At 43.8% G+C, this 72,089-nt stretch overlaps 2 protein-coding genes across 3 annotated transcripts; both read left to right on the top strand.

Moving 5' to 3' along the window:
- Positions 1–10,322: 10,322 nt before the first annotated feature.
- LOC120993792 (gap junction alpha-2 protein-like) lies at positions 10,323–11,336 on the top strand. The gene has a single exon (XM_040422262.1). It carries the CDS (start codon positions 10,323–10,325, stop codon positions 11,334–11,336), a length of 1,014 nt encoding a protein of 337 aa, XP_040278196.1.
- A 29,559-nt stretch (positions 11,337–40,895) lies between these two features.
- Positions 40,896–70,065, top strand: LOC120995369 (gap junction alpha-4 protein-like). 2 transcript variants are annotated; one of them, XM_040424518.1, is made up of 3 exons: positions 40,896–41,010; positions 41,690–41,796; positions 68,910–70,065. In XM_040424518.1, exon 3 carries the CDS (start codon positions 68,928–68,930, stop codon positions 69,921–69,923), a length of 996 nt encoding a protein of 331 aa, XP_040280452.1. In that variant the 5' UTR covers positions 40,896–41,010; positions 41,690–41,796; positions 68,910–68,927; the 3' UTR covers positions 69,924–70,065. The 2 variants fall into 2 exon arrangements, with proteins under 2 accessions (XP_040280452.1, XP_040280453.1); XM_040424519.1 differs by lacking the exon at positions 41,690–41,796 and having other exon boundaries at positions 40,899–41,010.
- Positions 70,066–72,089: the final 2,024 nt, after the last annotated feature.

Raw genomic sequence — 72,089 nt, 5'->3', positions numbered from 1 at the left:
CTGATGCGTGAAATGAATGGGTCAGGATTCAGTGCGGGTGCTATGCGTTCACATCACGCAATACACCCGCGCGGAAAACTCGCTCATGTGAAAGGGGCCAAAACAGGCGCAAAAATAGGCATACATTTATACTCGCCTGGTAAATGTGCCCCCTAGTGGCAATTTTCTTGTAAGACAGATTCAAATTCACTAAAACTGGTCTAAATAGTATGTGCATGAAAATGTGGCACAAGTGAGCTGAATTTTGGCGGCGCACGTCTCCATGAAAGTAGGCAAATTGTGGCACAACTCACCACTCAAAACAGAGACTGAAAAGTATGCCAGCCCTGGGGTGGCGCAGAAATTAGACTGTTTTTACGAAAAAATCTGGTGCACCTATATAAATAGGATGGAATTTAGGCACAAAAGTTGGAAAACTTCTGAATGTAGTCTTAAAACTCCAAAAAGTCACCACAGGCGGAGATGCCTCCAACGGTGTGCCGTCCACATCTTTTGGAGCCCCATTGAAGTAAATATGTCCGCATCCGACCCTCACAAAATGCGGATCAGATGCGGACAAAAAATATGCTCGTGTGCATGGGCCCTTAGTCTAAAACTTTAAAATTGTCAAACAAGCCACAAATGCATCCAAAACAGGCAGACTTTCAGTTGTAAATGCAACTAAAAAAATTGACTGTCTAAGGCCTCATGCACACGACCGTAGCAGGCCCACAAAAAGCGGGTCCACAATATACAGGCACCTGCCGCGTGCTTACCAGATCACAGATGTGGTTCAGCAATCCGGAAGATGCGAGCCAGTGCAGAATGGAAGCATAGATCGGAAGCAATACTTTTTTGCGTTACGACCATCGGATGTGGATCGTGGACCACATTCAAGTAAATGGGTCCGGGTCTGCAGATGGCGGGCACGTGGTCGGTGCTCATGCATTGCAGACCACAATTTGCGGTCCACAGCACGGGCACGGCCGGCACAAGATCGTGCATGAGGCCTAAGGATAGGGCTACACAGAGACAAAAGCGGTAAAACTAATTTGCAAAATTTAGGCCTTATGCACACGACCGTTGTGTGTTTTGCAATTTGCGGAACAGCGTGGACAGCCATTAATATAACTGCCTATTCTTGTCCGCAAAACGGACAAGAATAGGACAGGTTATATTTTTTTTGCGGACCACGGAACGAAGCAATGGATGCTGACAGTACACGGAGTGCTGTCCGCATCTTTTGTGGCCCCCTTGAAGTGAATGGGTCCGCATCCAAGCCGCAAATACTGCTGCTCGGATGCGGACCAAAACAACGGCCGTGTGCATGAGGCCTTATTGTAATGAAAGTCTATGGTGTCGCATTGTGACATGGATGGATTTTTTCAGCTGTCGTGTCACATTGCGACACCATAGACTATCATTATAATAAATGTCGCCGTGTAGCCCTAGCCTTAGGGTCCATTCACACGTCCGTAATTTGGGTCCGCATTTGTTCCACAATTTGCGAACCCATTCACTTTCAATGGGGTTGGAACGGATGCAAATTCGCATTTTCGGGATCCACATCAGTTTTTTCGGGATCCCCAATTCCGTTCCTGAAAAAAATAGAACATGTCCTATTCTTGTCCGCAATTGCGGACCAGAAAAGGCATTTTCTATTATAGTGTCTGTGATGTGCGGTCCGCAAATTGCGGATCGCACATTGCAGGTGTCCATGCTTTGCGGATCCGCAAAACACTTACGGACGTGTGAATGGACCCTTAATGTGACCCAATGGCTTTTCTGGTTTGTCAAAAACTTAACCCCACAGAACCAAAAACCCTTCAAGTTTTTCTGCCACTGCTGTAGACTATATAGCTGTAATGACTATCCTCTCAATTAGAGATCACACCTGTACAGGAGAAGTGTCTGGTTTTGTTCAGAGCTGGATATGGTGCTTGGTCCGAAGCAGGAGCTGCAGATTAACAGAGGTGAATTTGTCTATCAACTGTTTTTTTTCATAAGGCTATGTTCACATTTATACCGGAAACCATAATGCACTCACCACAGACACCACTGGTGCTGATAGCACACTGATCTGCAAAAAAAATACGGATGCCGTCCTTTTGGCATCCATATTGCATCTGTGTTTTTTGTGGATCCATTGTAAGGCCTCATGCACACAGCCGTTGTGTGGCCGTTCAATGCACGGGCAACATCTGTGCGGCGGCCGGGACGGATCCGTCAGCACCGTAAAAAATTAGAACATGTTCTATTTTTTTTGCGGTGCAGAGGCATGGACAGAAACGCCATGATGCCCGCATATTGCACAGCCGTGTGCCTGAGGCCTAACAATGCCTATCCTTGTCTGCAAAACAGGCAAGAATAGGACATGCTCTATATTTTTTGCCAGGCTATGGAACGGACATACGGATGCGGACAGCACATGGTTCGTGCTAAAATGAATGGGTCCTCATCCAATCCGCAAAATAAAACAGAACGAACACGGAAACCAACTACGTTTGTGTGAATGTAGCCTAACCATGCCTGTCCTTGTCTGCAAAATGGACAAGAGTAGGACATGTTCTATCTTTTTGCGGGACGAACTTGAGGACATACAATATGGAATACACGGAGAGTAATTTCCGTTTTCTTTGCGGCCACATTGAAATGAATAGTTCCACACAAAAAAAACGGAACGGACACGAACAAAAAATACATTCGTGTGCATAAGCCCTAAGACTGGCAGTGGTAGAGCCTGTGTATGAAAAGAAGTCAGCAGGTCTCCCTCTGATCGCAAGTAGTGTTGAGCGAACTTGTGCTTTAAGTTCGCCGTCCAAAGTTCAGGTTATCGAAGAATCTCGTTATAGATTCCAAATTCCGTTATGGTCCGTGGTAGCGGAATCCTTAACGGGATACTTCGATAACCTGAACTTTGGACACCAAACTTAAAACACAAGTTCTCTCAACACTAATTGCAAGTATTTACCGTATGGCCTCTTTCACACGAGCGTGTCCGGATGCGTCCCAGTGCATTGCGGCAAACCCGCGCGAGTAGGTACGCAATTGCAGTCAGTTTTGATTGCGTTCCTTTGTTCATATGTGCAATGTGTTTTTATAAAAAACTGAATGTGGTACCCAGACCCGAACTTCTTCACAGAAGTTCAGGTTTGGGTTCAAGGTTGTGTAGATTGTATTATTTTCCCTTATAACCATGTCCGTTCCGTAGCCCCGCCCAAAAAATAGAGCATGTCCTATTCTTGTCTGTTTTGCGGACAAGGATAGGCATTATTACAATGGATCCGCAAAAAAAAAGGATGACATACGGACGTTTTTTGTTTGTTTTTCGGACCACAAAACGCATACAGTCGTGTGCATGTAGCCTTATTCACATGTCAGTGTTTGATCAGCGATTTCCATCAGTGATTGTGAGGAAAAAACTGCATTGGAGCCTCCACAGACATAAGGGGACACAAGACCAGCTTTTTACACGTCTTTGTTTTTCCTTCTGCGCTCCCATAAGATCCGTCTAATTTAGAAAAAGGCATGCGTGCCTCGTCATAAATTAGGTGCATCTGTGGCAGCCCGTGTGCCTGGAGTAGAAATGTAAATAAAGCCCCGGCATGACCCCCGACACGCCCCTACAGCTATCATGCCCAACCGCAAAACCATACAGAAAAGGATACTTGCGACGTCTATAAATGTCCCAAGTCCCCTAGTAAATGTGCCCCGAGGTATAAGTGAAAGATCTGTGTTTGGACCCACACCTGCATTTGGCTCAATATCACTGACCAAACACTGAAGACTCGTTCACATTTCCGTGTCAGTGTCCCATCCGTGACGATGTCCATGAAGGATCCGTGGTTGGTCCGTGAGTCTGTTTTTATTATCCGTGTGTCATCCGTAATTCATTGACGTTGCTGAGCTGAAAATTAATTTCCAAAGAATCTCCTATATCAGTGAAAAATGGACGCAACACAGACATCGGATGCCATCCGTGTTGTGTCGGTGATTTTCGCGGACCCATAAACTTTAATGGGCGCGCTTGGTACACATCACGGATCAAAGTAGTGCACGTCCCCATGTAAAACAATACTGAAATGTCTAGGGACGCATTTAAATCAATGGGTGCGTGCGCTGTCCGCAGAAAATGCAGACAGCACACATCACATGACTGTGAATAAGGGCTCTTGTACACGACCATTGGTGTTTTTGCGGATCCGCAAAACACAGATACTGGTCACGTGTGTTCCACATTTTGCGCAATGAAACGCCCTGCCCTCTATAGAACGCCCTGCCCTCTATAGAACGGCCAGGTATCGGCATCCTCTCACATGGTCCGGTAGTAGCATGCTGCTGTCTTGGACCAACCAAAATACTGGCACATACACAATACATCTGCTTACTGCACATGCTCCGAAATCATGGTGTACTGTGTCAGTGTGCTACTACAGAGCAAGGTGAGAGGACCCTGATGCCTGACCCTGTCAGTCAAGGGGAGAGGTTTTTAAAAAACGAAGGAGCTGAGGTATGCCGAGAGGTTAGGGCCCATCCCTTGGTGCAATAATTTACATATAGAAGAAAAACATTAAATTGTACTTTCACACTAGCATTTTAGTTTTCCGGTATTGAGATCCGTCATAGGGGCTCAATACCGGAAAAAAAAACACTTCAGTTTTGTCCCCATTCATTGTCAATAGGGACTGAACAGAACGGAATGCTCCAAAATGCATTACGTTCTGTTGAGTTGCGTTCCCATACCGGAGAGCAAACCGCAACATGTTGTAGTTTGCTTTCCTTCCTGGGATGGGGAGCAAGACGGATCCGGTATGACCCCCAATGCAAGTCAATGGGGACGGATCCGTTTTATCTGCCACAATAGAAGACGGATCCGTCCCCCATTGACTTTCAATGGCGTTTATGATGGATCAGTCTTGGCAACGTTAAAAATAATACAACCGGATTCGTTTATAACGAATGCAGATGGTTGTATTAGGCTACATCAGGGATCAGCAACCTTCGGCACTCCAGCTGTTGTGAAACTACAACTCCCAGCATGCTGCTTTCACTTCTATGGGAGTTCAGAGAACAGCCAAGCAAGTGTGCATGATGGGAGATGTAGTTTCACAACACCTGGAGTGCCGAAGGTTGCTGATCCCTGGGCTACATGCACATGACCGTATGTGTTTTGCAATCCGCAAATTGCGGATCCGCGAAAAAAAAAAACGGATGACGTCAGTATGCCATTCATATGCCAGTGTGCTATCCGTGGTTTTTGCGGACCCATTGAAATGAATGGGGTCCGCATCCTATCCGCAAAAAAAAACGGAACGGAAACCTCAAGGTTCGTGTGCATGTAGCCTTATCAGTAACGGAAGCGTTTTTAACTGAAATGGCGAAAATGATTTTGTTTTTGTTTTTTTAATCAGCAGGATCAATCCTACCAAGCAATATGTCTAGCTTAATAGTTGATCCTGTTGGCAGAGCCTCTTTAAAATCTTTACCCCACAAAATGGTTCTAGGTCTCCTTCATCCAAACTTTTTATCCACATTTTAAGGCCTCTTGCACACGAACGTGTGCTGGCAATGCCCGTGCTGCGGACTGCAAATTGCGGTCCGCAATGCACGGGCACCGACCGCGGGGAAGCCGCACGTGGATCGTAGTGGTTCCGTTCTATGCTTCCGTTCCGCATCTTCGGATTTGCGAACCCATTCAAGTGAATGGGTTCGCAAATCCCAGTGTATTGCGGACCCGCCGTATGCGTGTGCAAGAGGCCTAAGGGTGCTGCCACACATAAGGGGAAAGTATTGTGCGAAAATTTGCAGCTTTTGCATACTAAAAAAACTACCATACCAGCACAAGTGCAGTTTTCCACCAAATTTGCAATTTTTGTTTATAAAAAAAAAAAACTTGCTACTATTACAAAAAGTGGGTTGGGGAGGCGGGCCATGGTTGGGACCCAGCATCTTTATCAAAATTTGAACAAAAAACTGGTGCACATTACGTCAGAAACTTGCGGCTGCAAGCTCCATTGTTTGCATAAGGGTCCATTCAAACATCCGCAAGTCACATTTTGCGGACCGCATATGGCCAGCACTTTAATAGAAATGCCTTTTCTTGTCCGTATCTGCGGACAAGAATGGGACATGTTCTATTTTTTTGGCGGAACGGAAGTGCGGATGCGGACAGCATACTGTGTGCTGTCCACATCTTTTCCAGCCCGATTGAAAATCGATGGTTGCAGAACGGATCCGGATCCATTTTGCGGATGTGTGAATGGACCCTAAGCATGGAGCGCCCAAAGATGCGTCACAATTATTGCCTCAATAATTCTGGTGCATTATAGGGATTGTATGTAAAGGGACAGCCTCAATAGGGTCCTGTGAGGAACTCTGCTATCTCTGCTACTCCCCTCTCTCTGCTCCGGTTCTTCTGCCTCCTGGGGACAGCTTCTAGTGCTGAACTCGCCTCCCTCTCCTGGGTTCCATCCAGCACCACACGTAATGCTGCCAGCAAGGTTTGTGTAAATGTGCGTGCCTTTGTGGTTACAGGATGTATCCGATGTGTACATGTACAGTATGTATAAATGTGTATGTATGCACAGTACTTGGGATACATTCATTACAAAGTGGTCTTTTTATTATTTAAAATCATCTCATGACTGGTTTCATGTAAAACTGTAGCCCATGCCCATACATCCTGATTTAACCCATGAAAATTGAAGATAATATATAATTACTTTGCCCCAAAGCAGATCTGTTATCAGACTATGTAAAAGCAGCATGGCATGGGAACACGTCAGCTCTAGTGTTAGCCAAAATGGTACAAAATAATACATTAGTCTAATAGGCTATTAAACAATACATCGTACTCCTAGGGGAAAATGTATCCGTATGTCATCCATGTGTTTTTGCGGATCCATTGTAACAATGCCTATTCTTGTCCGCAAAACTGACATGCAGGGCTACAGAACGGACATACTGATGCGGACAGCACACGGTGTGCTGTCCGCATTTTTTGCGGACCCATTGAAATGAACGGGTCTGCATCCTATCCGCAAAAAAACAGGACGGACCCGGAAACAAAATACATTTGTGTGCATGTAGCCTAAACCTGTAATTTTTACATTTATATCTTTGCTTTTTCTAACAACTATCGGCCCAGGAGGGAGGGGTTATCGGTGATTGATAGCATTGTGTGTGTATATAATAGCTGTCAGTCACTGATGACTCCTCCCTCCTGTACCAATACGTTTTCACAGGAAGTGAGAGATAAATGTATAAAATACAAGTTTTACTGAATCTTTTCCCACAAAACGCATACATGGGTAAGACAGCACTACTCACTGAGACTTCAGTAGGTCCATAAAGTGGCGGTGCCAGCAGTGTTGATCCCTAGCCTGCTGGGCTCCCAATAGCCAAGAGGAGAAGATAGCCGCGGCACTCAATGATAAAGACTCATACAAATAGAAACGTCGCTTGCAGGGCCAACGTCAGCACCCGGCATACCCGGGCAAGTTCCGGGGCCCACTGCTAATATAGGCGTATTTCTGTTTAATAAATGACCCCCCCCCCTTAATTGTATTATTATTCCAGGGTAGGACTAATATCTTTATAGTATATAGATTCTAGTATATTATACTGTGATGTGAACCCACTGGGGGTTCATACAAAAATTTTCTGTGGGGCCCAGTCAGATCTAGCTAGTGAGGGCCTCTTACACAGTATAATGACCCTAGTGCCCCCTCCATACAGTATAATCCCCAGGGTGAGGGCCACTGTGGGTCATTATTCTGAATGGAGGGCCACTGGGGGCTATTATACTGTGTGTGGGGGGAATGGGGGGTTATTATACTGTGTGAAGGGCCACTGGGGGGTCATTATACGGTGTGGGAGCCACAGGAGTACATGTAAAAAAAAATTCCACAAGGGAGCCCACTGAGATTTATCGCCCAAGGGCCCACATGAACCTGGAGCCGGCCCTGGTCCCTTGTTTGGTGAATAAACACTGGATTATTTCTGAAGACATTGAGTGCCGCGGCTATCTTCTTCCCCTCTTTCCCACAAAACTATATATCGTTCTGCTCAGCTTCTCCTGCTCTATAACATGCTGCCTGCAGCTTACATTTTAATTTTGTGGTGACAGATCCTCTCTAAATCTGACAGCGGCTGGCATAAACTTCAGCTATAATTTACGCTATTTTCTAGCATAAATTTTATAGTAAAACCGTCAGGAAGTGGGGGTTCCGCCTCCTTTTCTTGCCATTTTTTTTGGACAGTGACAAGAAGCTCAAACGCCACAAAAGTAGCATTAAAGCATTGGTAAATTTCCCCAGTCCAGTGTATTAATGAGGGAAGCACTCCTCATGAGTGAATCGGAAGCACTTCCGTGGGCTTTAGAGCCCGTGTCTCCACACTACAAAAGATAGGACATGTCCTATCTTTTCCAGTATATTGCGGATCACGGACCTATTCAAGTCAATGGGTCAGCGCCGCAATACGGGATAAACACATCCAGTGCCCATGCATTGCGAACCACAATTTGCAGTCCACAGCACATGGCGCACACAGTCATGTGAATGAGCCCTAAAACACAGCTGTGTAAACAGCAGTTAGCCATCAGTCACTCCTGGTGGGTTTCCTAGAGGTGGAGATTCTGCTCTTCTTTTCTTTTTTTTTTTTTTTGTGTGTGTGTGTGTGTGGTTGTCTCTCACCAGGTTATTTGCCCAGGAGCCTCTACCACCCTTAATCCAGCCCCTGGAAACCTATTTTAAGGCCTCATTCACACATATGTGGATTTTCACAGACCTCGGTCCTGCTGAGTGGACGGCATCATTGGTTACTATGACGCCATGTTCTTCGTGCCGCCGCTGTACAGTAATACACTCGTATAGATCATACGAGTATATTAGTGTACGGCAGCATGAAGCGTGTGGCGTCATAGCAACCAATTACGCCATGCACTCAGCAGGACGGGTTTTCACGGACCATGGTCGGTGAAAATCCACGTATGTGTGAATGCGGCCATACACAGCGAGCCAGACCTTAAATCTGTAGCATCCACTACAGGAAAACGTGAAATTACATGGCAGGCATTCAGATCATTCAGCTGCTGGATCACTGTGCTAGGTTCCAAGTCACCTTTATGATGATCATATGTCCTAATAGGTCAAACGGACAGGTTCTCCTAATGGGAGAGCCCCTGTTAAAGGGGATTGTCAGTTTTATTTATATTGATGACCTATCCTGAGGATAGGTCATCAATATCAGATCAGCGGGGGTCTGACTCCCAGCACCCCCACCAATCAGCAGTTTGAAGAGAAGGCAGCACTCATACACTACTTTGTTTATCTCAATACACTTAAAGGGGTTGTCCGCTTAAACGGCACTGTTATTTTAAAACGAAAGTGTACCTAAACAATTAACTTTTATAAAACTGCTACATATACCCTAATAGTAAATTTTGTAATATAGTTTTATTTTATTTCATTTTATTGTTTTACTAGCAAAACAGCCCCCTGAAGTTCGGGCCTTCCTGAAGTGCTAAATCCTAATATGTACACTGCATTTATGGCTACGGTGTACGGATTCTGTATGCACTGCAGTGAAAAATAGTGGCATACCTGCAATAGAGGTAGAGCAGGTCACTGCTATGGGGCCCAGAGGGAGGGGAGGCCCGCACTGAACTTTATTTTTCTATTCCCTGCTTGAAAACACTGCATTTTCATGCAGCTGCCACTAGGGGGAGATCAATACAAAGTATATCTTCCATGGTAGTTGTATTAATCCCTATTCACTGAGCTCCCCCTACTGGTAGCTGTAGGCAGTCAGCTAGCTTTGTAATAGAAGAGAAGCAGGAGATTTATCAATGTATTTTCACCAGTTTTCTAGTGTAGGTAAATTGAGAAATATGGTGTTCAGAATGAGTGCCATATATTTGAAGCACCTGCTCCACATATTTTTTTTTTTACAATTTCTTCCACTTGATTCAAATAAATGTACATTTGTCAGAAATCTGGGTCGTTGCACATATGCATTGCCTGAAAGTAAATTGATGCACATACACTGGGAAACTAGGAGCAGGGGGGCCCATATTACGTTTTGCAATGGAACCCTATTAGATTTGTGTACAGATCTGGCGAAAAGTGCTGTAGACAGGCCCATATTTCAGTGGCCTGTTTTGCTAGTAAAACAATAAAAATCAATAAACTATATTACAAAAATAATTTTTATGGCTTTAAAAAAAAAAGTTTAAAGTTTTTAGACACATTATTATTTTTTTCAATTATTTTGACTCCTGAATTGCTTCAATTTTCAAATCATTTAAAAAATATAATTTTGTTTTGTATTTTCAGTGAACTATGGCCGGATGGGATCTGCTCAAAATATTGCTAGATGAAGTCCAGGAACATTCCACACTCATCGGAAAAGTGTGGCTGACTGTGCTTTTCATCTTCAGAATACTTATCCTAAGCTTGGCAGGAGAGTCTGTTTGGGGAGATGAGCAGGCTGGCTTCACTTGCAATACACGGCAACCCGGGTGTACCAATGTCTGCTATGATAAGGCTTTCCCTATCTCGCATGTCCGCTACTGGGTGCTGCAGTTCCTCTTTGTGAGCACTCCCACCTTGATCTACCTTGCGCATGTCATTTATTTGTCCAGAAGAGAGGAGAAATTAAAGCAGGAGATTACGAAAGAAATAGGTGCTGAAGCAGAATCAAAGATGAATAATAATAATAACAAAAATCAAGCGCCTACCAAAAAAATTAAAATCCATGGAGCCTTAGTCTACACCTATGCAGTCAGCATCATCTTCAAAAGTTTATTTGAAGCTGGATTTATTTTTGGTCAGTGGTATCTATATGGTTTTGTGATGCCTCCAATTTTCCAGTGTTCAAGAGTGCCTTGTCCTCACAACGTGGACTGCTTTGTTTCCCGACCCACGGAAAAGACTATTTTCATCATCTTCATGTTGGTGGTTTCTCTGATATCTTTGTTACTCAATTTGCTTGAACTTATTCACCTTTGCAACAAGCAATTCCAAAAACGTCATTTAAGGGAGGAAGTAATTTGCTTTTTTCCTCCTAACTCCACAAAACACTTACCAAATGGAGACAGTTCTCACCAGTCTTACTATAATCCTACCTCAGGTGAATCTGAGCTACCAGTGTACGTCAAAGGTTCGGGAAAGAATCGCTGGCAAAGCATCCGATTGGGAAAAATGATTAACAGTCCTAAGAAGACCAATGCATTATCTGACGGTTGGTCCCAAAGTGGTTTTTCCATGGTAGTTACTGATGTTCCAGGACAAGTGTCCAACTCGGCAACCATTACCTGTAGCTCCCATACTGCTGGCAAACAACAGTATGTCTAGTTCTTTCTGAAGAGACTGCATGACCACTTTCTGCAAACTATAAGGGGAATACTGTTTGGCGAACCTTGTACATGACGTACAGTGATGTTTTGGGGGAAAAAACACAATGGTGGTGTGTGTCTTTAGTTTCACTCACAATGTTAAGCACAACCAAAAAAATCTAATAAAATATTAAAACATGTTGGACACGGCATTGTGACTTATGATTGAAAAGACAACGCGAACCCAAGATACTAGGCTCTTAAAGAGGACACCACTACAACTTGTCTGTTTTAGTAAATAATTGTATTTCACACAAAATGATGATTTCAAGTTATTTTTCAACACTTGGGGCTCGTTCACATGACTGTTGGTGTCCCTGAACCGCAAATTGCAGTCTGCAATGCACGGGCACCTTCCGTGGGGCAGGCGCATGGGGATCCCTCTGTTCCGCAAAAAGATAGAGCATGCTCTATCTTTTTGCAGTGCGGAGGCGTGGCACGGAACCCCAGAATGGGTCCGCATCCGCGATGCGGAATGACAACGGAACGGTGCCCGTGTGGTGGGGATCCGCAAATGCGGTCTGCAATACGGGAACGGTACTTCCTATTAGAAGTCTACAAATGAATTGCCAGCTGGGGTTGTGTCCCTATACATTCTGACACTGCCCAATTGGTGCTGGCCATGTCGCTGTGTAGGGGGACATACCCTTTGAAAAGGGAAACGGTAACATCCAGGCATATGGAGGAACAGGGATTGCAAGTAGTTACTAAAATAGACATATCAGGAAAGATGGCAGGTCCTCTTTTAAAAGATTAATAAAACATCCAAAAACTTGCTGATCTAGTGTAATTCAAAAAAGGAATGCAAGTCACGTAGGATATTACATCGCTCATCCGTGGATGGGTTCCTGCACTGCAGAGTTTATATGCAGCATGTCTTATTTGCAAGTACGGTATATTTAACCCTTGCCCAAAATTCACATTTAGTATTTTTCTTTTTCACACATATATATGAAGGAGTAAACATGTAGTGAACAGAAGAGTAAGCTGGGCTATGAAGAAAACTGTACATCCAGATCTATACAAATGTATTTTATTAAAGCCACAAAAAAAGACCAACACTTTAAAGAATTGTATACAATAATGACCTATGTGGGACACAATGGAGGTCATTTACAAAGACTAGAGTTTATAACAGTCTTTGATTCCCCTCTGCGCTGCCAAAGGATGCATGCACCTCATCATAAAGTAGATTCATCTTGGGCAGCCTGTGCACATGGTGTAAAACTACTCCAGTCCTTGCCTGTGTACAGGCGTGAATGTTGGTAAATTTGTTGGGGCCGATGCCCCAGCCCCGTCACGCTTCCACGATGAGGACCAAATAGCCCTGGACAAACACTAAAATAAGCCTAAAAATCAAGCATGTATGAAATAAATACATTAGTACAAGCATATACCAAGCCAGACACCCCGAGCGTATGCATCATATGTACCCCACATGTATTGCTGGTTACTACCAGCTTCCTCTGAGGTCTGGTGGTAACATGGGCTACATTTGATGTATACCCTCCTGGACCAGACTTCTAGGTTTAGGTATAGGATGTTTTTATATTTTGCACATTAGGTGTTATGCTTGTATTAAAGGGGATGTCCAAGTTATTTTTAGTGATGACCTAGCCTCAGAATAGGCCGTCAATATCAGATCAGCAGGGATCAGACACATGTCGATCTGATATTGATGGCCTATTCTGAGGATAGGCCTTCAACAAAAATAACTTAGACAAACCCTTTAACGCAGAGGTGCACAACCTTTTTTGGTCTGGGGGCCGCATTGCCATATTGCACTATTTCAAGGGGCTGCAAAAAAAAAAAAAGTTAATTAGGCTAATGCAAAGTCACTGGGGAGGAATGATCACTACCACAGTCATTCCTCCCTCATTCACTTCTATCGATTATCAGTAGCACATTCCTGATTACACAGTGAGATGTACCGACGATAATTGTACATCTTTCATCCTGATAAAGAATGCAAATCAGCCGACAAAGGAGTGATTCCTTGTTTATCAGCGGCACGATTATACTGGCCAGATATCAGGAATGAGCATTCCTATGAACACTTGTTCCCAGTAATTGTCCTGAATATCGTGCCGTGTAACAGGGGCTTAGAGATTTGCTGGTAAAAAATGATTTTTAACACGTTCCTGCAGCATAGGCCTGAAACAGAAGATTCATACTTTCCTGCTCCCTGCCGCTCCCGCTGCCTCCATCTTCTGGTCCCAGTGCTGTTTACATCTGGTTGGATATGGGTATAGTCACTTGTACACTTGGCCACAAGCAGCGTGTCACCGCTAAAGTCAGTCATTTGCTGGAGAGGTACTCCTGGACCAGTAGATGGAGACGGCGAGGTCAGCTCAGAGCAGGAAAGTAGGAATCTTCTGTGTCAGGGGCCATGCTGCATAAACTTCTTAAAAATCATTTTAAGGCCTCTTGCACACGAACGTTGCGCATCGGAGACTGTGGAAGGCGCAGCACTATGAAGTGCCTTTTGCGCTGTGGCATTAGAATTTTGATATCTCAGAATTTTAAGTCTAACCAGACTCTCTATTACTCTGTAATTCCTCTAGCGCCGTTCTATGGAAACAATAGGTTTAAAGAGCACACCAAATGCTTGAAATAACTTCTTTATTAACTTCAACTTTTCTTTAAATATAACACTGCCGCCTCCGTAAGCAGATAGTCCATGTACAAAACACGTGTTCACTAAAGTATCATAACATGGCGGTATGCATAAGATGGTGGTTCAATCTGGTCATTCAACATAAAATGGTGGATATACACGCACCTAAAGAATTATTAGGAACACCTGTTCTATTTCTCATTAATGCAATTATCTAGTCAACCAATCACATGGCAGTTGCTTCAATGCATTTAGGGGGGTGGTCCTGGTCAAGACAATCTCCTGAACTCCAAACTGAATGTCAGAATGGGAAAGAAAGGTGATTTAAGCAATTTTGAACGTGGCATGGTTGTTGGTGCCAGACGGGCCCGGTCTGAGTATTTCACAATCTGCTCAGTTACTGGGATTTTCACGCACAACCATATCTAGGGTTTACAAAGAATGGTGTGAAAAGGGAAAAACATCCAGTATGCGGCAGTCCTGTGGGCAAAAATGCCTTGTGGATGCTAGAGGTCAGAGGAGAATGGGCCGACTGATTCAAGCTGATAGAAGAGCAACGTTGACTGAAATAACCACTCTTTACAACCGAGGTATGCAGCAAAGCATTTGTGAAGCCACAACACGCACAACCTCCCGGTGGATGGGCTACAACAGCAGAAGACCCCACCGGGTACCACTCATCTCCACTACAAATAGGAAAAAGAGGCTACAATTTGCACAAGCTCACCAAAATTGGACTGTTGAAGACTGGAAAAATGTTGCCTGGTCTGATGAGTCTCGATTTCTGTCCGAATTTGGCGTAAAAAGAATGAGAACATGTATCCATCCTCTGATGGCTACTTCCAGCAGGATAATGCACCATGTCACAAAGCTCGAATCATTTCAAATTGGTTTCTTGAACATGACAATGAGTTCACTGTACTAAAATGGCCCCCACAGTCACCAGATCTCAACCCAATAGAGCATCTTTGGCATGTGGTGGAACGGGAGCTTCGTGCCCTGGATGTGCATCCCTCAAATCTCCATCAACTGCAAGATGCTATCCTATCAATATGGGCCAACACTTCTAAAGAATGCTATCAGCACCTTGTTGAATCAATGCCACGTAGAATTAAGGCAGTTCTGAAGGCAAAAGGGGGTCCAACACCGTATTAGTATGGTGTTCCTAATAATTCTTTAGGTGAGTGTATTTCTCTCTTCAGTATCTGTACTCTCACTTTAAGTTATTTAAGCACTTTACGATCTCTCTGAGAGGCATATCTGAGGTTAACCAAAAGTTTACTTGCTCTACTTGGTTTGCAGTTTGCTTTATACAATTGCTTATGATCTGGTATGAGCAGTTCGCAATTTGTTTGGATTGTATGGCTCAGTAGTTCATTTGTATGGTAGAACTGTAAGCAAACACACATATAACTGGTTCAGTATACACTTTTAATCACTATATTAACAGTACGGACATTATATAACTGTTTTAAATACCTATTCTGGCCTCTTTCTTCCATAAAACACAGTTCTTAATGGAGTGTGTGTCTGTTCAGCTCCATTCTCTAGTGGAATGAATCTAGCAGCTCCTGGTAGGGGAATTTCCCACACAAGCTGTGTGTGGGGCTGGCTGTGATTGGTCAAAACTCCTGCCCAGCAACAACAGTTTAACTCTATGCTTTCTGTTGAGCAGGCACCCTGGGACAATGCACAGGGGGTCCCGTGACCCCCCTGTGTTGGCGATCGCCGCAAACCACAGGTCAATTCAGACCTGCGGCTTTTAGGGGAGTTGCGGCGGGCGGTCGGAGGTCCCATCGGGTCCCTGTGCGGTTGTAAGGGGGACCCGATGGCATGGAAGGCAGCGCAATGCCTTCCTTAGGCATTGGCGAAGCCTTCCGGTGACGAGCCTGTGAGATCCAGCCCCCTGGATTTCACAGGCAGGAAGCTGTATGAGAAATACACACTGTATTACTCATACAGCCAATGCATTCCAATACAGAAGTATTGGAATGCATTGTAAAGGGGATTAGACCCCCAAAAGTTGAAGTCCCAAAGTGGGACAAAAAAAGAAAGTGAAAAAAAAAGTTGAAAAAATAAAGTTTCCCCCCCCAAAAATGTAAAGTTTCATGTAAAATTAAACAAAAATGTCATTTTCCCCCAATAAAGTAAAAAAAATAGGGAAAAAAAAAAGTAGACATTATTATTATTATCAGGTATCGCCGCTTCCATATTGACCGGCTCTATAAACATATCACATGACCTAACCCCTATAAACATATCACATGACCTAACCCCTTTAGATAAACACCGTAAAAAATAAAAACTGTGCTAAATAAACACTTTTTTTTGTCACCTTACATCACAAAAAGTACAAAAGCAAGGGATCAAAACGGCCAAAGTAGTACCAATCTAACAGTCACCTCATTTCGAAAAAAATGAGCCCCTACCTGAGACAATCGCCCAAAAAATAAAAAGAACTATGGCTCAGAATATGGAGACACTAAAACATAATTTTTTTTTTGTTTTAAAAAAGCTGTTATTGTGTAAAACTTAAGTCAATTAAAAAAAGTATACATATTGGGTATCGCCGCGTCCGTAATAACCTGCTCTATAAAAATATCATATGACCTAACTCCTCAGATGAACACCGAAAAAAACATCACAGAAAGTGTAATAGCAAGCTATCAAAAAGTCATATGCACACCAAAATAGTGCTAATCAAACCGTCATCTCATCCCGCAAAAAATGAGACCCTAGCTAAGATAATCGCCCAAAAACTGAAAAACTATGGCTCTCAGGATATGGAGACTCTAAAACATGATTTTTTTTTTTGTTTCAAAAATATTATTGTGTAAAACTTACATAAATAAAAAAAAAGTATACATATTAGGTATCGCCGCGTCCTGAGGTGAATACCGTAAAAAAATGTAAAAAAAAAGCTATTTTTTGTCACCTTCCATCACAAAAAGTGTAATAGCAAGCGATCAAAAAGTCATATGCACCCCAAAATAGTGTCAATTAAACCATCATCTCATCCCGCAAAAATCATACCCTACCCAAGACAATCGCCCAAAAACTGAAAAAAACTATGGCTCTCAGACTATGGAAACACTAACACATTTTTTTTTGTTTCAAAAATGAAATCATTGTGTAAAACTTACATAAATAAAAAAATAGTAAACATATTAGGTATCGCCATGTCCGTGACAACCTGGTCTATAAAAATACCACAGATGAATGTTGTAAATTACAAAAAATAAAAACGGTGCCAAAACAGCTATTTCTTGTTACCTTGCCTCACAAAAAGTGTAATATAGAGCAACCAAAAATCATATGTACCTTAAACTAGTACCAACAAAACTGCCACCTTATCTTGTAGTTACTGCCACCATATCACATTTTAACGTGTGCTGACTACTGGGTGGCCACCCTGCTGGATCCCCATTACAAAGACAATGTGCCGTCCTTAATTCCCTCACTGGAGCGTGATCAGAAGATGCGCGACTTCAGGCGCACGCTGGTAGACGCGCTCCTGAGAGCATTCCCGACGGAAGCCGGGGGACAAGTGGAAGCACAAGGTGAAGGCAGGGGAGGAGGAAGAGGTCGCCAACGCAGCTGTGTCAGCACCAGCACCTCAGAAGGCAGGGTTAGCATGGCCGACATGTGGAAAACCTTTGTCACCTCGCCGCAACAACAGGCCCCAACTGCTGATATGGAGCGTGTTAGCAGGAGGCAGCATTCGAACAACATGGTGGAACAGTACCTGTGCACACGCCTACACGTACTGACTGATGGTTCTGCCACATTCAACTTCTGGGTCTCCAAATTGTCCACATGGCCAGAGCTTGCCCTGTATGCCTTGGAGGTGCTGGCCTGCCCTGCAGCCAGTGTACTCTCTGAACGTGTATTTAGCACGGCAGGAGGCGTCATTACAGACAGACGCAGCCGCCTGTCCACAGCCAACGTGGACAAGCTCACGTTCATTAAAATGAACCAGGCCTGGATCCCACAAGACTTGTCTGTACCTTGTGCAGAATAGACATTTATACCACCATCAAAGATACATTCTTGTACTCATATCAAGTGCAATGATTCTTTGTTTTCTTTAATTTTATTTTTCCCAATATTTTGGGGGCTACCTACCCCAATAAAAAATATAAAAAAAACATTGTTGGCTACCTCCTCCTCCTCCTCCATTGCTGCCTCCACCTACAACACCACATTCACCACCTCCTCAACCTCCGACTCCATATCCACCTCTTAATAATAGTTAATAATTTGTAATTTTTAGTTATTTTATTTCATTTTAAGTTATTTCCCTATCCACATTTGTTTGCAGAGCAGTTGCCATGCTCTTAAGCACATTTTACTGCCTTTTACATCCCTCTAGCCTTTTCATTTTAGTGCCCTAAATTGAAAAAATTCTTATTTTCAATTGTCGGGTGACATTTTACCATTTTTGGCGTATACAAACCCCTGCTGTGCCTGGGCGACAGGGGCCTAAATCTCTCAAAATCCTCTGTTCTATTGCTGGGTGACATGAACCCCCTTTTGCCGTGAATGAACCCCTGCTGTGCCTGGGTGACAGGGGACTAAATCTCTCAAAATCCTCTGTTCTATTGCTGCGTGACATGAACCCCCTTTTGCGTGAATTAACCCCTGCTGTGCCTGGGTGACAGGGGCCTAAATCTCTCAAAATCCTCTGTTCTATTGCTGGGTGACATGAACCCCCTTTTGCCGTGAATAAACCTCTGCTGTGCCTGGGTGACAGGGGCCTAAATCTCTCAAAATCCTCTGTTCTATTGTTGGGTGACATGAACCCCAATTTTGCCGTAAATGAACCCCTGCTGTGCCTGGATGACAGGGGCCTAAATCTCTCAAAATCCTCAGTTGTATTGCTGGGTGAAAAGAACCCCCTTTTGCCGTGAATAACCCCTGCTGTGCCTGGGTGACAGGGGCCTAAATCTCTCAAAATCCTCTGTTCTATTTCTGGGTGACATGAACCCCCTTTTGCCGTGAATGAACCCCTGCTGTGCCTGGGTGACAGGGGCCTAAATCTCTCAAAATCCTCTGTTCTATTGCTGGGTGACAAGAACCCCCTTTTGCCGTGAATGAACCCCTGCTCTGCATTGCTGACAGGGAACTAAATTTTGTGAAAACATCTGTTACTGATCGGAAGATGCGCGACTACAAGCGCACGCTGCTGATGGCATTCCCACCTGACCGCGGGGGCACAGTGGAAGCACAAGGCGAAGGCAGAGGAGGAAGAAGAGGTCGCCAACGCAGCTGGGGCACCGCCAGCACCTGAGAAGGCAGGGTTAGCATGGCCCAAATGTGGAAAAGCTTTGTCAGCCTTGGAGGTGCTGACCTGCCCTGCAGCCAGTGTGTAGTGTGAACGTGTGTTTAGCACGTCAGAGAGCATTAGCACAGGCCACAGCCAATGTGGACAAGCTTACGTTTATTAAAATGAACCAGACATGGATCCCACAGGACTTATCCGTACCTTGTGCAGAATAGACATTTATACCAGCCTCAACCATCCATTCTTGTACTCAAGTGCACTTATTCTTTGTTTTATTTTGTTATATGTCCCAATATTTAAAAATAACACAAATCAGTGTTGGCTACCTATTCCTCCTTCACCGCCGCTTCCACCTACACCGCCACGTCAACCTACACCGCCACATCCACCCATCCACCGCCTCCTCAACCTCCTACTCCTAGATCCAGATTGTTATTTTTAATTTTTCTGTATTTTATGTTATTTTAAGTCATTTCCCTATCCATATTTGTTTTCAGAACAGTTGCCATGCTCTTAAGCACATTTCGATGCATTTTGCAGCCCTCTAGCCCTTTCCAGGACTATTTTAGAGCCATTTTAGTGCCCAAAAGTTCGGGCCCCCATTGCCTTCAATGGGGTTCGGGTTCGAACCCGAACATCCAGGTGTCCGCTCAACTCTACAGATGACTAGAATAGCTGTGCGCGATTGTCACTGTGTAGCTCGATTTTCATTTTTTTTCTTTTTTTTTTCTTGCCAAACCCTCAAGTAGATACATAAGAGAAATATACTGTACATACAAAGTCGTTTCTTTTTCATTTGGCTAAGCCAGATATATGAATCTGTTCTAATACAAAGGGTATATGCATAGAGCAGTGTTGTTTTTGTGTATTTTCCAATTGGCTTTTACTCTTTTTCTGCACCAAAATCTGCACTTGTTAGGGTACCTGTGCAATGACCGGGACCGTGGTATGGTTACACGGACGCCAAATTATGCAGTGGGTCAGGATATGGGTATAATAGTCTATAGTTTTGTTCGTGACGCGAATTGCAGCATGCGCAGGGTACTGTCACAGGGCCCTCCAAGATGTTATAACTCACGTACCAGGTTAGGAATGCCAGAGTGGTGTAATGTCTCTGTATGGTAGTGGTAATGGTGTCAACGGTGTCTCCTACCTTGGTACGGATGGACTCCTGGATCCTGGCTCACTTGCAATAAAATGAGTGTAGTAATAGTAGGAGTAATAGAGGGATTTGCAGCAGTAATTGAGATCCAGACCCTTGGTAAAGTTTAAACTTGTCTTTACTGATTGTAACTTTCATCCAAGCAAGATACAGCTTTTGTCTTAGGTCCCAGCAGGTATTGGCAATGGTTGGCAGGAATTTATCTTCTGCTCTATCAACCTGGAGCTTGCAGGAAAGGACTTCTGCTTGTTAGCCCTATACTGTGGCAGGGATTTGGCTTCTGCACTTTCTATCTTCTGCTGTATGGGGACTGACTAGCTGAGGAGGAATATGGCTTCTCCTGGGTCTCTGAACTTTACTCAGTTATCTTCTCAGGGTATATTTTCTTCCTGGAACTGGAGGTTGTCTGCTTGCTTCTTCCAGCTGAGGCTGCAGGGCTCAGGCTGGGAATGATGATCAATGTCTCAGCCGAGACCAAATCCTGGCTTGAATCCCTATATCTGGGAGCTCCTACACACACAGCCTTCCCCTAGCAGGGGTGGCTGGCACACTCACTCTAACTTCCTTCCCTCCCCATGAGGCAGGATATGGGCATAATCCACTCTGCTCACAGAGGGGGGAGCTGAACTGGAATTAACTATTCCAGCTCAGAAACACTAAACTGACTTAAGTCCTTGCCAGAACATTGCTGCCACCTGCTGGTGAACACGAAGAATGACAACAATATACATTTTATAAGGTTTAAAATGCACAGTTGTGAGGATATTATGTGAAATTACATGAGATGACAAGGTTAAGGCTCTTAAAACATTGTAGCGGGGTAAAAGAGTTTAGTAACACAACTCTGGGGTGTTACACCTGCAGACGAATATACACAGATTCCGATGTGAGAAAAACGCAGTGCCGTACAGTACCAGCAAAGTGAGATTAACCACTTCAGTCCCCCTAGCTTAAACACCCTTAATGACCAGGCCACTTTTTACACTTCTGCACTACACTACTTTCACCGTTTATTGCTCGGTCATGCAACTTACCACCCAAATGAATTTTACCTCCTTTTCTTCTCACTAATAGAGCTTTCATTTGGTGGTATTTCATTGCTGCTGACATTTTAACTTTTTTGTTATTAATCGAAATTTAACGATTTTTTTGCAAAAAAATGAAATTTTTCACTTTCAGTTGTAAAATTTTGCAAAAAAAACGACATCCATATATAAATTTTTATCTAAATTTATTGTTCTACATGTCTTTGATTAAAAAAAAATGTTTGAGTAAAAAAAAAAAAATGGTTTGGGTAAAAGTTATAGCGTTTACAAACTGTGGTACAAAAATGTGAATTTCCGCTTTTTGAAGCAGCTCTGACTTTCTGAGCACCTGTTTCCTGAGGTTCTACAATGGCCAGACAGTACAAACACCCCACAAATGACCCCATTTCGGAAAGTAGACACCCTAAGGTATTCGCTGATGGGCATAGTGAGTTCATAGTTCATATTTTTTGTCACAAGTTAGCGGAAAATGATGATTTATTTTTTTTTTTTCTTACAAAGTCTCATATTCCACTAACTTGTGACAAAAAATTAAAACTTCCATGAACTCACTATGCCCATCACGAAATACCTTGGGGTCATGGGCGTAGGAAGCGGGGGGGACGGATCCCCCCCAGGAACTAATGCGGGGGAGACAGGTATGGTCAAATCCCCCCCAGCGGCAGCGGGCACTGAGATGAGCGCTTCCATTGTGGAAGCGAAGCGCTCATCTCCATGGTGATCTGTTTCTGTTTGTATCGCCGTCCTCAGGACAGTGATACAAACAGAAGGCTGTGCGGAGGAGCAGGGCAGGGAGGTGTTCCTCTGATAGGCTGCAGGCACTACTAGGCCGGCAGCCTATCAGAGGCCGGCGTAGGCGGCGCGATGATGTCATCGCGCCACCTGAGCCGTACAGCGCTTGAGTCGGGACACAGTGACAGGCCAGAAGAGGCCTGCATCGCATCGCTCCAAAGAGGTAAGTATTAGTGTTAATTTTTTTTTTTCAATATATACAATACTTTCTTTTACTGGCACTTGATTGGGGGGGCTATTACTGGCACTTGATTGGGGGGGCTATTACTGGCACTTGATTGGGGGGCTATTACTGGCACTTGATTTGGGGGGGCTATTACTGGCACTTGATTGGGGGGGCTATTACTGGCACTTGATTGGGGGGGCTATTACTGGCACTTGATTGGGGGCTATTACTGGCACTTGATTGGGGGGGCTATTACTGGCACTTGATTGGGGGGGCTGTTATTACTGGCACATGATGGGGGGGCTGTTATTACTGGCACATGATTGGGGGGGCTGTTATTACTGGCACATGATTGGGGGGGCTGTTATTACTGGCACATGATTGGGGGGGCTGTTATTACTGGCACATGATTGGGGGGGCTGTTATTACTCGCTGATGAGAGGCACTGGGGGGCTGATGAGAGGCACTGGGGGGCTGATGAGAGGCACTGGGGGGCTTATCTGAGGTCTGATTGGGGGTCATTCATATTGGGGTCTGAGCTGAGGTGTGATCTGAGGTCTTATTAACATTGGGGATCTTATTGGGGCTGTTAGCTGAGGTCTGATTAACATTGGGGGTCTGATTGGTGGTCTGACCTGAGGTGTAATGAAACATATTTTTTTCTTATTGTGCCCACTTCCAGCCCGGAGCCCAGCTGCCCAGAGCACTGATCTAGAGCAACTTGGAGAAAAAGGCCTCACAGTCTCCCACACTCCTTCTGCCCGGCCAAGCCAGCCAGCACCCCTGAGTCTTCAGAACTGTAAGAGTGTGTGTGTGTGGGGGGGGGTTCACACACACACACACACTTAAAATTTAACGATATAAACAACTCGCAGTTTACTGAATAAGAATATACCCGGCGACCAAAAATGCTGTCCCCCCCAGATTTTTGGGGGTTCCTACACCCATGCTTGTGTCTTCTTTCCAAAATGGGGTCACTTGTGGGGTATTTATACTGCCCTGGCATTCTAGGGGCCCTAATGTGTGGTAAGTAGTTTGAAATCAAAATCTGTAAAAAATGGCCGGTGAAATCCGAAAGGTGCTCTTTGGAATGTGGGCCCCTTTGCCCACCTAGGCTGCAAAAAAGTGTCACACATGTGGTATCGCCGTACTCAGGAGAAGTTGGGCAATGTGTTTTGGGGTGTCATTTTACATATACCCATGCTGGGTGAGAGAAATGTCTCGGCAAAAGACAACTTTTCCCATTTTTTTATACAAAGTTGGCATTTGACCAAGATATTTATCTCACCCAGCATGGGTATATGTAAAATGACACCCCAAAACACATTGCCCAACTTCTCCTGAGTACGGCGATACCACATGTGTGACACTTTTTTGCAGCCTAGATGCACAAAGGGGCCCAAATTCCTTTTTATGAGGGCATTTTTAGACATTTGGATCCCAGACTTCTTCTCACGCTTTAGGGCCCCTAAAATGCCAGGGCAGTATAAATACCCCACATGTGACCCAATTTTGGAAGGAAGACACCCCAAGGTATTCAATGAGGGGCATGGCGAGTTCATCGAAAAAAAAATTTGGCACAAGTTAGCGGAAATTGATTTTTTTTTGTTTTTTCTCACAAAGTCTCCCTTTCCACTAACTTGGGACAAAAATTTCAATCTTTCATGGACTCAATATGCCTCTCACGGAATACCTTGGGGTGTCTTCTTTCCGAAATGGGGTCACATGTGGGGTATTTATACTGCCCTGGCATTTTAGGGGCCCTAAAGCGTGAGAAGAAGTCTGGAATATAAATGTCTAAAAAATTTTACGCATTTGGATTCCGTGAGGGGTATGGTGAGTTCATGTGAGATTTTATTTTTTGACACAAGTTAGTGGAATATGAGACTTTGCAAGAAAAAAAAAAAGACTTTGTAAAAAAAAAAAAAAAAAAAAAAAAAATTCCGCTAACTTGGGCCAAAAAAATGTCTGAATGGAGCCTTACAGGGGGGTGATCAATGACAGGGGGGTGATCAATCACAGGGGGGTGATCAGGGAGTCTATATGGGGTGATCATCCCCCTGTCATTGATCACCCCCCTGTAAGGCTCCATTCAGACGTCCGTATGTGTTTTGCGGATCCGATCCATGTATCCGTGGATCCGTAAAAAACATACGGACGTCTGAATGGAGCCTTACAGGGGGGTGATCAATGACAGGGGGGTGATCAATGACAGGGGGGTGATCAGGGAGTCTATATGGGGTGATCACCCCCCTGTCATTGATCACCCCCCGTAAGGCTCCATTCAGATGTCCGTATGTGTTTTGCAGATCCAATCCATGTATCCGTGGATCCGTAAAAAACATACGGACGTCTGAATGGAGCCTTACAGGGGGGTGAGCAATGACAGGGGGGTGATCAATGACAGGGGGGTGATCAGGGAGTCTATATGGGGTGATCACCCCCCTGTAAGGCTCCATTCAGACGTCCGTATGTTTTTTACAGATCTACGGATACATGGATCGGATCCGCAAAACACATACGGACATCTGAATGGAACCTTACAGGGCAGTGATCAATGACAGGGGGGTGATCAGGGAGTCTATATGGGGTGATCACCCTCCTGTCATTGATCACCCCCCTGTAAGGCTCCATTCAGACGTCCGTATGTGTTTTGCGGATCCGATCCATGTATCCGTAAAAAACATTTGGCCGTCTGAATGGAGCCTTACAGGGGGGTGATCAATGACAGGGGGGTGATCAATGACAGGGTGGGTGATCAGGGAGTCTATATGGGGTGATCACCCTCCTGTCATTGATCACCCCCCTGTAAGGCTCCATTCAGACGTCCGTATGTGTTTTGCGGATCCGATCCATGTATCCGTGGATCCGTAAAAAACATACGGACGTCTGAATGGAGCCTTACAAGGGGGTGATCAATGACAGGGGGGTGATCAGGGAGTCTATATGGGGTGATCAGGGGTTAATAAGGGGTTAATAAGTGACGGGGGGGTGTAGTGTAGTGGTGTTTGGTGCTACTTATTACTGAGCTGCCTGTGTCCTCTGGTGGTCGATCCAAGCAAAGGGGACCACCATAGGACCAGGTAGCAGGTATATTAGACGCTGTTATCAAAACAGCGTCTAATATACCTGTTAGGGGTTAAAAAAATCGCATCTCCAGCCTGCCAGCGAACGATCGCCGCTGGCAGGCTAGAGATCCACTCGCTTACCTTCCGATCCTGTGAAAGCGCTCGCCTGTGTGCGCGCGTTCACAGGAAATCTCGCGTCTCGCCAGATGACGCTTAGATGCGTGACTCTGCGCAGAGCTGCCGCCTCCGGAACGCGATCCTGCGTTAGGCGGTCCGGAGGCGATTAAACAAATCTAATGTACATTTTGCGGATGTTTTCTGTGTGGAAATTGACCTACCGTGCAGATTTCAAAATCGGCAGAATGTCAATTATGTTTGCAGCTTTAGCTGAAAATTTTCGCTCGTCTCTGATGAAGGGAGAGATCTGCGGCAAAACTGCATCAAATTTACACCAAAAACAGCTGTTAGACATTGCGTTTTTTTGTGCAGTTTTGGGTGCAGAAATGCACAGAAATCTGCATGGAAATTTGTGCAGATCATCTGCTCGTGGACTTTCACCTCTGTGCAGGTACCCTTTTTATGTGGATTTGCCTTAGCTCTTACCTATCTGCACTGAAAATCTGCACAAACAATTGACATTCTGCAGATTACAAAATCTGCACAGAAAATTTCCATACCATATCCTGGAGATTTTTTAAATGTCATCTACTTATCTGGTACTGTATTATGCTGCTGATTTTCCATATGTAAAATCTGTGTGTAGGACATAGTGTGAATATATACACTAAGGCAACCTAATGGTGTTTCACTGATGTAGAACGGACTTCATCTCAGCATCCAGGTCAGCCCTTACTTCTCTGTTGGGCTTCCTTAGCTGGGTTACCCAGCTTTTCATCTGCCGCAGTCCAACATCTTCATCCTGTAATCGTCCCCAGTCCTCATTAGTCCTCCCCAATGCCTTGGGTAGCCTACGGTCCTCCCCACTTGTCTGGGCCGCAACTGTGGGCAGAACCAACTTGCGGAAATCCGGAGTTTCATCTTCTTCCTTTTGTTCATCGACATCCCTTACTGGGGTCTCAAAAGTAACCCTCGACAGGCCATCGGCATTAGTGTTCTCCGTAGCGGAACGATAGCGAATTGAGAAGTCATATTTTGCAAGGCGAGCTGCCCAGCGTTGCTTCAGGGCTCTCAACTTGGCAGTATCCAGATGGGCCAGGGGATTGTTATCAGTCCGTACAAAGATCTTAGCTCCTGTCAAATATCCTGCAAACTTCTCCGTCATAGCCCACACCAGGGCAAGGAGTTCTAGCCGGAAGGAACTGTAGTTGTGTGGGTTTCGCTCTGTCTCTCGCAAGGATCTACTGGCGTAGGTGATCACTCTCTCATGTCCATCTTGCACCTGCGACAGGACTTCCCCCGAGTCCGTAGAGACTGCTATCAGTAGATAAGAGAAATGGTTTATCAAAGTCGGCATAAGCCAATATGGGGGCCGATGTCAGAGCTTCTTTCAGGGCCTAGAAGGCCTCTTCCTGCTTCTGCCCCAAGGGAATACTTTGGCCCTTGTGTTGCCCAGCCGTTCCTCTCAACAACTCATTCAGAGGGCCCGCTATCTTGGCATAGTCTTTGATGAACCGCCGGTAGTACCCGGTCAGTCCAAGGAAGGCCTTCAACTCCCGCAGCGTTCTGGACACTACCTTCAAGATTGCGGAAGGTTCCCACGGGTAACGTCAACACGGTCTCCCATCCAGGGGGGAGGGTGAGGGTAGCCTTTCCTGGCGCTCGGATCGTTCCCACAGACTGGTCTGCTGGGACACTTTTCTGTGTCCCACAGAATCGGATCAGCCGTTTTGAGTAGGTTTGTGCAAAGTGGCTTGCTTCCAATAGCCCGGCCCCCGTTTGGTGAACATTATCTGATCCAATTCTCGCTGAATATTCATGCCCATTATCACAGGCACATCTTCTTTAACCACCTCCGGACCGCTGTACGCACAGACGCGTCCTGGAGGTGGTTGTTTCATTCCACCTGGACGCGCCGGCGCGTCCTCTCGCAAGACGCGAGATTTCCTGTGAACGCGCGCACACAGGCGCGCGCGCTCACAGGAACGGAAGGTAAGAGAGTGGATCTCCAGCCTGCCAGCGGCGATCGTTCGCTGGCAGGCTGCAGATGTGATTTTTTTTAACCCCTAACAGGTATATTAGACGCTGTTTTGATAACAGCGTCTAATATACCTGCTACCTGGTCCTCTGGTGGTCCCCTTTGTTTGGATCGACCACCAGAGGACACAGATAGCTCAGCAATATGTAGCACCAAGCACCACACTACACTACACCCCCCCCTGTCACTTATTAACCCCTTATTCGCCCCTGATCACCCCATATAGACTCCCTGATCACCCCCCTGTCATTGATTACCCCCCTGTCATTGATCACCCCCCTGTAAAGCTCCATTCAGATGTCCGCATGATTTTTACGAATCCACTGATAGACTGATCGGATCCGCAAAACGCATACGGACGTCTGAATGGAGCCTTACAGGGGCGTGATCAATGACTGTGGTGATCACCCCATATAGACTCCCTGATCACCCCCCTGTCATTGATTACCCCCCTGTCATTGATCACCCCCCTGTAAAGCTCCATTCAGATGTCCGCATGATTTTTACGAATCCACTGATAGACTGATCGGATCCGCAAAACGCATACGGACGTCTGAATGGAGCCTTACAGGGGCGTGATCAATGACTGTGGTGATCACCCCATATAGACTCCCTGATCACCCCCCTGTCATTGATTACCCCCCTGTAAAGCTCCATTCAGATGTCCGCATGATTTTTACGGATCCACTGATAGATGGATCGGATCCGCAAAACGCATACGGACGTCTGAATGGAGCTTTACAGGGGCGTGATCAATGACTGTGGTGATCACCCCATACAGACTCCCTGATCACCCCCCTGTCATTGATCACCCCCCTGTCATTGATCACCCCCCTGTAAAGCTCCATTCAGATGTCCGCATGATTTTTACGGATACATGGATCGGATCCGCAAAACACATACGGACATCTGAATGGAGCCTTATAGAGGAGTGATCAATGACAGGGGGGTGATCACCCCATATAGACTCCCTGATCACCCCCCTGTCATTGATCACCCCCCTGTGATTGATCACCCCCTGTCATTGATCACCCCCCTGTAAGGCTGCATTCAGACATTTTTTTGGCCCAAGTTAGCGGAAATTTTTTTTTTTTTTCTTACAAAGTCTCATATTCCACTAACTTGTGTCAAAAAATAAAATCTCACATGAACTCACCCTACCCCTCCCGGAATCCAAATGCGTAAAAATTTTTAGACATTTATATTCCAGACTTCTTCTCACGCTTTAGGGCCCCTAGAATGCCAGGGCAGTATAAATACCCCACATGTGACCCCATTTTGGAAAGAAGACACCCCAAGGTATTCCCGTGAGGGGCATATTGAGTCCATGAAAGATTGAAATTTTTGTCCCAAGTTAGCGGAAAGGGAGACTTTGTGAGAAAAAAATAAATAAAATCAATTTCCGCTAACTTGTGCCAAAAAAAAAAATTTCTATGAACTCGCCATGCCCCTCATTGAATACCTTGGGGTGTCTTCTTTCCAAAATGGGGTCACATGTGGGGTATTTATACTGCCCTGGCATTTTAGGGGCCCTAAAGCGTGAGAAGAAGTCTGGGATCCAAATGTCTAAAAATGCCCTCATAAAAGGAATGTGGGCCCCTTTGCGCATCTAGGCTGCAAAAAAGTGTCACACATCTGGTATCGCCGTATTCAGGAGAAGTTGGGCAATGTGTTTTTGGGTGACATTTTACATATACCCATGCTGGGTGAGAGAAATATATTGGCAAAAGACAACTTTTCCCATTTTTTTTATACAAAGTTGGCATTTGACCAAGATATTTATCTCACCCAGCATTGGTATATGTAAAATGCCACCCCAAAACACATTCCCCAACTTCTCCTGAGTACGGCGATACCACATGTGTGACACTTTTTTGCAGCCTAGGTGGGCAAAGGGGCCCACATTCCAAAGAGCACCTTTCGGATTTCACAGGTCATTTACCTACTTACCACACATTAGGGCCCCTGGAAAATGCCAGGGCAGTATAACTACCCCACAAGTGACCCCATTTTGGAAAGAAGACACCCCAAGGTATTCCGTGAGGGGCATGGCAAGTTCCTAGAATTTTTTATTTTTTGTCACAAGTTAGCAGAAAATGATGATTTTATTTTTTTTTTTCCTTACAAAGTCTCATATTCCACTAACTTGTGAGAAAAAATAAAAACTTCCATGAACTCACTATGCCCATCAGCGAATATCTGGGGTGTCTTCTTTCCAAAATGGGGTCACTTGTGGGGTAGTTATACTGCCCTGGCATTCTAGGGGCCCAAATGTGTGGTAAGGAGTTTGAAATCAAATTCTGTAAAAAATGACCGGTGAAATCCGAAAGGTGCTCTTTGGAATGTGGGCCCCTTTGCCCACCTAGGCTGCAAAAAAGTGTCACACATGTGGTATCTCCGTATTCAGGAGAAGTTGGGGAATGTGTTTTGGGGTGTCTTTTTACATATACTCATGCTGGGTGAGAGAAATATCTTGGCAAAAGACAACTTTTCCCATTTCTTTATACAAAGTTGGCATTGGACCAAGATATTTATCTCACCCAGCATGGGTATATGTAAAATGACACCCCAAAACACATTCCCCAACTTCTCCTGAATACGGAGATACCACATGTGTGACACTTTTTTGCAGCCTAGGTGGGCAAAGGGGCCCACATTCCAAAGAGCACCTTTCGGATTTCACTGGCCATTTTTTACAGAATTTGATTTCAAACTCCTTACCACACATTTGGGCCTCTAGAATGCCAGGGCAGTATAACTACCCCACAAGTGACCCCATTTTGGAAAGAATACACCCCAAGGTATTCCGTGAGGGGCGTAGTTATACGGCCATTTTGAAGTCGGCCATTTTGAATCCAACTTTTGTTTTTTCAATAGGAAGAGGGTCATGTGACACTCAAACTTATTGGGAATTTCACAAGAAAAACAATGGTGTGCTTGGTTTTAACGTAACTTTATTCTTTCATGAGTTATTTACAAGTTTCTGTAAAACTTATAAAATGTGTTCAAAGTGCTGCCCATTGTGTTGGATTGTCAATGCAACCCTCTTCTCCCACTCTTCACACACTGATAGCAACACCGCAGGAGAAATGCTAGCACAGGCTTCCAGTATCCGTAGTTTCAGGTGCTGCACATCTCGTATCTTCACAGCATAGACAATTGCCTTCAGATGACCCCAAAGATAAAAGTCTAAAGGGGTCAGATCGGGAGACCTTGGGGGCCATTCAACTGACCCACGATGACCAATCCACTTTCCAGAAAACTGTTCATCTAGGAATGCTCGGACCTGACACCCATAATGTGGTGGTGCACCATCTTGCTGGAAAAACTCAGGGAACGTGCCAGCTTCAGGAAGTTAATATCACCAACCATTCCCATTTTATGAAGGTGTATCCATATAAAATGGCCCACCCTGTATAATGTGTTAAATGGCTTCTGTGCTCTCTGCTGGTTCCTTTTCGGCAGGTGGTTCCAGCAGAGAGCACACATCACTGTAAGTACACAAAACACTATACATTTAGCCCCAGATCATCACCCCAATTAACCCCTTGATCACCCCTGTCAATCACTAGTGAAAGGGAAAAAAGTGATCAGTGTAAACTGTTTTTTCACCAGTTTTGAATGTTAGGTTTTAGGTTAGTTTAGGCCCCTTTGGTAGGTAGTTAGCGTTGGTTAGCGCCCAGCCCACCGCACCGCAGTCACTGATTAGCGTATCGCTAATCAGCATTGGTACTTTTATAGTATCTGTAAGTGATCAGAACTGATCACAGTCAGATCTATAATAGTATTAGTGTCACCTTAGCTCGCCCTCCACCCAAAACGCAGTGTTTGCCCGATCAGGCCTGATCATTCGCCCACATGTGCGTACACCCACGCCCGCCCCGCCGCAGTGACAATTTTTATTTATTTTTTTATCACTGCACAATCACTTCACAAGCGCTGCAGCGATAAAAAAAAGCAGCGGCTTCCTGTACTTCGCTAGCCTCCCATTTGTAAGACAGGCTTGCTTCTTTTCTTGGGTAGTCTCAGGGAATACCCCCTAAATTTAGTTGACCAAATGGCAAGTAAGGGGTATTCTTCTGAAGGCTTCTGACCCAGTCGGATGAGGAATGGGAACCCTCATCTGACGAATCCAGCGGGTCAGAATACGAAAAAGGAAAAGGAGTGAGCACTCACAACACTAGGATCATAGGATATAAGGATATATTTAATAGGACCTACTGCGTCCAATAGATAAATCAAATACAATTACAATGGATAGATCAAATACAATTGCACACCATTCATAAATCTCACAATATAAAATACAATAAAAAATTCAATAAAAAATTAAATTGGTACCAATGCCTAAAAATTGCTGATATCGGGGTAGAAACCTGTTGCCACAGTCTTTGGATTGTTGATGTTCAAAAAGGTCTCTTTTGAGCAACTAATTTATTGCAATATGTATTAGTGCTTCCTATACCGTAAACCGCAAAACAATGATAGCGTCCTAAAAATTCCTATAACAGATCACTTGTAGTAGTGATTTGTCTCCAGTGCATACAGATAATAGACAGTTCTGACACTGTAGCACAATAGTCCCACCAAAGTGGACTTACTTCTCCCAGCTATTTGTAGCCGCCCAGGTAAATAAGTTTTTGAAGCACTGTCCAGAGTAACAGTTCAGGTTCCTACCTGGTTCCTAGTATCACGTCAAGCTGTGTAACGTCTTGCGGTCCTTCCACGAGGCGAGCGATGCCGGCTGCTCTGGCGTCTTGCGTTGCACGTCTCAGGCCGATGAAGTCACAGTATCGCGGGATTCAACAGGCAGGAATAGTGCCTGATCGGCGGCGTCCGTTGCTGTATGCTGGATCTATCGTTTTTAGCTGGAGATCTTTATCGCATGGCCATGCAATTTTTTAAAGGAGGTCCAATAGGTTAGGTTGGCGCTTTTTCCTTTCTTTCACCAGACGCGTTTCGGGGCATCTACACCCCTTCCTCAGTGGTTCAATTGTCGTGTCGTGTCCATTGTAATTGTATTTGATTTATCTAGTGTTGTGAGTGCTCACTCCTCTTCCTTTTTCTATTACAATTACCTTGGGGCCGGGCACCCAATTTGTGAGTTAGTAGCACCCACCTATAGCCACTAGGTGAGAGCCAACCACCTATCTATTTATATGTGATGTGTCATGCCATAGACTGTCACTCCACAGTCACACATGCATCCATATCACTTATTGTGTAGCATGGTGGCCAGTTCCCTCATAGAAGTTAATTCATAAGGGTCTGGGGGCTGGAGCTGGACTAAAAAATATGAATTTACACTACAGCCTTTGGGAGGGGGGGGGGGGGCTTTGATTTAATTTTTCTAGTCTCTTACACTCTCTCCTCAACAATAAAGAAACAAACGCAATTTCTTATGGAAATTAATTACAAGAGTAAGCTAGCATGTGATGTGTCATGCCTGCCATAGCTGTCACTCCACAGTCACAAATGCTGCAGCATGTGTGACTGTGGACTCAGTCTGGAGTGACAGTCTATGGCACGCATGAGTCACATCACATGCTAGCTTACTCTTATAATTTCCATAAGAAATTGCGTTTCTTTATTGTTGAGGAGACTAGAGTGTGAGAGACTAGAAAAAATACATCAAACCATGCAGCCTGCACAATAAGTGATGTGGACCAGCATGGTGGTGGCCAGTTCCCTCAATTCATAAGAGTCTGGGGGCTGAACTAAATATATGAATTGACACTGTCTGTAGCCTGGTGTGGGCCCGGGGGGTGGGGGTGGGCTTTGAATCTTCTTGATTTTCTTTTTTAACTATTACTTTTACTTACACTAGTGCTCCAGAGTCTCTGTCTGACTCTCTCTCTCAGGCTACTTCTTTTTCTTTCTTCTCTCTCTCTCTTCTTATCTTCTGAGATCTCCAGGCTCTGTGCTCGGTCAGCCGCCGCCCAGGAGTAGCAGGCACGCGCAGGCAGGAAGCTGGCCGGGGTCCAGACGTACGACAGGCGGAGGCGGAGCCTGAAGGCAGCGTGCATGCCATGTGATCATCAGCGTCATCCCTGCCTGGCTGCCCTGTGTGTGTCTGTTAGTTACTTGTGCCGCCGTACCTGCCCTCCTGCGCTGCCCGCCCTGCAGCCTCCATCACCTCTCTGTGTGCCGCACTGCCCGCGCCGCTATTGCAGGCAGCGGCACGCCCGGGCCGTTCTCTGGCAGGTTAGGAGGACAGACACTCTGGTGGGGGTTTGAACCCCCCTATCCCCCCCCTTATCTACGCCCCTGATTTGGAGACATATTACAGGAGGCCCCTGGTACTCCCAAACAGAAAAGAGCCAAGCCGAAATGGACCGCTTCCTCAGAAAGAAGTTTGCGGTCTCTCCAGCGCGCTCAGACAAGATGGCACAGCTAGCATGCACTCAGGGCTTAGACGAAGATGAGGAGGAAGAAACGGCAGCGCTTCAGTCGCAGATGAAACCGAAGACAGCGCAGTGACCACCAGAGCCTTCTTCAAATCCACGCTGTCTCAGGCATTAGCCCCGCTACTGAAGGAAGGTAAAGACCTCAGGCAAGTTATGAGGGCTCTGGGTTATAGGGTCGAATCCCTATAGGGCAACCAGAATCTTTTCGCCGCTCACAGCTCTGCGGTGGTGCAAGTTTTGGGCGCTCAAATTAACTCCATCAACACCACCTACCTCCTTATTGAAGATGAGGAGAACCGGAGTAGGATAAAAAATATCAGATTTAAAGGCATCCCAGAGTCTATCCTACAACCTGAGCTGCAATCCACCGCCATCGAACTGTTTTCAGATCTATTGGGGCAGACAGGGCCCGCTCTATTATCATTGAAAGAATTCACAGATCCCTTCGGCCTCCATCCAAACAAGGAGAGCCTCCAAGGGACGTTATTTGTGGCCTTCTTAGTTTTAGAGACACTGCCGCCATTTTGCAAGCTGCAAGAGAGAAAAAGGCTATCGATGGGTGATACCCATATTCTCCTTTTCCAAGACCTAGCCCCCTCGACCTTATCTAAAAGGAGGGCCCTTAAGCCACTCACAGACTACCTCCGTAGCCAGAAGACACCTTACAGATGGCTATTCCCTTTTGGGATCACGTTTAGCAAAGGAGGGAAGCGCTGCACAATCCGAACCCCTTCTGACCTGCCTGAAGCCTGGTCCATTCTGGATGTCACTCCGCTATCGATTGAATCTTGGCTGCCAGTCGACCTCTCTTTGAGCAAGCTACCACCGCTACCCCAACAGGATGACTGGTCAATGGTTGCCAAGCATAAGTATCATCGCAGCAGGAAATGCATCGAATAATCCACTAATCTTCACTCCCACACATGATGGACCCGATTGAGGACCTCGTCACAGGAGCTAAATCCTCCCAGATAAGTACTATTATATCAGCACTACTCACTTCTGGTTATATATCTCCACTTCAAAAACATATTATGTTATTGCCAAGGGAGGTCCATAGAAGGTTATACAAGGAACTAAAATATAAGATAATGAATGGGCAGTCTAAGGCATAAATGGTTAAATTTTAATTGTATGTACATGGTGGCCCACGAAAAAGTAGCCCGCCTCCAGCGATAGTATGACAAGATGAACGAGCAAGTGGATTTTTTTTTATTTTTTTTATTAACCACAGGTCACAAAATATGCTGAAAGTGGTTCCCATTCAGGTCTATGCATCTTTGGGCACATCGGATTATGTTGACTGATACTGCTTGTAGTTTTTCAACAGTGATTCTGCAGAAGAAAAAATGTCCTGCCTTTCCAACAAGCTGGGGCAACATGCCACATCTGAAGGATTTCACTGGCACGGGTTCATGAACTGTTTATGGAGAAGCGAACTGTGAGCAAGGGGTTATGGCCACCACGTTCCACAGACTTGTCCACATGCAATTTTTATCTGTGGGGGAATTTAAACCAGAAAGTGTCCGCTAACAATCCATATCCCTGGATGAACTCAAGGAGAACATCACAAACACTATCCGCAGCATCACAAGCAGTATCAGCCTACATAATCCGACATGCCCAAAGATGCATAGATGTGAACGGGGACCGTTTTTAGCATCTTTTGTGACTTGTGGGTAATAAAGAAAAAACAATCCATTTGCACGTTCATCTTGTCATACTATTGCTGGAGGCGGGATATATTTTCGGGGGCCACCCTGTATAATGGTTGTGGTATGCTACAATCTAGTGACCAATTGTACTATTGGCTAATGTGATGTCATATACACAGGACCTTTTGGTCACACTTTCCAGTTGTGCAGGCTCTTAAGCTGAAAAGTGTATTGCTGTTTTCGTTGCTTGCGTTGTATCAGCAATGTAATTGCTCCTCTCATTATGAAGGAACAGTGGCTTTCTGGTGTATAATATTCGGCTGTGCACTGTCCAGTAACATATGCTGGGAAACCACACAGGGATTGCTCCATAGCCAGCATGAGGACACAAGGGCATTCATTGTCAAGAGTTTGTGAAATCTGCTGTCCTTCCCAGCAAATGAGGAATTGGGCATAGGCTTAAGAACAATAACTAGCAATACCTCATGCTGAACTACCATACTATAACCAGATCTACAGGCACTGTGTCTTTAGTAGAGGCAACGGACCAGAGTAAGGTTCTCTGGGAATGATTGAAAATAGCTGCCAGCAACCTGTCCTAGAATGTGAACAGGACTGGTTGACTCCACTTGCAGAGATGCCTAGGGGGCTGAAGGGCAGAGCCTTACTACACTCGAGTACTTGCATATATTACATATTGCTGAGCATTCCTGTCAGACTGCTCGGTCATGATCGCATATCGTCAGGGCCGGTGCTACCATAAGGCAGACCAAGCGGCTGCCTTAGGGTGCTATCACGGTCGGCGTGACTATCACATACGTGACACAGAGGGAGGGAACAAGGAAGGCCCTGCCCAAGTGAGAGGGAAGGTGGTGAACCCTGACTCACCTAGCGGCTGGCACCTGGCTGCCCTGACGTCCCTAGACGGGTTCCTCACCCGTACGCCGATCACGTGCCTAAAGCCCTGGCTTTCCCTAAGCTGAGCCCTAGATAGTGAACAGGGCGGTGGGAACACTAGTCCGCACCACTAGCTCTAAAGGAAAACACCAAGGGAAGGACAGACAATACAAACTCAACATATAATCCCAGGTGGGCGACAACAGGAGACAACAAGAAGCCCAACAGGGATCCGGAGGGAAGCACTCTGGAACGACAACCAGGATTCACAACTCCAGTGGGTCAGTATAGACGTCCAGGCAGGAAGCTCTATAACTGGAAACTAGAGAAGAGTGAGGGGAGAATATAAGGAGGTTGGGAGTGGCAGACAAGAAACAGCTGAGGAGGAGAAGCTACGGATCCCTGATTGAGACAAAAAGGATAGCAAGGCAAACACAGAAAACAATCACTAAGAAACAACGTGATCTTTAGATATAGAGCGCGCAGCCACCCGCTGCGACCTCCTGACTCCGGGTATAACGGAGTCAGACGTGGCTCTTGATACCCTCGTGACAGGTGCACCCTGGGGGAGGGCGGAAAAATGAACCTTCTTTTTTTTTGTTGTTTTTTTTTAATCACTTACTTGTGAGTTGCGCCGCAGCGCCGCCGTCTTCCCGCCCTAGCCTGCGTGCGCCGTGCAGCCCCGGCCCTCACTCACAGAGCGGCACAGCAACACGGTCATGAGGTCAGGCCAGGGGGGGTGACTGGCGAGTGGCGCAGCGGCGGCGGGCGGCAGCAGGGACTGGAGCTGACTGTATCTGAAAGGCTACATGCACACGAACGTTGTTTGTTTCTGTGTCCGTTCCGGTTTTTTTTGTGGATAGGATGCGGACCCATTCATTTCAATGGGTCAGCAAAAAGCACGTACAGCACACCGTGTGCTGTCCGCATCAGTATGTCCGTTCCGTTGCCCCGCAAAAACAATAGTGCATGTCCTATTTTTTTCTAGTTAGCGGACAAGGATAGGCATTTTTACAATGGATCCGGAAAAAAAACGGATCCACAAAAACAACGGATGCCATACAGAACGTCATCCTTTTTTTTTGCGGATCCGCAATTTTCCGGACCGCAAAACACATACGGTCGTGTGCATGAGGCCTAAGTCTGACACACACAGCCAGATTGCCGTAGCAGCAGGACAGGTGGGTAGGTGATCACTGATGAGTGCACTAGCGCCAGAGTGCACGGCATAAATGTGTTTTTAAAAAATTATTACACAAACAACAATCATAAATGGAGGGGGGGGTGACCGTGACATGATGGTAGGGGGGACAATGTCTGTAGTCTGTGACATGGGGATGGGGCCAGGGCCGGCCGGGAGGGGGGAGATGATGTGCAATGGGGGGGGGGGGACTGAAATGTGACAATAGGGTGTAATGATGTGATCATGATGTGACACAAAGGGAGTGATGTGACATGGTTTGGAGGGGGAGAAATGTGACATGGAGGGGGGAAAATGTGACATGGAGGGCTGATTTGACATAGGGGGTGATTTGACATGGAGGGGAGAAATGTGACATAGGGGCTGATGGCTTACATGGGGGCATTATGGATGGGGGCTGATGGCTGACATGGGGGTCTGATCTGAGGCATTGGGGGTCTGATCTGAGGTCTGATTAACATTGAGGGTCTGATTGCTGGTCTGAACTGAGGTGTAATGGAAAATATTTTTTTCTAATTATCCTCCTCTAAAGCCTAGGTGCGTCTTAGAGGGCGAAAAATACGGTCCTCAGACTAGCGATTGTCTGAAGCAGAGAGAAGATACCAGGACCACACAGAGGAGAAGCCAGCTGCTGCAGACGGGACCAGGGCCAGGTGAGCTGCGAGGGGGGGAGCGCCAAAATGTTGCTTCGCTTGTGTTGGCAAAAATCCTTGCACCGGCCCTGCATATCGTAGACAGGCTCACATTCTAGGACCGGTTGCTGTCTGCTATTTTAATTAATTCCCGGAGAACCCTTTTAAGAGGGCTCTACCAGAATATCCCTGAAGGAGAGAGGATATACTTCTTGTACCAAAAGGAGAACCACTAATATTGCTGCCATGCACGTTTACTGTTAGTAATGTTTTATCCACAGTCTAACATTTAGGCCTCATCTACGCGACCGTATGTATTTTGCGGTCTTCAAAAAACGGATCCGCAAAAAATACGGATGACGTCTGTGTGCATTCCGTATTTTGCAGAACGGAACAGCTCGCCCTTCATAGAACAGTACTATCCTAGTCCATAATGCGGACAATAATAGGACATGTTCTATTTTTTTGCGGAACGGAAATACGGACATACGCAAACGGAATGCAGACGGAGTAACTTCCGTTTTTTTTTTGCGGGCCCATTGAAGTAAATGGTTCTGCATACGGTCCGCAAAAAACAAGTCACTTGAATAACTGTTGAGAAAGTCACGTATCTTCACTTGAGGTAAATGCAAGTAGCTCAATTTTGTAGATCAATCATGCCTTGATGTGAAGTAGAACTGGCTTAATTGCCCATAGCAACCAATCAGATTCCACCTTTCATTTTTCACAGCTCCTTTGTTGTTGGTTGCTATGGGCAACTAAGCCAATTCTACTTTACACCAGTTTGATAAATCTACCCCTGTGACTTGTTCTAAAGCGTGTGAAAAACATGATTTTTTGGGACTGTTATTTTTAATATTTGCATACTAAAGCAGAGCGGTGATATTTAACTAAGCGGTTGATAAATTGTGACCTTTATTATCTCCTGCTCCAGTAGTGTCCACACCCATACTGAGTGCCTATAGTTTGTTATTGGATGTGTATATTGTTCAGACACTGGGACTCTGTCGCAATAATTCAGCATACATACTCCACATGTAGAGCATATTGAGGACTTACAAATCCACATCATTCCCTAAAATCTGAAGTTTTGTAAAATTATATACATCTGTCACCAGCTCTAGGTTTTGTTCCTTGAAAATATGTTATCTGCAGAGGGATCTGAGAAGAGGAATGACTGACTTTGACTGTCACAAAAAACATCTGGTGGCAGCTTTTGTCAGCTACTGCTTTGGACAAGAAGAGAAGATGTAGTCATTTTCAAAATGATGGAGGACATCGGAAATAGAAACAAAATCTATGCTTACTGTATATTACAGGTCTTAGGCTGGGGCTACATGGCAAGATGTGTCACGTGACATGAAGATTGTGATATCACATTGTGACATTGCATCTCTAATGACTGTCAATGGGGTCCCACCATTGCGACATGATAGTCTCAAGGAATCCAAACTGGTGGATTTGGGGTAGTAGGTTGCCTGCGATTTTGCCATCACAGATCACAATGCAAGTTGCAGACCTGTGACTTTCTGCAATTTGGTTGTGTGTTTCTTTCTGCCAAATCACAACTCTAAAAAAGTTGGCTGCCATCAAGTTGCAAACAAGTCGCAGAAATATTTTTGGTTGCGCAACTTTTCTGAGACTTTCTATCACTCTCCATGTAACCCATTTCTTAGAATTTTGCAACTATTGCAAGAGGAAATTGAAGTTTAATTGTCACTCACACAGCTCTCTAGATTGAAATATAAAAAAAAAAATCATGGCTATCGGAATATGGCGACACAAAGCAATTTATTTTCCAGAGTTTTTTTTTTTTTAAGTCATGCACCATTAGAAAAATGAAAAAAGTTTGGTATGACTGTAATCATACTGACCCACAGAGTAAAGGCAACAGGTCTGTTTTAGCGCACAGTGAACGCCATAAAACGAAATCCCCAAAAAGACAATGGCAGCTTTTTTTTTCCATTTTCATGCCTCAATGAATTGTTTTCCCATTTTCTTATGTACAATATTGTAAATTTTAAAAAATACAACTTGTCCCGCAAAAAAATAAGCCTTCATATGACTGTGTGAATGAAAAATTTAAAAAGTTATGGCTGTTGGAAAGTGGGGAGGAAGAAGACAAAAATTGTTTATGGCGGGAAGGCGTTAAATTACCAATCCTATATAGGACAAAATACTATATATATATATAAAATGTACACGTGGTTAATGCAGTTTTGTTAGTGAAATAGAGATTTTTTTAATATACATATACATATATAGATGAATATTTTAGATAGCAGTATAAAGTTCTATTTTATTTTTGTATTTTTTTGTATGTTTTATACAATTTCAATCAGAATAAATGATATTAGATTGTACAGAGCTTACAGACAATGAGTTAAATAATGTCCTGCCCTTTTCTGCCTGCTCCTCCTCTCAGCATCCTGCACACAGAAATCTTCTGCCATCCCATCACTGAATCTATGTACCACTCGGAACTATCTAAATTAGAATCCTTCAGTTACCTACCTGTCTTTCTTCAATGCTGTTCTCCACCTTACTTCAGGTAAGTCCTTCTTACTACCTGCTAACTACACGTGCTGATAGTTTTATAGCTCTGCTTACTGAGGAGCACTTTTAGAGTACGTAATACTAATCCAGGAAGTCTGCACTTTTTTAACGTAGTTGTCATCCACAGTAGATATAGAACTAGAAAAATGCAATACCTTTATGGTTTATGAACTGATTTATGAGTTTTAACCTTAAAATTGATGTAGGTATCATAATCAGTGTACATAGTCATGTATAGGTAAAAACAAAAAACTTGACTTATCGAAAGTCAATATTTATCCTTTATTTATCCTTATGTTATATACATACGACTGTATTCAGTACAGAGAATATAATCAGATTCCTTTCAATACTTTGCCTTATTGCTTACCTATGTAATCCTGAAATCGGAAACTAAGAAAAAATTGATGGACTTAAGCTTGTATTCAATTGGACAAGATATTAATAATTTGCCTAGTGCCAATTTCCATAATAATTGAATCAATTTCTATACTTTTTGCCTATACCTTGAACAAATGCATAAAAAAGTTGAGTAATATTTTATCTATATATTATAAGTCAATATACATCATCAAATATGTGGTAAAGAAGACCATTTTTGAGCAACCAGATTTGTTCAGTTAATGTGAGGTTAAGCTGCTTGAAGTCTTGGCTGTCTCCTTGCATTGTTTCAGGGCATCTCTGGATAATGTCTTCTCCGTTAAGGCAGCAAGATTACTGACAAACACACAGCCTGATATAGACATGTCGGACAACTAGCCACCAGCTTTCTATACTCATGGTAAGAGGGAAAATTCAGTGCACCAAAAGTGAAATGATGGTTTTTATATAATAAAAATCCATAATGTACAACGGAATCTTTAATGAAATAAAGGGATTTGTATGTGTCAAAAAATTGGCAAAGGGGCTTCACATGCTTGGCGCTTACACCATATTTTTCAATGTATTTATGCCCAAAAAATTAAGTAATTACATTGATAAATTTGAAAAAATTATATTTCTTCCTTTGTTTTGTAGATAAGAACTATGTTCTCGGTTAGATATATATGAAATATAATTATAGGGAGGGTTTGAAGAGTGAACAATTGGAAACCCCTTGAGGCTATAAAAATAAAATAAGCAAAGGGTCTGTCACTTCCCTTCTCCCATACACTTATATCAATATGGCATCTTGCCGTAAAAAAGCATTGTTCTTTGGAAATGCTCTAAGTCTACCAAGATGCTGATTGTATCCCTGTACAAGCACATAACAGTTTGAAAAGCTCTTTAAATGGTAATGTCACTGACTGGGAATCCTTGACAATATATGACTAGAAAAGCAAAAGTTAATACTTTGAAGAGGGATTCATTTCAATCACTGTCAGTCTTCTTCAAAGCAAAGGTCTGCAGCAGTTGTGTTCCATATTACAGTGTTATCTAGTGTATTTCCCCAAAAAGTGCCAGTCATGGTATTCCTGCCATACTGTTAGTGTGCACCTCCACACAGTGATTGCCCCTTAATACATTGTCTGCTCAGTTTTCCCACCATACAGTGGTCTTGTTGTGCCTCCCCAAACAATTTCAAGACACAACATGGTGCCCCATACAATGCCAGCCATAGTGTCTACTCCATATAGATTGAGCCACAGTATGTCTGCTAGTGTAGACCTCCACTGAGCTAACAATCATGTACTACATTGTTAGAATGATTGACAAGTGTAGGAAAGACTAGGCATTTGACTTGTTCAAGATTTTCATATTGATGGCCTATCTTCCAGATCATTATCTGATCGGTTAGGTCTGACACCTGACACACCTGGCGGTCCGCTGTTTAAAGAGGCCATGGCGCTCCTGTGACTTTCTGACAGCTTACAAAGCACAGCACCGTACATTGTATAGTGGCTATGTTTGGTATGGCAGCATTTACTTTAATGGAACTAAGCTGCTCCTGGGCCATGTGAGCAACGAACATGACCTCATTGGCCTAGGAAGATGGCACAGTGGCCTCTTTGAACAACTGATAAGTGGGGGTGCTGGAGGTTACAGTCCCACAAATCAGATATTGATGACCTTTCCTGAGGATAGGCCATAACCTCAAATTGTCCCACCATAAGTATCTGATCAGTGTAGGTCTGACTGCTAGGACCTTCCACGATCACAAAAATGGGTCTTAGGATTCTTTCGGTAAGACATCATGCCCTTTAAAAGAGCTTTCTTAAGACAGATATTGATTTCGTAGTTAATCAAAATCCATGTGGCCTTTAAAGCCCAGCGGAGCTGACAACAAGTGTCTATGGTCACTTTTCTAGTTATCAGAGGTATTCACAGCATTCTGTCTCCTGACAATTGGACATTGATGTTGTGCTTTCAGTTATAAAACCACAGTTAAGTACTAGATCCATCACCGATGCCCAACTAACCCCAGCGACTTAGTAACTTGTAATGGAGTCTATCATGTCTATCAGCACTTTTGACAGGAAAAAAAGTGATGCATGCAGCGCAAAAATATAAACACAACACTTTGAGTTCAGCTCATGCAAAATGGGAGCAAAACCAAAAGATCTGAAACATTTTCTACACACACCAAAGACTTATTACTCTCAAATATTGTTCCCAAATCTGTCTAAATCTGTGTTAGTGAGCACTTCTCCTTTGCCGCGATAATCCATCCCACCTCACAGGTGTGGCATATTAAGGTGCTGATTAGACAGCATGAATATTGCACAGGTGTGCCTTAGACTGCCCACAATAAAAGCCCACTCTGAAATGTGCAGTTTGATCACACAGCACAATGCAAAACTGAAATTGGTATTGTAGGTGTGCGTCCTTATACACAATCAAACAAATATATGTGGGGGTAGGACGCTTAAAACAAAACAAATGTTTTATTAACTTATTTTGTTAAAATATAGGGGTATCTACCCGTCACTGCATGAAGCAGCAACTGAATCTTCACTAATTTGTGGGACCCCACCTATAGCAGCCACATAGATGGCAATGAAGCCACCTCGTGACATAAATTGGATCCCACAAACTGAAACCCACCAACACTAAGGGGGCTAAGACACCACAGGTATCAGATGTATGACCTGGGTGAAGTTACTATCTAGGTGGATAACTGGTCCCCACAGGACACAAGGTATCACTCCTAACAGTGAATGTCAGCGCGCAAACATTCACTGCACTAGCATAGTGCAGGTGCAGGATTGTGGCAGGGCAACACCCTTAGCTCCAATTGATGTATCTGGAGCAATGATTGCCCTAGCCCAGTGGTGGGCAAACTTTTTTGTCAACTGAGCCAAATATCGCCAAAACCACGATTGAAATTTTTTTGGAGAGCCACATTTTTAAAACCTAAAATATATAGGAAGGAAGCGCATGCTGAAGTGAATGGGTCCATGATGCGGGCTGCACACGGCCATGTGCAGCCCGCATCATGGACCCATTCACTTCAATGGGTCCAGGATCCGGGATATGAGTGCTGCAGAGTGCTTCCGTGGTGCTTCTGGCTGTGCCTCCGCACTGCAAAAAAGTAGTGCATGCGCTGCAATTGTAATAGACATGTCTGATTTACCTCTACATATCCACAAGTATTTTAGCCTCTGTACCTTTCATACTGCAGCCATGGACGCAGTCATACACGCACTCTCCACATACATGGACGCAGTCATACACGCACTCTCCACATACATGGACGCAGTCATACACGCACTCTCCACATACATGGACGCAGTCATACACGCACTCTCCACATACATGGACGCAGTCATACACGCACTCTCCACATACATGGACGCAGTCATACACGCACTCTCCACATACATGGACGCAGTCATACACGCACTCTCCACATACATGGACGCAGTCATACACGCACTCTCCACATACATGGACGCAGTCATACAAGCACTCTCCACATACATGGACGCAGTCATACACGCACTCTCCACATACATGGACGCAGTCATACACGCACTCTCCACATACATGGACGCAGTCTCCACATACATGGACGCAGTCATACACGCATTCTCCACATATGGACGCACTCTCCACATACATAGATGCACTCATACACACACTCTCCACATACATGGACGCAGTCATACACGCACTCTCCACATACATGAATGCAGTCATACACGCACTCTCTACATACATGGACGCAGTGATAGACACACTCTCCACATACATGGACGCAGTCTCCACATACATGGACGCAGTCATACACGCATTCTCCACATATGGACGCACTCTCCACATACATAGATGCACTCATACACACACTCAACATATACATAGATGCATTCATACACACACTCTCCACATACATGGACACACTCATACACATACTCAACATATACATGGACACACTCATACACGCACTCAACATATACATAGATGCATTCATACATGTAACTTGTGATAAATGAACTGGGCACTCTCAGGATACAGGGATCACACAGATATTTATTAATATATAAGGCAAAAAACGACAATAAAAGAGAGAATATGGCCCTCCTGTAGGAAAGCTATGTATAAAACAACACTTGCTCACTATAACCGGCACTCTGACTCTAGATGGATATTATAAACTACACATGGCATATTCTAACATTAAAACGACAATAAAAAGGTACATCATAGATTATTCACACAATAAAAGAATCGCACAATTAAAACGCATATATATCGCAAATGCTGAATTTTTACTGGGAAAACTACAATTGCGAGTTGTTCCCCAACTCACTGGCGAAGTTCTGAAGCTCCAAGGTAACAGTTAGAGGCACCGTGACGTAATAGTCCCACAACAAAACAGGTATAGCGGCGTCCCGCTCTATATTCAACCAGTAGCGTCCCACTGGGCTAATAGCATTTGAGTCTTGTTAGATCTCTTGTCAGCAAATATTTGATGAAAAAGATAGTCTTACCGGAAAGGTTCTCCTCACCACTTCGCTGCACACCGTCGCTCTGCTGGGTCGTGTTTTTAATTACCTCCAGGCTTTTTTGAGCGGTCAGGTTGTTAAAATCCCACGTAGGTAAAAGTTTGGCATGTGCAGCCCGGTCTCTGCTGTAGGCTGTCACGGATTCTTTATACTTGAACCTTATCGTGGTGTTTAGCAGTATGGTGCGAGGTTCCGGCACTATCTATTGGTCCTCACTCCTTAAAAATTCGGGGTCCTGTTAGAGCTAGACGCGTTTCGGGGCTTAAGATTGCCCCTTCCTCAGTAGCTACCAGTCCCCCTGAAAATGCTTCCTTTTATAGTCCTAGACTACTTCTTCAAAACCCGGCATGGATCCTGACCGGAATCTGGACCCACAGTTTACTGGAGCTGATGTTTGCTCCTAGAACACATGGAGCTTTGTTTCTTTTATGCTTCCAGCATATTGAGTTTATAAATAATAGTGTTCAATAACCTACATCATGTTTATACAAAAACTATTAAAAACACATCAAAGCAATATCAGTTTTAAAAAATATTCATACCAGTAACTTATCTCTCTCTGCTGGTTGTATTGCACCAAAAAAACGCATCTACACCCATGCGGTTCTGGTGCGTTTTTCATGCGTTTTTTTTTTTTTTTTTTTTTTCTCTTTCCCTTTTATAAAATAAAATATAACAAAACATCTGTTCATGCTCCCTACTGTCTGTTGGGTAGTGGACAATACATAACAATTAAGTCTATAACTTCAAAGTGATAAAAAACAGTCGCTTAAGAACATACTTCTAAAAATACAAAAATTCATCAATCAATACCCCTAATAAGACGTTTCAATATAACTATTTGGGTCTTGCCATTCGATACTTCCAATATTTTCAATATTCCGTAAAGTTGTAGGAGTGGGGGGATATGTGAGGAAGGGAGTGGGAGCCCACTGCCAAGGACCATCCCACCTAATAGACAAAGAAGGTTGGGTTGGCCTTCAGCAGGGGGCACCCATTCTCCTAAAACAAGAAGAATTCAATTTTATACTCAATAGATTTCCGAGAGTACCGGTATTTTATACAATACCTAAGATACATAAGGATGCGATCAATCCACCAGGGCGCCCTATTGTCTCAGGGATTGATTCTCTGACATGCAACTTGTCCCACTACATTGATGTACTGCTACAACCCAGAGTGAAAAAAATGCCCTCCTATACGAAAGATACCACTCAAATGATCAAGACCATTGAAAATATGGCTTTTGAGGAACACTGGTTGATGGGTACATTAGACGTACAATCTTTGTACACAGTCATCAACCATAGACAGGGCATAGAAGCAGTTAGGTTTCAACTGGAACTAGAAGACAGATTGGTCCATGACCAAATAGAATTTTTAACCGATGGCATTGATTTTATACTGTCCCATAATTATTTTAATTTTAATGGGGACTTTTATTTACAAACACAGGGCACTGCCATGGGCACCAGGTTCGCCCCCAGTTATGCCAATTTGTTTATGGCCAATTGGGAGGAGCACACCATCGCCCCCCGACTGGGGACGGACCTGGTGCTCTGGCAAAGGTACATCGATGATGTATTTTTTATATGGAAGTCTGGAAGGGAGAAGTTGGACATTTTTTTAGCAGCAATTAATTTTAATGAATATAATCTTAAATTTTCTGGAACCATTAGTACTGAAAAAGTGGAATTTTTAGATCTAAGCATTTATGTGGAAGAAAGTAGGGTGAAATGTTGTACCTATACGAAACCTTCCTCCAGGAACAGCTATATTTTATATAGCAGTTGCCACCTCCCGAGTTGGCTAACAAATATACCTCAGGGCCAATTCCGGAGGTTAAAGCGCAACTGCACTGTAAAGGAGCGTTTCGAAACCGAAGCAAAAGAAATGAAGGATGCATTCCTGGAGAAAAATTACCCTGTGGGTCTCGTGGAAGGAGCCCTTAACAAGGTTAGGGATATGGAGAGGGAAGATTTTTTTAAGGAAAGAGAAGATAGAGAAAAAGATAAAAAACGGAAGGAAGGAGAAATACGGATGGTTTTACCTTTTAGTAGTGATTATAAAAGGGTACAAAAAATAATACGGAGACACTGGCACCTAATACAAAAGGATAAAACCGTAGGCCCTGCCATTCCTGTGAATCCCTTAATTACATTTACGAAAGCCCCCAGCTTAAGTAATAAAGTAGCCCCAACGATCAAATGGCAAAGCAAGCAGGGGTGCTCAGTCCAAGGGTGGGCAAACATTAATGGTTTTTTTAAATGTGGGCAGTGCAGTAACTGCAAAAATACAGATTTTCCACGGAAAACCAGTGAAATTATCTCCACTACCAACAAGTATAAACACCCAATTAAAGAATTTCTATCATGTAATTCCACTGATGTAATTTACATCATAGAATGTCCTTGTAGAAAACAATATGTGGGGAGGACGAAAAGGACATTGAAAAAACGAATTTCTGAACATATGGCCAACATCAGAAAAGGATTGGAGACACATTCCTTATCCAATCATTTTAAAATAGTACATAATAAAAATCCAAAGGGTCTGAAATTTGCGGCCATAGATAAGGTGAATAGAGATTGGAGGGGGGGTAACCATATCAACAAAATGTCAAGGTTGGAGACACAGCGTATTTTCGAACTCAACACTCTACTCCCAGGAGGGCTAAATGCAGAATTTGAGTTGTTTGGTTTTCTCTAAAGCAGGGGTGGGTGCCCCCTGCTGAAGGCCAACCCAACCTTCTTTGTCTATTAGGTGGGATGGTCCTTGGCAGTGGGCTCCCACTCCCTTCCTCACATATCCCCCCACTCCTACAACTTTACGGAATATTGAAAATATTGGAAGTATCGAATGGCAAGACCCAAATAGTTATATTGAAACGTCTTATTAGGGGTATTGATTGATGAATTTTTGTATTTTTAGAAGTATGTTCTTAAGCGACTGTTTTTTATCACTTTGAAGTTATAGACTTAATTGTTATGTATTGTCCACTACCCAACAGACAGTAGGGAGCATGAACAGATGTTTTGTTATATTTTATTTTATAAAAGGGAAAGAGAAAAAAAAAAAAAAAAAACGCATGAAAAACGCACCAGAACCGCATGGGTGTAGATGTGTTTTTTGGTGCAATACAACCAGCAGAGAGAGATAAGTTACTGGTATGAATATTTTTTAAAACTGATATTGCTTTGATGTGTTTTTAATAGTTTTTGTATAAACATGATGTAGGTTATTGAACACTATTATTTATAAACTCAATATGCTGGAAGCATAAAAGAAACAAAGCTCCATGTGTTCTAGGAGCAAACATCAGCTCCAGTAAACTGTGGGTCCAGATTCCGGTCAGGATCCATGCCGGGTTTTGAAGAAGTAGTCTAGGACTATAAAAGGAAGCATTTTCAGGGGGACTGGTAGCTACTGAGGAAGGGGCAATCTTAAGCCCCGAAACGCGTCTAGCTCTAACAGGACCCCGAATTTTTAAGGAGTGAGGACCAATAGATAGTGCCGGAACCTCGCACCATACTGCTAAACACCACGATAAGGTTCAAGTATAAAGAATCCGTGACAGCCTACAGCAGAGACCGGGCTGCACATGCCAAACTTTTACCTACGTGGGATTTTAACAACCTGACCGCTCAAAAAAGCCTGGAGGTAATTAAAAACACGACCCAGCAGAGCGACGGTGTGCAGCGAAGTGGTGAGGAGAACCTTTCCGGTAAGACTATCTTTTTCATCAAATATTTGCTGACAAGAGATCTAACAAGACTCAAATGCTATTAGCCCAGTGGGACGCTACTGGTTGAATATAGAGCGGGACGCCGCTATACCTGTTTTGTTGTGGGACTATTACGTCACGGTGCCTCTAACTGTTACCTTGGAGCTTCAGAACTTCGCCAGTGAGTTGGGGAACAACTCGCAATTGTAGTTTTCCCAGTAAAAATTCAGCATTTGCGATATATATGCGTTTTAATTGTGCGATTCTTTTATTGTGTGAATAATCTATGATGTACCTTTTTATTGTCGTTTTAATGTTAGAATATGCCATGTGTAGTTTATAATATCCATCTAGAGTCAGAGTGCCGGTTATAGTGAGCAAGTGTTGTTTTATACATAGCTTTCCTACAGGAGGGCCATATTCTCTCTTTTATTGTCGTTTTTTGCCTTATATATTAATAAATATCTGTGTGATCCCTGTATCCTGAGAGTGCCCAGTTCATTTATCACAAGTTGCACGTTATTTTTAGTGGACTGGGTGAGTCCACTTTACTGAGTGCACCTCTGCTTGGTCTTTGTGTGTTCCTGTGCGCCTCATTTACTACTTTTTTTACTGCATTCATACATGTGCTCACCATATACATAGATGCACTCATACACGCACTCTCCACATACATGGACGCACTCATACATGCGCTCACCATATACATAGATGCATTCATACATGCGCTCACCATATACATAGATGCATTCATACATGCGCTCACCATATACATAGATGCATTCATACACACACTCTCCACACATACATGGACGCACTCATACACATACTCTTCACATACAGGGGCGCACTCATACACACAGTCACCACATACATGGACGCACACATATACAATACACATATATAGACACCCAGCTTTCCTGCTGTGCCTCTCCCCCATACTCTAATGCCTCTGCACTTGTGCCATGCAGGATAGCAGGGAAGCTGGATGACATTTCATGATATAATTCACCCAGCTTTCCTACTGTACTGCAGGTCACATGTGCACAGTCTGGGAAAGCTGAATATAACCACAGTAATTCCCCTGCTACTCACATCAATGGTGCAGTTTTGGCAATACACCTGATGTTTAGCTTGCTGGGCATGGAAGATTGGATGGTTCAGGCTGCAGGAATCGGGGTAGAAAAGGGTGCGGGGCTATTATAGCTCCGCCCACATCGGGCCGTGCGGTTGCTGGTCACTGTCCAACTGAGGAGAGGGAGAGGCGGAGCAATGTCACTGATGTCAGGTCAGTGACAGAGGTGCAAGGGCAGGACTCTGGACCCGGTGCAGGAGCAACACACCCTCTCTTGCTTTGTGGAACGCAAATGCGTCCCACAGGCAAGATTCCTTTGTAGCGCAGGATGGGTTGGTTTCGCCGTGGGAGCCCGCACCAAAGAGCCGCATTCAAGGGTCTAAAGAGCCGCTTGTGGCTCGCGAGCCGCACTTTGCCGACCACTGCCCTAGCCCTTTCCTTGGTGGTCAATGCTCAGAGCACACAGATGTCGCAACGTTTGAGGGAGTGTGCAATTGGCATGCTGACTGCAGGAATGTCTACCAGAGCTGTTACCCGTGCAATAAATGTTCATTTCTCTAACATAAGCCGTCTCCAAAGGCGTTTTAGAGAATTTGGCAGTACATCCAACCGGCCTCACAACCGCAGACCACGTGTAACCACACCAGCCCAGGACCTCCACATCCAGCATGTTCACCTCCATGATCGTCTGAGACCAGCCACCCGGACAGCTGCAGCAACAATCGGTTTGCATAACCAAAGAATTTCTGCACAAACTGTCAGAAACCATCTCAGGGAAGCTCATCTGCATGCTCATCATCGTCATCAGGGTCTGGACCTGACTGCAGTTGGTCGTCGTAACCGACTTGAGTGGGCAAATGCTCACATTCGATGGCGTCTGCCACATTGGAGAGGTGTTCTGATCACGGATGAGTCCCGGTTTTCACTGTTCTGGGCAGATGGCAGACAGCGTGTGTGGCGTCGAGTGAGTGGTTTGCTGACGTCAACGTTGTGGATCTGGCGGTGGGGTTAGGGTATGGGCAGGCGTATGTTATGGACAACGAACACAGGTGCATTTTATTGATGGCATTTTGAATGCACAGAGATACCGTGACGAGATCCTGAGGCCCATTGTTGCGCCATTCATCCACAACCATCACCTCATATTGCAGCATAATAATACGCGGCCCCGTATTGCAAGGATCTGTACACAATTCCTGGAAGCTGAAAACATCCCAGTTCTTGCATGGCCAGCATACTTAACGGACGTCACCCATTGAGCATGTTTGGGATGCTCTGGATCGGCATATACAACAGCGTGTTCCAGTTCCTGCCAATATTCTGCAACTTCGTACAGCTATTGAAGAGGAGTGGACCAACATTTCACAGGCCACAATCAACAACCTGATCAACTCTATGCGACGGAGATGTATTGCATTGCATGAGGCAAATGGTGGCCACTCCAGATACTGACTGGTTTTCTGACCCCCACCCAGTAAGGAAAAACTGTGCACATTTCAGAGTGGCCTTTTATTGTGGGCAGTCTAAGGCACACCTGTGCAATATTCATGCTGTCTAATCAGCACCTTGATATGACACACCTGTGAGGTGGGATGGATTATCTCGGCAAAGGAGAAGTACTCACTAACACAGATTTAGACAGATTTGTGAACAATATTTGAGAGTAATGGGTCTTTTGTGTATGTAGAAAATGTTTCAGATCTTTGAGTTCAGCTCATGCAAAATGTGAGGAAAACCGAAAGTATTGCATTTATATTTTTGTTCAGTGTACATTCATAAGGAAAAAGTAAAAGCCTATCAGCTGTTTAAAGGTGCTGCGGCACTCATGCTAGTGCGGTAGCCTCTTCATTGTTGACATTGCTCCTAAAGCCCTTCTTTTGACACCACATTGTACTGCAGTTTTGTCTCATTAAATTGAAGGGGTCAAAGATGCAATACCCAGCAGCCACTACTAAATGTTCAGCATGAAGGTGTATGGAGCAATGCACACAATGAGGAGGTTGCAGCGCTCACTCAAGCACTGTAACTCCGTAAAACAGCTGGTCATGGGGGTGCCAAGGTTTGGAACCCCACCAATCTGAAATTGATATCCTTAGGAAAGGCTATTCATATTTAAATCCTAAAAAAATCTCTTCAAGATACATTTACACACAGCATAAACACTGTGTATATGCCACTGTGATAAGTTTTTCCATCACATTATACACTGCTCGTATACAGGGGTTGCGACTAGAGATGAGCGAATCGAATTCCACTTTGTGGAATTCTATCCGAATTTCAGGATAAATTCAATTCGCCTCAAAGCCGACTTTCCTTGTGCTTCATGTTAGCGAATCGATTTAACCTGAAATAGTGTAAAAAAACAAAAAAATTCATACTTAGCTCCTCCAGATTTCACTCCAGATCTACAAATAAGATGGTGGTGGCCGTCCCGTCGTGAGCAAATGGGGGCAGTAAGTTTGATTTATTTATTTTTTTTAGGTTAATTTCACACAGTTTTTTCACTCAGTCGCCGCGATCATGTATGAAGTAATTCGTCACAAAGTGAAATTTTTTGTAAAATTCGGGAAATCAGCCGAATCGAGCTTTTCATAAATTCGCTTATCTCTAGTTACGACCACCCTTTAATCCAGCAGTGGTGGCCGTGCTTGCACATTATAGGAATAAGTGCCAGCCTCACTGGTGGTCAGGACTGTGGGAGCGCACATAGGCACACAAGCAGTAGCTCCCATCCCGGTCACCTCGTATCTGAGCTGCATTTTATGGGTTTTGTGGATGTACCCCACACATTTTAAACACTACCTACCTACACTACCCTTATTTAATGAGCTAAACCACATTTCAATCAGTTTCACATGAGCGTGCTTGGTCCGGCTGATGGCGCATTTCCCGGACCGAACATGACCAGGATGTTTTGACTGTGTATACTGCCGTTTACTGGGTCAAAAACCTGACAATGCAAAGAACTATCCCTATTTTCTGCCAGTACATATTTTTTCTCACATAATGTATGCTGCATGTATGCAATGTAGATGAGGCCATTATAACGCAGAGTATGACTTATGCTTTGTAGATGCCACTAGTGTATCATCAGATTTAATGTACTGTGGACTATATCTTTTGGCTTTGATTGTGGTGCTTGTTCTGATAGCATGTAACAAAACTTGTAATTTAGCAGAACATGATAAAAACTGAGATTTGTCTTTCCTTTCTGTGCTCACAAAGTTCTCATTCAGGAAGGATATGATGTATTTATACAGTTTCAGAGCTGACTCGTTAAAAACAAAAGCTCCATAAATAATAGGGAGGAACTGACACTTAGCAGTACCACGAAACATGCCTCTTTTATGCCGTTCCCAAAACATTTTTCCCAGCAGGGTTCATTAAAAGAAAAATCTACTGTATGCACATGGTGGTGTAGTTTACGTTGATTTTCCGCACCAAATCCACACCAAAATCCACGTGTTACATGCAGATTTTTTTGTGGATCTTGACATGGATTTGCCCCAATTTTCATCCTTTGCATTGCAAAGGGTAAAATCTGCACTGACAATCTGCACAAAACATCCATTTGTAGTATGTAGCAGGTGTATGTGGCCCACTAAAAATACATTGTTCACTGGGGCTAAAACCTGAATTATCTTGGAATACCCTAGAAATACTAGATATATCCTGTCAATGCAACATCAGTATTTTGTTTAAAGGGCAATGCATTTTTATTCAAAATGATTGTCCAAGTAAAACATGGCTGCTGTTTTCCCAAAATAGTTCTACACCTGTCCACAGGTTGCGTCTGGTGGCAGGTCAGTCACATTTACTTAAATTGAGTTAAACTGCAGCCTATGGACAAGTGTGGCACTTTGTCTTTAAAAAAAAAGTAGCCAAATTTTGTTGGTTGTTCCCTTTCTGGCTACTTGTGACCAAACAGGGACACTAGTGGCCCCATCACAGAGTGGTGAGGGTGGCAACAGTGAGAGGAGTCAACATAGTGGGCCCATCACAGAATGGGGAGGTTGTCAACCGCATGAGGAGTCAAGATAATGGCCCCTAGTCACAGAGTGGGGAGGATGGCAACAACATGAAAAGCCAACATAGTGGTCCTGTCACATAGTGGGGAGGGTGGCAACAGCAAGAGGAGTCAACATAGTGGCCCAGCCACAGAGTGGGGAGGCGGGGGACAACTGCAGTGGCAGTAACAGCACAAGATAGTGGCAGTAGGAGAAGATGGCAGCAGATGAGCAGGTGTGTGGCATCAGGTGGGTTGCGGCATTAGAATAGTGGCTGAAGCACGTGGACAGAAGTAACGGTTCATTTTTCACAATGTTTTGCTGTGGAACCCAGAATAATCTAGTCTGATGCATCACTACACTGGCTTATGGAAATCCTGGCTGATCCATGTCCGATTCATCTTTACAAAGGTCAGTCTCAACATTTTGTGTTGAAAGGCGAGTTCTCTTTGGGGTAACTATGCCCCCCGCTGCACTAAACACCCGCTCTGATGCCACACTACTGGCCAGGCAGGAAAGCTTGTCCAGGACAAACTCGTCCAGTTGCGGCCACAAATCAAGTTTAGCTGCCAGGGGATCTTGGATCTGGGGTGGCAGAGTGCAGCCCAGGTATGCTACCACATGCTGTTTCAGGTTCTGCTCCATGTCCTGCTGCTGCTGGGTGGTTTCTTCAGTAGGCAGGTGAAGAAAAGTACTAGCTAGAGACTCCAGACTTAAGTTGCTGCTAATAGAGCTGCTGCTGTTCCTGCCCCCCTCCCCCACTCCAGCAGTCATGGCAGTGGAGCGGGAGCGCAGAGGACCCCTCCCTCCGGTCAGACCTTTGTGAAGATGGGCGATAGCGCACATACGCAGCAGCCAACTGACTACATAGGATGTCTCAATAGTAGTTCAGTTTTTTCCTCCCTCTCAGCGGGTGGAAAAAGGCCCCCATTTTGGACCGGTAGCGAGGGTCTAACATGGTGGAGATCCAGTAGTCATCCCTCTGCCAAATGGTGATAATACGGCTGTCACTACGCAAGCAACTTAGCATGCATCTGGCCATTTGCGCAAGGGACTCGGATTGTCTCCCTGCCTCCATCTCCACTGCATACTGCCATGGTGTGTCGGGGTCATGAAAAGTACTGTGACACAGTGAAGGGTATTGTCTGGGAAAACAGGTGTTTTACTCCCAGTGTGTGCTGCTGGACTGATTGGCGGCCAGGTGGGGTCAAACACCGGACTGGATCTCAGGTGCCGGTCCGGGGTTTTGGCAAAACCTAGCTGCCTTTAACCACCTCCGGACCGCCTAACGCAGGATCGCGTTCCGGAGGTGGCAGCGCTGCGCACAGTCACGCATATATGCGTCATCTCGCGAGACGCGAGATTTCCTGTGAACGCGCGCACACAGGCGCGCGCGCTCACAGGAACGGAAGGTAAGAGAGTTGATCTCCAGCCTGCCAGCGGCGATCGTTCGCTGGCAGGCTGGAGATGTGTTTTTTTTAACCCCTAACAGGTATATTAGACGCTGTTTTGATAACAGCGTCTAATATACCTGCTACCTGGTCCTCTGGTGGTCCCCTTTGTTTGGATCGACCACCAGAGGACACAGGTAGCTCAGTAAAGTACCACCAAGCACCACTACACTACACCCCCCCCCGTCACTTATTAACCCCTTATTAGCCCCTGATCACCCCTGATCACCCCATATAGACTCCCTGATCACCCCCCTGTCATTGATTACCCCCTGTCATTGATCAACCCCCTGTAAAGCTCCATTCAGACGTCCGCATGATTTTTACGGATCCACTGATAGATGGATCGGATCCGCAAAACGCATCCGGACGTCTGAATGAAGCCTTACAGGGGCATGATCAATGACTGTGGTGATCACCCCATATAGACTCCCTGATCACCCCCCTGTCATTGATTACCCCCCTGTAAAGCTCCATTCAGATGTCCGCATGATTTTTACGGATGCACTGATAGATGGATCGGATCCGCAAAACGCATCCGGACGTCTGAATGAAGCCTTACAGGGGCGTGATCAATGACTGTGGTGATCACCCCATATAGACTCCCTGATCACCCCCCTGTCATTGATTACCCCCCTGTAAAGCTCCATTCAGATGTCCGCATGATTTTTACGGATGCACTGATAGATGGATCGGATCCGCAAAACGCATACGGACGTCTGAATGAAGCCTTACAGGGGCGTGATCAATGACTGTGGTGATCACCCCATATAGACTCCCTGATCACCCCCCTGTCATTGATTACCCCCCTGTAAAGCTCCATTCAGATGTCCGCATGATTTTTACGGATGCACTGATAGATGGATCGGATCCGCAAAACGCATACGGACGTCTGAATGAAGCCTTACACGGGCGTGATCAATGACTGTGGTTATCACCCCATATAGACTCCCTGATCACCCCCCTGTCATTGATCAACCCCCTGTCATTGATCACCCCCCCTGTCATTGATCACCCCCCCTGTCATTGATCACCCCCCCTGTCATTGATCACCCACTGTAAGGCTCCATTCAGACATTTTTTTGGCCCAAGTTAGCGGAATTATTTTTTTTTTTTCTTACAAAGTCTCATATTCCACTAACTTGTGTCAAAAAATTAAATCTCACATGAACTCACCATACCCCTCACGGAATCCAAATGCGTAAAATTTTTTAGACATTTATATTCCAGACTTCTTCTCACGCTTTAGGGCCCCTAGAATGCCAGGGCAGTATAAATACCCCACATGTGACCCCATTTCGGAAAGAAGACACCCCCAGGTATTCCGTGAGGGGCATATTGAGTCCATGAAAGATTGAAATTTTTGTCCAAAGTTAGCGGAAAGGGAGACTTTGTGAGAAAAAAATTAAAAATATCAATTTCCGCTAACTTGTGCCAAAAAAAATAAATTTCTATGAACTCGCCATGCCCCTCATTGAATACCTTGGGGTGTCTTCTTTCCAAAATGGGGTCACATGTGGGGTATTTATACTGCCCTGGCATTCTAGGGGCCCCAAAGCGTGAGAAGAAGTCTGGTATCCAAATGTCTAAAAATGCCCTCCTAAAAGGAATTTGGGCACCTTTGCGCATCTAGGCTGCAAAAAAGTGTCACACATCTGGTATCTCCGTACTCAGGAGAAGTTGGGGAATGTGTTTTGGGGTGTCATTTTACATATACCCATGCTGGGTGAGAGAAATATCTTGGTCAAATGCCAACTTTGTATAAAAAAATGGGAAAAGTTGTCTTTTGCCAAGATATTTCTCTCACCCAGCAAGAGTATATGTAAAATGACACCCCAAAACACATTCCCCACCTTCTCCTGAATACGGCGATACCACATGTGTGACACTTTTTTGCAGCCTAGGTGGGCAAAGGGGCCCATATTCCAAAGAGCACCTTTAGGATTTCACAGGTCATTTACCTACTTACCACACATTAGGGCCCCTGGAAAATGCCAGGGCAGTATAACTACCCCACAAGTGACCCCATTTTGGAAAGAAGACACCCCAAGGTATTCCGTGAGGGGCATGGCGAGTTCCTAGAATTTTTTATTTTTTGTCACAAGTTAGTGGAAAATGCTGATTTTTTTTTTTTTTTTTTTTCATACAAAGTCTCATATTCCACTAACTTGCGACAAAAAATAAAACTTTCCATGAACTCACTATGCCCATCAGCGAATACCTTGGGGTCTCTTCTTTCCAAAATGGGGTCACTTGTGGGGTAGTTATACTGCCCTGGCATTCTAGGGGCCCAAATGTGTGGTAAGGAGTTTGAAATCAAATTCTGTAAAAAATGACCTGTGAAATCCGAAAGGTGCTCTTTGGAATATGGGCCCCTTTGCCCACCTAGGCTGCAAAAAAGTGTCACACATCTGGTATCTCCGTACTCAGGAGAAGTTGGGGAATGTGTTTTGGGGTGTCATTTTACATATACCCATGCTGGGTGAGAGAAATATCTTGGCAAAAGACAACTTTTCCCATTTTTTTATACAAAGTTGGCATTTGACCAAGATATTTATCTCACCCAGCATGGGTATATGTAAAAAGACACCCCAAAACACATTCCTCAACTTCTCCTGAATACAGAGATACCAGATGTGTGACACTTTTTTGCAGCCTAGGTGGGCAAAGGGGCCCATATTCCAAAGAGCACCTTTCGGATTTCACAGGTCATTTTTTACAGAATTTGATTTCAAACTCCTTACCACACATTTGGGCCCCTAGAATGCCAGGGCAGTATAACTACCCCACAAGTGACCCCATTTTGGAAAGAAGAGACCCCAAGGTATTTCGTGATGGGCATAGTGAGTTCATAGAAGTTTTTATTTTTTGTCACAAGTTAGTGGAATATGAGACTTTGTAAGAAAAGAAAAAAAAAAAAAAAAATCATCATTTTCCGCTAACTTGTGACAAAAAATAAAAACTTCTATGAACTCACTATGCCCATCAGCGAATACCTTAGGGTGTGTACTTTCCGAAATGGGGTCATTTGTGGGGTGTTTGTACTGTCTGGCCATTGTAGAACCTCAGGAAACATGACAGGTGCTCAGAAAGTCAGAGCTGCTTCAAAAAGCGGAAATTCACATTTTTGTACCATAGTTTGTAAACGCTATAACTTTTACCCAAACCATTTTTTTTTTTAACCCAAACATTTTTTTTTTATCAAAGACATGTAGAACAATAAATTTAGAGCAAAATTTCTATATGGATCTCGTTTTTTTTGCAAAATTTTACAACTGAAAGTGAAAAATGTCATTTTTTTGCAAAAAAATCGTTAAATTTCGATTAATAACAAAAAATGTCAGCAGCAATGAAATACCACCAAATGAAAGCTCCATTAGTGAGAAGAAAAGGAGGTAAAATTCATTTGGGTGGTAAGTTGCATGACCGAGCAATAAACGGTGAAAGTAGTATAGGTCAGAAGTGTAAAAAGTGGCCTGGTCTTTCAGGGTGTTTAAGCACTGGGGGCTGAGGTGGTTAAAAGACAGCTGGGATCAGCAGAGGGGATCTCTGTGTTGGGATCTGAGGCTTGTGACGAGTTGGAGGGCTGAGACCTGGGTTTAGGGGAAACAGGCCTCCTAAAGCCTGCTTATGGACTTGGCAAGGCAGAACTGCCAGCAAGGTGTGAACTAACACCCAGGAGATAAGGTGACTTTCTTCCTTTATGAACTTACCAAGACTGCAAAGTGACTTGCGTTTTGTGCTATACCTTATGTGTGAATAAACATAGTGCACGCCTGACGCTGTATGACGTGCAGAGTAGGGCTCAGAAGAAGACCAGGGAGGGGTGAGTACTGTGCAGTACTTTTTCCCTCACTTTTGAGGGGGAAAAGTGTGTCTTATAGTCTGAAAAAATACAGTACATAGGCCCCTCAAATCCTAAAAAATAGTTTTTTTTTACATTTTTTGTTTACATTTGAGGGCTTATTTTTTGTGAGGCAAGGTGTATTTTTAATGACAGAATTTAATTTACCATATCTTATGGAAAGTGGGAGAAAATTCTTTGTGGGGTGAATGTGAAAAAAAACAACACAATTACAAAAAGTTTTTTTGCGTTTTGATATTACAGCATTCATTGTGTGCTAAAAATGACATGACGTCCTTATTCTTCAGGTCAGTATGATTACAGAGACACCACATTTTTATAGTTTTTAATATTCAATATCTATATTTATTTAATATATTTTACTTTAATTAAATACCTTTGAAAAAAAATATATTTAGCAACAACATTTTCTGACAGCCAGAACTTTTTTTATTTCCATATACAAAGCTTCATGAAGGCTTGTTTTTTTGCAGGGTAAACTGTCCTTTTTATTGATATCATTTTAGGAAATGTACAACTTTAGATAACTTTTTTATTTTATGGAGGAGACAATCGTGGACTTTTATTAATTTTTTTGTTATGGACTTCACCACCCAGGAAAAATATTTTGATATTTTAATAGTTCAGACATTTTCAGACACAATAGTACCTGTTATTTTAATTTTTTTTATTGTTTATTTTTATATGTAAACTTGGGAAAGGGGGATGATTTAAGTTGTTAATGTTTTTACTTTTTTGAACATTTTTTCTTACTGTCATTTTTAATACCCATAGAGGACTTGAACATGCAGTCTTCTGATTACTTTTTCCATATTCTGCAATAGAATACTATCAGAGTCCATGGGATTCTGAGAGGCTTTTTGAGAAGCTGTGCCTTGGGCATTGCTCTTGAGGCAACTAGCATGGCAACCAATCAGAGCCCTGTGATTTCTCTGCAGGGGCTCCAATTAGAAGGTTGAGGGAACTCCTTTCTCTGTTTAACCCCACAGATGACACAGCCGCTATTGACAGCAGAAGCTGAGGAGTTAAATAACCATGATTGGTGTAATCACCAATCGTAGTCACTCCCAGCAAGTGCCTGTTGAATTATATATTGAGCACCTACCATGTATGGAGCAAGCTCAGCTTGTGTTTTCCCAAATTCATAAAATTTGGGAAATAAATAAAACAAACAATGTCGGGCAGGGGAGGGGGAATATGATTGCTTTCTCTTCTCTAGCTCCTATACTAACCCCTACCCAAGGTATTGTTTGTTTTATTAATTCTTTACATGACATGTTTTTGGTTGAATTATCTGGGGCCCCTAATTGTGTCTGTACTAAAAAATTATATATATTTTTTTAAATCAAATAAAGGTTATGTTTTATGGCACTTTCAGTGATAATGGTTTTAAGCTAGGTGTCATAACTGGCATTATATCATCAGTGGCCTGGCTAAAAATTATAGATTCTGTCCTATTCTTTTTTGCTTTGCCCCCCCCCCCCCCACCCCCCACTTTAAATCTTTTTAGTATTGCACTCATTGTACAACCTTCACAGTAGTTTTGTACAGATGTGTGCCCCCTCACAGTAGTTATGCCCACATTGTGCCCTCTCACAGTAGTTATGCCCACATTGTGCCCCCTCATAGTAGGTATGCCCTCTGTGTGCCCCTTTCACAGTTATAATGCCCTCTATGTGCCCCCTTCACAATAATAATCCCCATTGTGCCCCCTTCACAGTAATAATGCCCATTGTGTCCCCTTCATAGTAATAATCCCCATTGTGCCCCCTTTATAGTAATAATCCCCATTGTGTCCCTTTTATAGTAATAATGCCCACTGTGCCCCCTTCATAGTAATAATGCCCATTGTGCCCCCTTCACAGTAATAATGCCAATTGGCCAATTGTAATATGTGTAAAACACACAGGTGATGTTATAGAAACGACTGAGAGCTACACGATGTTCATGTGAGGTCCATACAGGGGTTCCAGCGATCAAACATTTATCACCTAAATTGTATAGAATACAAGCTGCAATAAACAGTGTCTCCTGTGGATTTCTCCTCTTAGTAAAGATAGGGAAATAGCTGTGGAAAAGGCAAGAGACAAGTGGTGGGGGAACAACTGAAAAGTCTGCAGATACTCCATCAGATGTTCCAGACAGCTGCTGCGTCAGCTCCTTTGATGGACATGTTCTCTCACATTATAGTATCTGATGCAGAAGTCTGCCTACTTACAAAAACATGGCATGTCCCACCTACTCCCAGGCTGCCTTAACATCTGGCCACTACACATAATGACACGACCCGTTCTACTTCCTGCTCCATGATTAGTTGGGTTCAGGAGTGGACTGGCCTTAGATGCTACCCCCGAAACTGTGCCTGCTGTGCTCCCAAAGGGCCCCAAATACTATATTGTTGAAAAATGGTGCCCCAGTAGTAATAAAGCCCCTAAATTGCCTCCACCAATAATAATGCCTCCCAGTAATCGAATACCCCCAGTAATAATAATAATAATAATAATAATAATAATAATAATAAAAGTGTGCTCTCATTAATAATACCCCTAAAATGCCCCTAGTATTAAAAATGCCACTACAGTGCCTCCAGCAATAATACCTCCCATTGTGCCACAGTTAAAATGCCCATATAGTGACCCCTGTACTAATAATGTACCCTACAGTGCCTCCAGCAATAATAATGTCCCCCTATTGTGCCCCAGTACAAAAAATTCCCCTATAGTGCACCAGCATTAAAATGCCCCCCAGTGCCTCCAGTAATGCATCCTATAGTGCCTTCCTTATTAAGAAATGCCCCCCGTAATGTTCCCTATAGTGCTCCAGTATTGAAATGTCCCTAGTGCCTCCAGTGATGCCCCTATAGTGTCACAGTATTAAAAATGCAGTCCTGAGGTCAGTAATAAAAAGGAATTCAGTAAGAAGACACACCCCAACTTCCTGGCACCCTTGGCACGTACCTAGTGATGCCTAAATGGTAAATAATGCCCTGATTGAGGCTGCAGACAGTGGGAGCATCAGGTACTTATGTATTATCTATTATACTTACTGTCAACATGTGCCCTTCTGATTTCAACATCCTCAAAAATCCAATACAGTTAAATATTGCAGTGGGACACAGGAGCCAATGGGGCACTGCCCTGCCATTTACCCTCAGAGGCCACAGGTCGCTAGACCAGTAGTTTATGAGACAGTAGAATGGTGCACGTGGTTGCAAGGCAGTGAAATCATTGCAACCACCTGTGCTACATCTCAGGGAGCATGACGCGCCAAAAATGTAAAACCACCCATAAAGTATAAATATTGTAAGGGATCGTCTCTTTTCAGGGGGTCACACTCACAGATATCTTCGCAGACACGATTATTATGTCCAAACTCTTGCTTTATTTCAGACACTTTAGCAAAGCACAGGTTAAGAAGTCGCAGCTTCAACTTATCACGTGTGACAGCCACACAAAATAACAAACCCTTGCCCGGCTAGGCTCTAACTAAACACATAAACGTATCCCTGACTCACCTAGAGAGCCCTGTTCACACATGGAACACAAATGCGGCTTTCCTCGGCCATTCAGTCCAGCAACCTCCAGGCTGTGACACTTCAATACCTTTTGGGGGATTGTGGCCCAGTAGTCCTCTCGACTCTAGCCTCGTGATCCTTGTTTGACAGGCGTCACCGCGTCCCTCAAAGTTCAGGCTATCGCCTAGCCTCGTGGCCCCTCAGCACACCCGGCTGAGACCACTCACACAGAGCCTCACCAGGACTCTGCTTCACAAGACTCTCCAGAGTGAGCCACACCCAAGATCCAGTAGCAGGATTAAATAGGATCCCTGGACATGAGCATGCCTCAAGTCCCGGACTGGAACCTGAGGAAACAACACCTCAATGTTCACATTGCCACAATACATTCTTTATTACTTCATAGAAAACAATAGCGATAAAACCATTTACAAAATATGCAGTATGGACTCACAATATAGTCAACCCTACGCTGCCGGTCCAGCCCTCCACACATAGCTCTATCAATCATATGATATAATGGTACCCCACAATGGTTATAATCTGCTCCAAACCACAAGTAAATATATCGTATACTAACCATCTATAACTCCATTCCAGGTGGGCGATTAATAATGTACATAATAAATTGATAGGAGCAATTCAAACACATCGTGGGGCCATTAATTGTATACGCAATAAGACTCCATCTGAAGTGCTACACCATACAAAAACAATAGATAGCATAATCAATAAACTTCATAACCACAAGCATGGTAGAGTACAGACCCAGAGTAGGGTGGCAGTGGTCTGTACTAGTCTAGTGGTTGGTTATCTCAGGGAGCATGATGATGCCATCGAGACCAGCTGCACTGGAATGCAGGAATTTCAGTTCATACACCAGAAGAGGTCTGTGGCCTTTACCGCAGAGGTGAAGTGGAATGGCCTTTTGTGGAGCATACAAGTAACAATAGGAGCATTACTGGGGCCAATACAGGGGAGCTATGGGGGCACTTTTAATACTGGGGGCACTATAGGAGCATTACTAGGGGGAATATTGGGGCACTTTAAATACTGAGGCACTATGGGGCATTACTGTGACATTATTATTACTGGGTGTACTATTTATTCTGAAGTATAGCATTTGGGACATTGAAGACCACAGCAGGCACAGTATTGAGGGTGGCAGCAGCATGACACTGTTGGGACACCAGGGTAGAGAGGATGATGGAAAAATTATGAATAAACAGTAAAATGCCTGTGTGGCAATCTCTGCAGAGACGAGATGTGGCTGAAAGAAGTTGTCATGGGGATCTGGGCTGACAATGAGGAAAAAGAATGCCTAAATCAGAGGCGATATCACTGGATGTAAAATGTATATAGTGCTGTATCCTCCTGTGTGTTTGGTAGCTCTGAAAGACCAAGCATCATGCTGAAGGTATGGCTGGGTCAGTGCATCTAACCTCCTCAGCCCCCTCCTACGTATCTTAACTAGAGACAACACAAGAAGGAGGACATAACATATCAGCTGTCACTTACCAACACAGAGAGACAACTTCTGTAGAGGTGTATGTTATTCTACACTGTGGTATTTCGTTCTGCTGGAGCAGTACATTGTGTTGCCTTGTGGTATTTGGCTTTGCTAGGGCAGTATATTTTGCTGCACTGTGGTATTTGGTTCTGCTGGGGCATTATATTGTGTTGTCCTGGGGTATTTGGCTCTGCTGGGGCAGTATTCAGTGCTGCTCTATGTTATTCTGACTTCATCTACTTGTGTTGACCCCACCTTCTACCAGTTTAGACCCATCTATAACATGGGGCCACTTCTATTTTTTTTTCCAGGGATCCCCTAATTCGATGGCATGCCTGCAATTTTTATTTTAAGTCAACTGTTATTTCATCCTTTCAAGACATTGAGATTTTCCATTTTAATTTTATTCCCTGCCTTTCCAGAGCCATAACATTTTTATTCTTCTGTTCACACAGATATACGAGGGCTTCGCTGTGGGTATGGTACTTTTTTGGTGATGTGCAGTGTTGTTTTTGCGCCAAACATATCTTTTGGAATTATGGGCAAAAAGTTCAACCTTGGTTTCATCAGACCATAGCACCTTTTCCCACATACTTTTGGGAGACTTCAGATGTGTTTTTGCAAAATGTAGCCTGGCTTGGATGTTTTTCTCCGTAAGAAAAGGCTTTCGTCTTGCCACTCTACCCCATAGCCCAGACATATGAAGAATACGGGAGATTGTTGTCACATGTACCACACAGCCAGTACTTGCCAGATATTCCGGCAGATCCTTTAATGTTGCTGTAGGCCTCTTGGTAGCCTCCCAGACCAGTTTTCTTCTCGTATTTTCATCAATTTTGGAGGGACGTCCAGTTCTTGGTAATGTGACTGTTGTGCCATATTTTCTCCACTTGATGATGACTGTCTTCACTGTGTTCCATAATATATCTAATGCCTTGGAAATTCTTTTGTACCCTTCTCCTGACTGATACCTTTTAACCATGAGATCCCTCTGATGATTTGGAAGCTCTCTGTGGACCATGGCTTTTGCTGTGGAATGCGACTAAGAAAATTTCAGGAAAGACCAACTAGAGCAGCTGAACTTTATTTGGGGTTAATCAGAGGCACTTTAAATGATGGCAGGTGTATGCTGACTCCTATTTAACATGATTTTGAATGTGATTGCCTAATTCTGAACACAGCTACATCCCCAGTTATAAGAGGGTGTGCACACTTATGCAACCACATTTATTTAGGTTTTCTTCCCTCTACCTAAAAGATTTTCAGTTTGTTTTTCAATTGAGTTGTACAGTTTATAGGTCACATTAAAGGTGGAAAAAGTTCTGAAATGATTTATCTTTGTCTCATTTTTTTACATCACAGAAACCTGACAGTTTAACAGGGGTGTGTAGACTTTTTATATCCACTGTATGTCCTCCTAGATGAGCCGCCTCCATGGTCCACACGATCTGGAGAAGCGAGGGAAGAAGCTAACGCTCCATCACTCCTCACATTCTACTCTAAACTAGCTTAGCCCCACCCTTGGCAAGAAGTTGGACCAGTCCACTACTACCTAGAGGGGGGGGGTGGAATGTTAAGTTCCATTCCTGTTGCAAAGCACTGCCAAGCATACCCCTTCTGCTGGTGTACAAAGTGTATTGCATGATATTACATTGCATTTGCATTATGAACCATGCTGTATCTGCCTGTATTGCTGAGAAAAATTTGGTTTTAATATATGCAAATGAGTCTCTAGAAGCAATGGAGGCATTGCTGTTACCCCTAGAGGCTCAGCTCTCTCTGCAACTGCCTCACCCTCTGCATTTTGACAGGGCCACGCAGGGAAAACATCATCATGCGTGGCCCTGTCAATCAAAGGGGAGAGGGCCCGCTTATTGCAGAGAAAGCAGAGCCTCTAGCAGTAACAGCAACGCCCCTGTTGCTCCTACATAAGCATACTGTACATTAAAACATCATTTTTCTCAGCAATATGGGCACATATGAACATAGGACCAACACAGATGCCTTTAGCTGCCAAGCGCACATGTAACAGGCCAGCCAGTTTCATAGGTACAAATCTGCTGACAGATGCCCTTTAAACATAGGCCACTTTGAAAAGTGGTGTCTCCAAAATGTTGCAGAAATGTTGCGCAAAAGTTGCAATTGGCATGTCGTGCAACATTTCTACACTGAAAACATGACGTATCTAGTTTGATAAACGTCCCTCAAAGTAGTGTATGCATATATTTATACATAGGAATAGATATTTGTATATAGATAGAAATAGATTGTTATGTACACATTTGCATTTCTATTCTTTAGGAATTATTCACGTGGTGCTCTGAAATTCCATTTCTTGCAGTGGCATTTGTAAAGTAATCTCCGGATTTTCAGTCTTTATATAAATATCACTAAATTGATAGAAAAAAAACACTATTAAAATATAACCAAATAAAACCTTACACTGTTCTCAATATTATATATAGTCATAGAAACATATTGGGTCTGGTACCAATCTTTTGATCAAGGCTCTATTGACATCAGGGACTAAGAAGGGGCATATATAGATCTCATATCCAGCCCATCTTTACTCACAGTTCTACCTTGTTCAGTATTTCCAGATCGGTAGCAGTCTGAGATGGATGGGTATCCACAGATTACATAGGGTTCATTTATTCATTTTTGTCCAAGATCCAAATATTCTTCCTGATTCCACCTGAGAAGTGGGGTCCAAGTTGTTAGATTATCACTGGAGTCAGTTCAGCTGTCCCTGATTCCTCCCTTAACTACCCCTACCTACAAGCAGAGCACACCCCCGGAAAGGGGCAACCCCACTTCTCGGTGGCTAAACCTTCGGAGTCCCTGCAATGGCCCTATTCTGATGCCAGGCCTTCAATAATACTGCGCCCAACACGTTTCTCCAGTGCCTATAATAACCTGGTTCTTCAGGGGACCTTAGATACAATAGGCTAAAACAGACAATGCTAATAACAATATATCTGGTGGCCTCCTCAGATAGGAGAGATGAGCGATCTGATGAGGCCGCCTCATGTTTTTTTTTTGCCTTCATGGATCAACTTTGCTGGATAACAGGCTGAACTATATAGATGTATGTCCTTTTTCAGCATTACAAACAATGTTAATATGTCACTATGACATATTAAAAGCTTTTTGAAAGCTCCATGATACTTTAATTCATCAACATTAAAATTCATCTGCCACATTCTTGCCCTTGCTGCCAGCTAGGTCTTTCAGTAATATTTGACAACCAAGCTGAGTTTTAAGTATCCTACAAATTTTTATATCATCAGTAAAAATTTACACTTTACGAGATTTAAGAGATTTTCCAAAAAAATAGGACCAGATCTTTGTGGTACCCCACTGCTGACTGTAGCCCATTCTGAGTATGTACTATTTACAAAGTACCATCCCCACATAAAAAATGTATTCTCTGACCTGTTAGAAAGGTACATGATGTAAATTGCAGTAAGGGCTCATGCACACGAGCGTATTTTCCTTCCATGTCCGTTCCGCTTTTTTTGTGGACCGTATGCTGAACCATTCATTTAAATGGGTCCGCAAAAAAACGGAAGTTACTCTGTGTGCATTTTGTTTCCAAATGTCTGTGTTTCTGTTCAGCAATAAAATCGAACATGTCCTATTATTGTCCACATTACGGAGAAGAATAGGACTGTTCCATTAGGGGCCACCTGTTCCGTTCCGCAAAATACGGAATGCACACGGACGTCATCCGTATTTTTTGCCGATCTGTTTTTTGCGGACCGCAAAGAAAGCATTTTAGTTAGCTGTTCTTCATGAATTTATTTTCTGTTTTTAATTTCAGATACCATAAGCAAGCAAAATGGGTGACTGGAGTTTTCTTGAAAAGTTGCTGGACCAAGTACAGGAGCATTCTACAGCGGTTGGAAAAGTCTGGCTTGTGGTCTTGTTTGTGTTCCGTCTCCTAATTCTGAGCTTAGCAGGAGAGTCTGTATGGGGGGATGAGCAATCCGACTTCATCTGCAACACTAAAGAACCTGGATGTCCTAATGTTTGTTATGATAAGGCATTTCCTATTTCCCATATTCGCTATTGGGTGCTACAGTTCCTATTTGTCAGCTCTCCTACCCTATTTTATCTGGGTCATGTACTTTACATATCAAGGAAGGAAGCAAAGTTAAGAAATAAAGAAAATGAGTATAAAGTCATGGATGAAAAAGTCCATCAAGTAAACCATGATGAAAAGAAACCTAGGAAATTCTTAATTCAGGAAGATGGAAGAGTCAGGATTAGGGGAGCTCTGATGTGCACATACATAACTAGTATAATTTTTAAGAGCATATTTGAGGCTGGATTTCTAATTGGTCAGTGGTATCTGTATGGCTTTGTGATGGCTCCAAACTACGTGTGTGAAAGACTTCCATGTCCTCACAAGGTAGACTGCTTTGTGTCTCGACCCATGGAGAAAACCATTTTTATCCTTTTCATGCTTGTTGTCTCCCTCATCTCGTTATTCCTCAACTTACTAGAGCTGACTATTCTAGTTTTTCAAAGTATTTGCAGGAAGGTAAAACGGTGTATGTCTGCCAAATATACAGGTGATACACAAGAGATATTCCATGAAAAGGCCTACAGCTCACCTAGTGCACCAGTGCTGGATAAATCTTGCTTGTTTTTTACTGTGGACAAGGATAAGCATCCTGCCTACAAAATATCCGATGAGGAGAACTGGGCTAACTACAATACTGAAAAGGAGTTGGGATTAAACGTTGGATTACACACAAGCATGGAATGTAACTCTTACTGTGATGCTACCAACCGATCAAATAGTTCTGCCTGGAAAAAACAATACGTGTAAATGTACCATCTTGACTCTACAAGTGCAATATGTTGAACATAGTTTATTTTTCTTGCTATTTCCTACTTTTTTTATTATGTTTTTTAAGTTATTACTGATCCTGAAAAAAATAAAAACTTGATTGGATATCTGTTTCTAGAAACAAGGTATGTACAGAACTTGTATGAAATATATCTTTATGACAACATAGGGTGTTCAGATAAAACAATGAACAAACACTTGAAAGACTTTGACAAGGGTGGACTGGCCCTGGAAAAACAGCTAAATGTGGCCCCGTGTTGTAGGCAGGTCCAAATTGACAAAAGGTGCGTCAACACAAGCAGATAGGGCCAGCGAGACCACAGTACAGCACAAAATACTGTCCCCCTGGCCACAGTATTCAACTGCATCACTGTTCTGATGATGGCGATACAGTAGAATTCAGAAGGCCACCTGTGGGCCATTGGTCAGGTGCATAAATACCTGATGATCCTACATTAATTAATGTTGAAAGCATAAGACCATTTTATACCCAGCCAATGGCCTGGAGGAGGGCTCAGGCGGCCCTCCTGGCATCGGACCACCGTGAAAATCCCCTGTAGGCTGTATAACCAGTACACACCTGGACTTCGAGCTCATTAGTTTATAATGTACGTTAAGATGCTGTGAGCAGCCAGGTGGAGAAACAAGAGAAGCATGGGACATTTGAAATAATTTAACTCTAATGAGTTTAGTTCTTAGATGCTTCAACTTCTATCCCTTTATTCTTTCTTTAAATGTGTATATATATATATATATATATGTATGTATGTGTGTGCACCTTACTTCCTATATTTTGATGGCATCTGCAGTAGGAAACAGAGATAAACAGAGATAGATAGATAGATAGATAGATAGATAGATAGATAGATAGATAGATAGATAGATAAAATGTCAAGGTGTTTGCAAAGGGTATTTCAATGGCAGGAATGAAGAAATAGGTAGAATGGACACTACAGCTACACAGGGTAGATTTATTATATTTAAAACTATACAGACTGTACAGGTTAAAAATATAAAATAAAAGCAGTGCAACACATTTTGCGAGTGCTCCGCCAACTTCTTCAGGCACAGAAGTAGATTTAAATCCAGTAAATCTATCCTGTGTAGCTGTAGCGTTCTGCTCTAGCTGTTTTTCACTCCTGCTATTGATCTACAATACGGGACCTGACCTGGGATTCCTGCAATAGGACTGTGCTGCTTCAGTGATCAGGATTGGTACATCTGATCAATACACCTTCATCGGCGTTGTGCCTGAAGAGCACAGCGTTATCTGGGAAGCAACTTTCTTTCATGCGCATGTCTAGAGTGTTTTTTGGGTCTACTTTCACACTTGCATTTTGCCTGATCCGGCAGGGATCAGCAAAAACGCTTCCGTTTGTGATAATTTAACCGCTGCATCCGTTATGAACGGATCCAGTTTTATTATCTTTAAAATAGCAATGACGGATGACATTTTCTATTGTGTCCAAGTAAGCGGATTCGGCATGACACACAATGCAAGTCAAAGGTGCTGGAGCCTTCTTGCTCGGCACCCAATGCCTAACAGAAAACTGCAGCTTGCAGCGGTTTTCTGTCCGGTATGTCAACCGAGCGGAACGGAATGAATTTTGGGGCATTCCGTTCTGTTCAGCTCAGTTTTGTCCCCATTGATAATGAATGGGGACAAAATGGAAGCGTTTTATTCTCTGCCGGATCTCAATACCGGAAATGAGAAACGAATATGTGAAAGGGGCCTTTTCTTTGTAAAGGGAACTTGGGAGCTAATAAGGTCCTGTGATTACAGCAGCAGCAGCACTGATTGAAGTTGGCAGTTTCTGGGCTGTGTGACTGGCATGTGGCTACAGGAGTAAAATAAAGAGAGGAGGGAGTAAGTGGAAAGAGTAAAGTGAGGTTGCAGGCAGTAACTGGTGAACAGGCTGCAGGCGGATAACACATGATCACACCATTGACAAATAGTAATACAAGCAGTTCAGCTCATCTACTCATATTTACAGCACTCTTGTTGCCCTAGCAATCATCAGCACCCCACAATTACGTTGCAGGAAGGCGAGGTACATAACAGCAAGCTTCGTCCATGGAAGTCAACTCCTGTACCACCCAATTGACATGACTTAAACATACAGCCTTTTGCAAGTACTCCTTCGT

Source organism: Bufo bufo, chromosome 3 (assembly GCF_905171765.1).
Source record: "Bufo bufo chromosome 3, aBufBuf1.1, whole genome shotgun sequence".
Lineage (NCBI taxonomy): Eukaryota > Metazoa > Chordata > Amphibia > Anura > Bufonidae > Bufo > Bufo bufo.
The sequence above is the reverse complement of the archived record's forward strand: the minus strand, read 5'-3'. Positions and strand labels throughout refer to the sequence as shown.

Bases quoted from the DNA above. Each gene is read 5' to 3' on its own strand.
- LOC120993792 (XM_040422262.1), top strand. From the start codon at position 10,323: ATGGCCGGATGGGATCTGCTCAAAATATTGCTAGATGAAGTCCAGGAA.
- LOC120995369 (XM_040424518.1), top strand. From the start codon at position 68,928: ATGGGTGACTGGAGTTTTCTTGAAAAGTTGCTGGACCAAGTACAGGAG.